The sequence below is a fragment of the Diadema setosum genome, chromosome 13 (genome assembly GCF_964275005.1).
Source record: "Diadema setosum chromosome 13, eeDiaSeto1, whole genome shotgun sequence".
In the NCBI taxonomy this organism is placed as follows: Eukaryota; Metazoa; Echinodermata; class Echinoidea; order Diadematoida; family Diadematidae; genus Diadema; species Diadema setosum.
Genome location: NC_092697.1, coordinates 25342898 through 25405585, shown reverse-complemented (window position 1 = coordinate 25405585; position 62688 = coordinate 25342898). Strand labels below are relative to the sequence as shown.

The 62688-nt window shown below is 38.5% G+C and overlaps 2 protein-coding genes and 1 long non-coding RNA gene across 3 annotated transcripts; 1 reads left to right on the top strand and 2 right to left on the bottom strand.

The window, feature by feature from the left end:
• Positions 1-3868: 3868 nt before the first annotated feature.
• Positions 3869-23152, top strand: LOC140236512 (ATP-binding cassette sub-family C member 10-like). Its single transcript, XM_072316435.1, has 19 exons — positions 3869-5323; positions 5688-5813; positions 6261-6488; positions 7221-7377; positions 7624-7629; positions 8337-8560; positions 9068-9319; positions 10049-10147; positions 10795-10984; positions 12892-13143; positions 13575-13722; positions 15457-15661; positions 16347-16562; positions 17317-17444; positions 18824-18993; positions 19810-19970; positions 20837-21090; positions 21844-22087; positions 22546-23152. Exons 1-19 carry the CDS (start codon positions 3869-3871, stop codon positions 22756-22758), a joined length of 4728 nt encoding a protein of 1575 aa, XP_072172536.1. The 3' UTR covers positions 22759-23152.
• Positions 23153-28024: 4872 nt separating this feature from the next.
• LOC140236696 (translation initiation factor eIF2B subunit beta-like) lies at positions 28025-41348 on the bottom strand. Its single transcript, XM_072316619.1, has 12 exons — positions 41281-41348; positions 40472-40597; positions 39468-39674; positions 38503-38557; positions 37761-37820; positions 36219-36365; positions 35287-35346; positions 34010-34143; positions 33467-33527; positions 32336-32395; positions 30192-30328; positions 28025-29474 (listed from the first exon to the last, which is right to left on the bottom strand). Exons 2-12 carry the CDS (start codon positions 40549-40551, stop codon positions 29402-29404), a joined length of 1074 nt encoding a protein of 357 aa, XP_072172720.1. The 5' UTR covers positions 40552-40597; positions 41281-41348; the 3' UTR covers positions 28025-29401.
• A 1163-nt stretch (positions 41349-42511) lies between these two features.
• Positions 42512-50951, bottom strand: LOC140236685 (uncharacterized). The gene is made up of 2 exons (XR_011901782.1): positions 49772-50951; positions 42512-48436 (listed from the first exon to the last, which is right to left on the bottom strand). It is a non-coding gene; the product is annotated as an uncharacterized lncRNA (long non-coding RNA).
• Positions 50952-62688: the final 11737 nt, after the last annotated feature.

Genomic DNA, 62688 nt, shown 5'->3' with positions numbered 1-62688 from the left:
AGGTATAGGTACATGTATTATAATAGATGAGCATCAATGAATTTGATGTCTTTAGTTTCACCAATATAGGGCCTAAGCAATTAAACCGTAGGCCGTACATGCACTAGTTACACGAAATGTCGAAAGTTATAATTTAGGTGCGCTTAGTTGAACCCAAATCTATAGCTAGCTACCTCAGAGTGGTTTATTTCTAAGAAATGAAATCGTAATTGCATGTACGAGGGGTTTGTGAACACTAGATAAATTTCATGAATGAATGTATCCCTGTGATAGGCTACAGATTATTGATTATGGGAGGCCTATACTATTATGCATCATATTATAAGGATATTAAGAAAAGAGGTTATATGCATAGGTCCTATAGGCAAACCTACTGTACTAGACGAACAAAAATTAAAGTAGAGTCGAGAGACCTAAGAAAGATGGGACTGTTTACTTTAATAATTAGCAAGTGAAAGTGCTAGATCTTCAAAGAAGGCTAACATCGTTACAAAGTGGCTGACTATTGCTAGCAACGATCTAGCCCTTCATGTGCTGGAGTTGCTCAGTTATAGATCAAACCAGGGAGGTGGGAAACTCACATTTCACCGACAATAGAGAAAAATGTGAGTGTTTATATATTAGCACTGGAGGATATAGGGCCTTTAGAAGTGAATATATTCACCATCGACTTTATCTATAAGTTAAACTATAAGTACCTATTTGAAAGATGCATTCTTATTTCAAATTTATTGATCATTTATTCATTTAGGCCTATTCATTCTTAGAGCAAGAATCAACCTTATAACTATGAAACACGGCAGTCGTATACTTTGGCAGACTGTACAGCGCATGGTACACAATGTCCTCCTAATCAATGTAAAAACGACTTAGACAAACACTAACTTGCCAATGAAAGAACACGTGCGCTATTTTGGTGGCAGTGACTGCATGGTTACGCAGGCTCTATTTACCACTGTTTGGAGTTACGTAATGCCGTAGATACAGTCCAGGTCAGCAGGCTAACGCATTGACATGTGCACAAAATGAGAACTTTCTTTGATTTTGAATGATATCATAGCTATTTTTACCCAGCACAAGATGTTTACTTCCTGTGGGTCGCATTCCTGGATGGGTATATATCAAGGGTTCCCGGTGGATGAAGATGATCAGTCCATCCGACCAGGTTGTCGACGGACGTTTTGTGGTCGTCTGCAGCCTCTTGTCATATCTTCGAGATCTTCTCAACCAAGCAACTCTCTTGATCTCGCAGAAAACAGATCCACAAAAGAGTGCAGAGCTATATCGCCCGTCGATATATGGGACAAATTGGGAGCTGCTCCCTCGCATGCATCATTTCAGTATCATCACCTAAGGCTCTAAGCTGATTAAGCTGTAAGTGTCCTCTAAACTATATCTTGCGTCTATACGTCTCTTTTCAAAATTTCTTCTCGTGTCGATCCCTAATTGTCAAGCATTTAATTGTGTTAGACGAACTGAAGTATGCATTCTCATTCACCCATTATTATTAAGTTGGTGTGTACATGAGTCGTACGTAGTGAAAGTGGGTAACAGACTTCCATACCTCATGATTCGTACCCCAGTGCTAATTTACCTATTTTACATAGACTGCAATTTATTAAGGTTCTGGATCTTGATAGGTGTAATGGTAGCTGCTATATATTATTATTAAGAGTTGGCTGACTTGAGAACAGTATGAATCGAAAGAATAAGCTCAGGCTAATCTGAATGGGGTAACAGCTTCTTAAAATTCAAGAAATGTAGATATTCAAGGGTAGGGCCTAACCGTTACCTATAGAACTCTAAAAAGGCAAAGCAAAAAAAAAAAAAAAAATGTAGTAAAACAGGTCCACCTACCTGAGTAAAATCAACCCTATGAAAGCAACCCTAGCTAGAACACTCTCCATAGATAAAATGTTTTTGTTTTCTACATTAGATGGGATGTAGGCCTAAATATCACATAGATTACAAGTCTAGAGTCTGCAACACCAGATTTAGAATATCAATTTATGACATTTTAGAGTTCTACAAAGTATTAAAAAAACACTGTTTAATTACTGAAAAAACGTGTACATGTCTGTTATGCATGATCCACATGCTAAATGATGTGTCATATGAAAGAACATCCTGGTATTAAATTTTGCCTCAGGTTGTGTGAATTCAGTGAATGCATGCAGACTTACAGGGAAAGTACACAGGTTGACACTAACACAACAGCAGTGAAGTTTGAGGAAAATCTTACCATCTCAATCTGTAAAAAGTGACAGTTTTTACAGACCTGATTACATTTGTGTGCATGCTTTCCTCACTGGATAAAAATTAGGCAACAACAGTCAGTGAAGGCAAGGTGCATTTAAATTGAATGACATATTAAAAAAGACAATACAAAATTTTATGAAACAAAATCAATGTAGCTTCATTCTTTTACTATTTCAGTTTTAGCAGGATTTTTTTTTTTTTTTTTTTTTTTTTACTTTAGCAGGAGTTTTTGTAGGAATGAATGAGCTCTCGACTTACCTCCTAACCAAAAGGTAAAGGGAATGATATGGCCCATGAAAATGTCAGAAACAAATTGAAGGAAGTATGTGCATTTTACATTGAAAATTTTGTAATGTATATCTCCACTTCTGTGACATCAGGAATTGCGGCCTAGCTTCCATCATGTACAGTTTTAACTATAGATCTGAAATAATACTTTACAAATAACTTATGAACTGATTGGCTAGTGATTACAAATTGTCCCAAACTTATAATAATATGATAATAATATAATAATATATTATTTTTTCACTTCTTATTAATTCACTTCTGTATAATCTTGCATGCACGAATAGAAATGAATTTAAAGTCTGCTTTCATCCTTTGAGAATGTGTTTTACATCTTAAGGTGATAGATACATATTCAGGTAGAGAAAAGGGGGCAGGGATGTCCTCCCCACCCCATAACATGTGATGTTGCTTTGTGAAGGAGCAAGTCTCTTTTTCTTCTTCTTCTTCTTCTTCTTCTTCTTTTTAAATCAGTGTGCTTGCTTATCGTGATTTCCTGAGAGGGAAGATTTTAACCTGACAGTATTGTCCAAGAACTTTAGCAGAGCTACAACAAAACTGAAAGAAATATTTGGGGAAAAAAATCACTGCAAAATGTTTTTGTTTTTTTTTTGTACAGAAAGCTCAAAATATGAATGAAGTGACACAGTGACTTAATATCTCTTTCCTAAAGTTTTATGAATTCCATGATTTAATAAAAAAAAAGAAGAATATCATTTGGATTTGCATGCGATTTACACGATATCCAGGTGACGAGAGAGTGCTGCTGAGTATTAGGGTTTACATGCTTGTAGGGACTTCCGCCATTAGAAGAATCGATTGACCCTCATGATTTCAACTTGTTGCCTTGCTACTTAGAAAGCATGGAGCACTCTTGCAGTGATACCTAAATGTGACAATGCTGTAAGAATTACAATCATTGAAATAATTAGCTTATAAAGTTAGCTATTATATCTGAATCTCATTTTGTAGTTCTTTTTGCTTTTACGTGCAACCAATACATTACCATATATGTCTGGATTCTACTTTTTGCTTGATATGAGATGCTTTCAAAGTTCTCATCCTTCTACCTCACTTCCTCTTTTTTTTTTTTTCCTTCTTCTGCAGATCTGTTTTCTCATGTTTTTTTTTTTGTTTCTCCTCACCATTTTTATGTTTTGCTTTCTGTGACAAACAAAGCAAACATGGGATCATGTAAAAAACAATGGGAAACATGTCTGATGTGTGACAGTTGCTGTACTCATCACTCAATGCCTTGAATGGTGCTTTTATAGTTTGCATAATTGTTTGTTTGTTTATTTGGGTTTTTTTTCTTCAGATCATGGCCAGTGTGATGGGCGTCTCAGTGGAAAGGTTGTGTAGAAGAGCTCCAGGCAACAACACAACCTGGCAGCAGGATTTTCATGAGGGCCACTGCTACGAGAAACTAATGATCTTTCTCCCGAGTCACTGTTTGCTGGGCATCATCAGTGCTTTCTATGTCATCCAGATCACCTCCGAGTCGGGCAGTCCAAGTCTGAAGCAGTCGGTCGTCCTGCGTGCCAGGTTTTTCATTGCGAGCCTGTATGCCCTGCTCCAACTGCTTAATGTGTTGCTGAGACAGGTTCCGGTGGATGCAGGGTTTTCTTCCGTGGACCACCAGGTTGACTGCTTGGTGTTTGTGGCATGGTTCTTGCAGGCCTTGTACCAGTGGAAGCTGCGATGCCAGAGCTCGAAGTCCATTGGGACCCACAAGCCAGTCATCATTGCATGGTTCTTGACACTGCTGGCAGTGTTTTCTCGTCTCACAACCGTTCTTGGGCACGTGCTGAGTGGCAACAGACCTGTGTCGGTCAGTGAAGATGGTCTTGTCATTGTTTGGACTGCTCTCCACTTTCTCTACCTGATTTCTCTGTGCCCCACCAGAAGACACGCCCAAACTCACGAGGAAACTGGAGCTGATGATGGATCATCTGGTTGTGTGAGCAAGACTTCAGGTGAAGAGGAGTCGATGCAGGCGTCGCCTCCACCCATGGCCGAACCAACCAAGCTGGATCTTGGAGCGGGAGAGGACTCTGCAAGTCTGCTGTCAAAACTGACATTCTGGTGGACCCGTCCCCTGCTGTGCAAGGGTGCTGCTGGTCAGCTGTCTCAGCCAGAGGATGTCTTCCACCTGTCAAGCCAACTTTCACCGAGTCGCGTCGAAGCTCGTTTTGCCACCGTATATCCCCAGAGCTCGTCTGCCTTTGCCGAAGACGTGTTTGCATCAAAGGAGTCGGATCCCAGCAGCGGCAAAGCTGGTGAGCAGTCAGGAGCTGCCATCTCTAACACGCAGACCAACAAACCATCTCTCCGTTGGGCCATGGTGAAGATGTTTGGTCCTCAGATGTGTCTCCTGGCATTCTTCAAGGTCGTAGTGACTGTGTTCATATTTGCTGGTCCACTGATGCTCAGCGAATTGCTCTTCTTCATAGAGAATGGCACGGAACCCAAATACCACGGCTACTACTATGCCACAAAGCTGTTCCTGGCCATATTCCTCTTTGCCACTCTCGATGCTCACTTCCACTACCGGCTGAGGAGGCTCATGCTCAACGTCCGCTCCGCCCTTGTCTCCGTTATCTACCGCAAGTCTCTGGCGGTAAGTGCGACCACACTCTCTGCCTTCACCACGGGCCAGATCATGAACTTTATGACGTCGGACACTGATGCCATTGCCGAATTCCCCATCAGGATGCAGTTTATGTGGATTCTCCCTGTAGAGATGGCTGGCTCGTTCTACCTGATTTACAAACAGGTTTGTCCTACACACGCCCTCATCAGCCCTGGTTGCCTTCTATACCCCAAAATTTCGTAGACTCCAATGAAAATCTGATTATGCTCTTATTAGTCTCAATTGGCTTGCAATTGGCTTCTGTTTCTTTTTGTTTTGTTTTTTCTTATTGGTTTCTTATTGAAACCAATAAAAGCTAATTATAAATGCAGTACAACCAATAAAAGCTAATTATAAATGCAGTACCGGTACATATACCCACCTGAAACATTAGTCCGTCATTTATTCTTCAGAAAGTGTATAGGGTACATAAAGATCAAATGCTATGCTTCTTAATCATTTGGGAATGAGAATAACCCTTTCTTCCTTTTGTCTTTATGTTTTAAAGGTGGGTGTGTCTTTCCTAGCTGGCGTAGGATTGATGATGATACTTTTACCCATCACCAAGTTTGTCAGCGTGAGGATAACGAAGGCACACAAGCGCAAGATCAAGCAGCTAGACAGGAGAGTCAAGGTAATGATGTCATAGGTCATGTGACATACGACTAGAATAATCAGGAAAAGAGGTGGGAGATTACCAGTATAGTAGAGAGGGACAGACTGATGAATCAATATAATGAAGTGGCTTATAGTATATGTAATGCCAAGTAGAAATGTATGAAATCTACCTCTTTATCCATATGACCTTGAAGAGATTGCATCAACTCATTTCAAGTGGGATCAGAAAATGTGCCATGCATATTGAAAATTACAGTGTCTGTGCTTTCATGTATATTATGAAAATGTCATGTGGTTGTTACTTGCGGAGAATTTTTTAAGGGAGAGGCCTTCGTGAAGGCCGGTTAAGCACCAAAAAATTGTGTCAGCTGTGTAGCTGTAGCAATGATCTGAGCCTGTGGGTAACATGTCCACCACTTTGCCAGGGACTACTATCATTCTTTCCTCTGTCTTGTTTCCCTAGGTCATGACCGAGATCCTTAAGGGTATCCGGGTCATTAAGTTCTACGCCTGGGAGGCACACTTCAAGGAACAGGTGGGGAAGTGGCGGTCCAAGGAGCTGCGCAGTGTGCAGATGGTGAAGTACCTGGAGTGCGTCTTCGGCTTCACCTGGGGCACCACACCCATCCTCCTCTCCATCCTCACCTTCTCCCTCTACACTCTCCTTGGCAACGAACTCACTGCTGCAAAGGTCAGGAAGTTGTGGCAGTCATACTCATTTTTTTTTTTTAAGATTAAAGGACAAGTTCACCTTGATATACATAAGTATTGATAGAATGCAGCAACATCACAAGTACACATCAGTGAAAGTTTGAGGAAAATTGGACAATCCGTTCAAAAGTTATGAATTTTTGAAGTTTAAATGCTCCCTTCGCTGGATGAGAAGACTACTACAGCTTGTGATGTCACATGTGTACAATGAATTAGGAAATTTGACATACTTTCACTTTTCTTACATAATAAAAGAGAACTTGGCTTGCCTCTCTCAGAAGGCAGGGGGAATAATATTACCCTTTACATACGTCAGTGACAAATTGAGGGAATGTGTACTTTTTTCAAAAAATGATATTTTGTGAAATTTTCTTTATGTATTCCTTATATTGCTCTGCTCATGTAACATCATAAACTGCAGTAGTCTTCTCATCCTGCAGTGACTGCACAGAAACATCAAAAGTTATTTTTGAATGGATCATCTGATTTTCCTCTAAACTTTTGCTGATGTGTTCTATTAAAATTGCTGCATTCACTCAATCCACATGTATATGAAGGTGAACTTGCCCTTTAACTGCAATGTGAAAATATCATTATTTAGGAATGAATGTGGAATTAAGTCAATATTACAGGTTGAAACAGTTCCACTCACAGCCAGAGAGATTTCAAAACATGAAACATTTGATTTGCACCTTCTGTATTTCCTCTGCAGGTGTTCACATGTTTGTCGCTGTTCAGGCTCCTGGTTGGCCCTCTCACATGGATGTCGGGACTGTTGAATTGTACCATAGAATCGTGGGTCGCCCTCAAACGCGTCCAGAAGTTCCTCGACCTTGAGGAATCAGACTTTGAAGAGTACTACCGGTCTGGTAAGTGGTAGTGGGACTATGAGGGGCTGATATAACATTCAATCATTTATTATACTCATTCACAGTGAAAAAGAGATGAAGCAGACATTGTACAGTCTATTATAATGCACATTTTCAGATGTGTGATGGTTGTCTTGTTATTTGATACAAAAAAATACATATTGATATGTGCGTGGTCGTATTTTTGTTTGAACAACAGTGAGATATCCTAATTAGTTAGGGAGAAGTTTATCTTCCTCCAAAGAGAAAATTGTAGCATACTGCGATAATAAATGACAAAATAAGAACAAAATGAGAATAAGACCAGTCAAAGTTGCAAAGAAATTTTTGACATTCTGCGTCATGGTGTTACATATTGGCCATTTAAAATAGTCACAGGGGTATAGTTATATTTTATACCTAGTAGTCACAAATGTGTTGTCCTTAATTTGAGATGTCTATGGCACACTCTTTCATTTGACATTTTGATACGTTAATTGATTGTCATACATACATAGTTTGATTCGGTATGATGTTGCTAATACATTTTCAATTTTATGTAGACCAATTTCGGTACATGTGATACAACAGATATTCTTTTATTGTGTAGATTTTTCAGCAAACCTTTACATTGGAGTTTGAAATTTTCCTTTCTAATGGCCACCACACACTATACAACTTTCAGTGGCACAACTGACCGACTTTGGATCTGAAATAAATCACAATAGCCTCAGAATAAACACTCGTGTCTATTGCAGATCCAAAGTGCATGGTCATAGCAGTCGTGTGACCAAAAGTCGTATTATGTACGATGGCTTAAGTAAGAATATTTTAACCAAAAGCATTATAAACCTGTCATATATATTTTTTAAAAAAGGGTTCTGCTGTGTTCTTTTTTGCAAACAAGCCCATATTAATCAATAATCACAAATGATTATTTTTTTATTTTTATTCTTTATTTTACCACTAATCAGAAAAAGGCCTTGCAGAAGGTGAATGCTTGAAGATTGCAGGAGGAAACTTCCACTGGGAGCGTCCAAAGCGAGACGAGGAGGAGAATGAAGATGATGCACTGGATGAGGAAGAAGACTGTGACGACAACAACAACAACTCAAAGGACATTACTCTTGATGAAAAAGATCAAGAGGGTGAACAAGCGGAACACATTGTGAAACTGGAGGACATTGACCTCAGCGTGCACAAGGTATGTCCCAGGTCCGATGTTATCAAAGGTTTAGCAATTATTCAAAGGTGCCAATTGGAGTGACCGTATGGTAGCATTACGCTGCAGCCATCATAGCTGTTTGCATTAGTTGCCAAAATCTTTGTGAAACGGTCCCACTGACTGAAATATGAGACAATAAGTGCTTTGACCGGCAGATTTTACTCAGTGATGATATCAGCTCTCCCATGATAAGTTGAGGTAGATTGCCTACCAGTCGGCAATGTTTGTATACTATAGCTTTATATGAAGGTCTTGATACTGGCAATTTAGTTTGTGGTATAACTTCTTTGTTCAAGCTCATCCTGTGAACAGTTTTGCACACACACACACACACACAAAAGGTGTTTTGGTTTGGTTGTCATTTTGAGCTCCATAATACCTCCTTCGTGAGAATAGACATGAGCACAATTTTGGAGCCATTATAGGTTTCGTTTATCTTCTGAAATTGTAATCATTGATATTTGTACTCTCTCTCATGACTTGAAGGGCCAGTTTGTTGGCATCGTGGGTCAAGTCGGGTCGGGTAAGAGCTCCCTCTTTGCTGCTATCACGGCCGACATGGTGAAGGAGGGTGGCAGCATTGCAGTGGCCCACCTTGACCGGGGCTTTGGTCTGGCCACCCAGGAACCCTGGCTGCAGCAGGCAACACTGAAGGAAAACATCCTCTTCGGGAAGGCCTTGGATGCCGATTGGTATGACAGAGTCATCGAGGCTTGTGCCCTAAAGGAGGACCTTAAGGTTAGCAAACAGGAGCATTAATTTATCCAAGTGTGCTCAATTGGAGTAATGAGTACCAGCATTCAATTTATCCATGTCCTAATATGATTTGATTAGATATGATTTCATTTCATTCATTTATCAATGTGGCTAAAAAAGAAAAGGAAAATCTTAATGCAAAAGTGGCATGAGTTATTCACATCATCACACAGGATGTTGTAGGCTTTTTACCCAGAGGCCCCCATTCTTGTAACATGAGATAATTACTGCAAAGTGGTACTGTGAAAATGACTGAGGGGAAAGTTAGGGTGAGACATATTAATGATAATGATAATGAAAGGACATTTATATTGCACAGCTACTATAATAATATACTCTACTGTGCATTACAAAATGACATGCATACAAGAAATTCAAACAGAAAATACACTACCTCAAGAGATGACTTTTTAACCTGGCCTTAAACTCATTAATTGTGACTGCTTGTCTGACAAACAAAGGGAGATTATTCCATAATTTTGGTGCAGCGTACAAAAATGCCCTGTCATAGGTAAAAACAGTTCGGAATCAGTTTGGTTTGGTTTGGATTGAGTGTTTCTTCATTACATTACTTTTGAAGGGATTATTGGCCAAGTTGGTTGATCACATTGTTGTAGAGTGGATCTTCATATTCTTCATGACTATTGCAGAAATAATATACATTTTTAATCCATACAGATGTTTGTTTGTTTTTTTGTCAATATGTCACAGATTCTGCCCTCTGGAGACGAGACAGAGATAGGTGAAAATGGGGTCACACTCAGCGGAGGTCAGAAGGCGAGAGTGGCCCTGGCAAGGGCAGTCTATCAGGTAAATATTCACTCATGTGCACGCAAAGTAGAGGGCACAGATAAACTCTCTGGTATCCACACACATTCTGTTATGTTAAAGCCATTGCCATTACATACAATTTAATGTTGCTAGAATTATGAAGCAATGATCCGTGAATCTGGCTGAAAATACTGAGCCTCGACCATCAATAGGATGTCAAGCAATCTTATTTTGATTTACTCACCTTTCAAGCTACAATGAAAACAAAGACAGCCTACTGGGATGGAACGTACAGCCCTTCAGTCCACTGTACTCAAGGGCCCGAATTCATGAAGGTGGTACGATTGAAACCATCATGGTTTAAACCATGGACATTTGTATGGAGCACCAAGTGTCACACGGCCAGTCATTTCATCGACGAAATTATGATTTTGTAACGAAATGGTCATTTCGTCGACAACAAAATGACTGATTGCGTAACAAAATAGGCCATGCGACACTTGGCCCTCCATACAAATTGTCCATGGTTTAAACCATGGTTTCAATTGTACCACCTTCGTGAATTCGGGCCAAGGAGTTTACAAACAACCAGAGTGTGCCAAAAGATGTGATGATCCGAACTGAGCGCAGTAAGAATGGAATTTGTATCCCCTCCTACTCCCCATGTGTCTGATGGCCAAATCTAGGACAGCGACATCTACCTTTTGGACGATCCTCTGGCCGCAGTGGACGTACACGTCGGTCAGCACATCTACTCCAAGTGCATCATGGGACTGCTGCAACACAAGACCCGCATCCTGTGCACCCACCACACCAAGTACCTCACTGAGGCGGATCTGGTGGTGGTCATGGACGGCTGCAAGGTCACCGATGTCGGTGAGTGTAACGGTCAAGATGACTGATCGTGAGATGTTGAAATGTCAATGATGCATTAATTGGCTTTTGTGTCTGTTCCAGTTGGGACATTTGTAAAGTCATGAATTTTTGATACATGAATGACTTATGGAGCCACTTAGTAATGTGATTTTGCTTAAGATAACTTGGTACACCACAATTTGTGACCCGCGACAACGGTTTCAGGCAAAAGTCGCAAGAGCAAATTCCCTCCTAGGCGGGGTACAAAGATTTTGACCATTATTTTTGTCGATTTAGGTTTTTTGCAGAAATCGAATCTTTGATATGTTTTCTACATCTACACTAAATTTCATAGCATAAGACTAAGTTTTTCCTATCGAAAATGGAATTTTAAAGCACCCTACGTTGGATCGCACTCGTCAGTTTCGAGCTTCTTTCGAACGCCGCGCCAATATCCCCAGTGTTGCTACGGCGCAGGGTCTCGCATGCGATTGGCTGGTGCGTCGCATTCATTTACATAAGTCGGCTTTCGGAGACACCAGTTGCAGCGTTCGGGGGAATGCTTTGTCCACTCGTGCACGATTACATGCTCCATTGTTCTTGCTATCGTGGTTTATATACGCTCGCTCTGTAGTGCGTGCTCTTCATTTGGCTTTCTATCCAAACTATTCTACCGCAATGTTCGACAACGGAAGTGAAACAAAAATCATGTAGCATGACATAATCGTGTGAAAAGAAAACTAGATACTCTCAAATTTGTCTACTTGTACATGTAGTAAAAATTATGACAGCAGACTGACTCAATGGAAGGTAGATGAGAGGAAAGGAGCGGTCACATGTGACTAATCATATTTAAATACTACATGTCAAGATCGCACCAAACTAACGAGTCGTGTTTGTCTGTTTGTTTGTTTTAATTTAATTAGCACCACCGAACAAAGCAACATAATGCATTACGCATGTCTTGTAAAAGCAAAACAAACTGGAAGCATGACCCTTGCCAGTACTAGCAATTTTCTGCCTTTAAAAGGGTCGCCAATGATAAAGACAAATCAACCACAATGGAAACGCGATTAACATTTGTAAATGTGTGGATTCGCCACCGCTCCTGTTACATGCACACGGTCATGGCGTGTGGATGCCATTGCGTAATGCGTGCACCATACACATGAGTACATGTACACCATACGTGCAATTATCGTATTCGCCATCTTGAAATACGTACTGTAAACAAACCCGAGCGGAACGCATTGTTTTTTCGGCTCCATACGCTGAGCTCCGAGGAAGGTGCCCGAGAAATTTGACTCTCTCAGTGAGCCAATCAGAAGGCGATGTGGTTGCTAAAGGCGGAGCTTAACATCGATTGGCACCATCGTACGGATGGGTGATTCTCCTCTCGCATCGCCACTCGGACATTGTCTTTGAAAAAGAGGTGAATCTTCAAAGCCTGTTTTCTCGCAATTTTGTCAGGCTAACAAGTTAAAAAGTGCATTTTATTTCTCTTCCTATGCCCACTTATGGTGCCGAAGTATACAAGTATTTTATATCAATGCAAAGCTTAGGAAATGGGCAATGTGATTCAGTGAAAAAATGAATTTTCAAAATTCCCGACTTTTGCCTGAAACCGTTGTCGCGGGTCACATTTGATAGTGACTGTGAGGAACTGTGAGTTATGATGGATAGGAATAAAAAACTGATACCGGTAGCAACTTTCCCTGATACACAAATACCTTGTCTCTTTTTCTATTTTCTCTGGTGTGACTAATGATTCATGCTGCATGGTCTTCAGGGAGAAACATACATAATTGTAATGTGACAGTATGGTATCTGTGTAGAGAAAAAAAAAAGAGGAAATATAGTCAAATACAATTGTCCTGATAAGCCAGTCTGCAGAATTGCTTCTAAGTTACTGCCATTTTCTACCACAGGCCCACCTGACAGTGTTCTCAACCGATCACAAAACACCGCCAACCTCCAGTTCAAGGAGTCGGCAACCAAGAGCAGCGATGGGGACAAGTCTGCCGGGGCAGACGAGCAGGAAAAGAAGAGCAGCGGCAAACTGGTGGAGGAAGAGGAGAAGGAACAGGGCGTGGTGAAGTTTGATGTCTACAAGATGTACCTGAAGGCTGTCGGCAGCAAAGTAGTCCTGGCTTGGTTCGCTCTGCTTCTTTTGATTAAAGGTAAGTCCATCCAGCTCTGCGCATCTCTCCAAATTCTGTTCTGTGATTTTATATATCACTATATCAAAATGTCTTCATATGTTTGTGTTGACTGCCAAAAATTACCTTTTAGAAACTCTGGTAAACGTAGTCTGGATTTAATCTTGTTATTCTTTTTCTCCTCTCTGCACTTCTGCCATTTGTTTACTTTTAACCCATTGAGGACGGATTGATTTTGCTACAACACGCATGTCCCATAGACAACTGCCAAGTATACTCGGGACTCGTCCTCATACGGTTAAAATATCGTCTGTTGAGAATGAGAAGGGCGTTAAGCTGTCTCGAACACTATGGGTTTTGTGACAACATAACGCCCTTATCACTCTCAACCGACGATATAAAGTTAACAACAGAACTTGCATTATGACCATCGTAATATTGTTTGTCTGCAGCCTCCAGTATCTTTGGTGACTGGTGGCTGTCACAGTGGACGTTCAGTATCAGCCAACAGAGGGAAGCACATACCCACAATGCCTCAGCACTGTCGGCTTGTCATTCGTCCTTTACAGAAGAGATTGATGGTTCCCTGGATATTTGCCAGTGAGTGTATTTCTGCTGTCATCAATAGAACAAAAGCTGCATAGATGATATACAGAGCTATATCAACTGAACAATTTTGATTTTCTTCTTTAGAAAGCAAGAACATACTGTAGAAACTTGTTTTCAAGAGGGTTTAATTATGCCTCCGCAACGAAGTGGCCGGAGGCATTATGTTTTCGGGTCGTCCGTCCGTCCGTCCGTCCGTCCGTCCGTCCGTCCGTCCGTCCGTCCGTCCGTCCGTCCGTCCGTCCGTCCGTCCGTCCGTCCGTCCGTCCGTCCGTCCGTCCGTCCGTCCGTCCGTCCGTCCGTCCGTCCGTCCGTCCGTCCGTCCGTCCGTCCGTCCGTCCGTACGTCCGTACGTCCGTACGTCCGTCCGTCCCGTTTTGTTTTTGTCGATATCTCAAGAACCGTGTGGTGGTTTTACATCAAACTTGGTATGAGGGTATATCCTTGGGGGATAATACTTTGTGTGGATTTTAGGGTCACTGGGTCAAAGGTCAAAGGTCACAGGTTATTTTGTGAAAAAAAATTTGAAATTTCACGTTTTTCTCCATATCTCGCAAATGGTTCAAGGTATCTTCATGGAACTTAGTATATATGCTTGTACCGATGGGCAATGATTATCTAGGAAAGTTGGGGGTCATGGGTCAAAGGTCAGGGGGTCAAAGGTCAAGGTCAACTCCTCAAAATATCAGTACTTTCCTTAAAATGCAATATGCCTGAAGGGTTGTTTTTTTTTTAACTTGATGTATGGCATGTATTACCCAATATATATTTTTGGGGAAGTTTCTTGCCGAAAGGTCAAAGGTCAAAAGGTAAAAGGTCAAGTGAAAGTGCTAAATTGCACTTTTTCCTCCATATCTCGAAAGTAACTCAAGGTATCATGAAACTTACATATTTATGCACGTTCAACCTAACAGTGATTCTCTTTGGAACTGTGAGGTCAAAGGTCAAAGGCCAGGTCTAGATAATGCTATTTTCCCATTTGATACTGAAATTATGCTTTTTCTCAATACCTTGAAAATTACTCAATGCATAAACTTATAAAAGGGTCAAAAGTCAAGTAAAAATCATCAGTTCCCCAAATACCTGCACTCTGACATTTTAATCATTCATCCAATTGAACCTAGTTCTAGGAAAGGGAACATTCAGCACATTTGTGTCAAACCTGTCATTTTAATATTTTGCCACTTGTGTGAAACTGTCATCACACATTGTCAAGACATTGTACTATAGACCTGTTAAGAGAACCATGCATTATGGCGGAGGCATATCAGTAGCCGTAGCGATATATCTAGTTTTTGTCAATATTACGAAGTATTGTTGGCCCATGAATTTAACAAAACATGAAAATATTGCTACCTGATCTTAAACAGACAGGCATTAGTGCATTTATTTATGATAGCCCTGATGTCAAATTGCAAAAGCAACATCTTGCATAAATGTCTGTGACCTTCACATTCGAGAAAATATCTGTACATGAAAATAACAGTTTTTATATACAATGTTGTTTTTACAGGTCATAGAAGACTAATATAACACATATGTAGAGAATTATATACATTTTGAGAGAAATTTGCTGTGTCTTAAAAGTTGCCAAAGCTGGCTGAGATAACAACAGTTTGACCCGTAGGACCACTGCAGTAATGCCACTGTGACTGTTCACAGGCAAGATCAGTGGTGCTATTCCATAAAGATTTAACCTTTGAACTCATTGTCTTCTGCCTACTCCAGCTCAGGGACTGATTCGTCCTTGTACATCGCTGATGATGGTGATACCCACGAGACAACAAGCAGCTTGGTGTTCTATCTAGGCATCTATGCCGGTATCGTGGCCATCGGATCCCTCTCCACATTGGCCCTGGAGCTCTTCTTTGCTCACACCTGCGTCAAGGGCGGATCCATCATTCATGAGAAACTACTAGACAGCGTCCTCAAGGTTAGTTGTGGATGCAAGGCGAAAGCTAGGGGATGAGCTCTCACATCCTAATGGATCAGACCACCAAGTCTTAATTTTGTGGTCCTTGCTTCAAGTCCCATGAATACAGTGAAAGTGCGCCCTTTGCAATTGATTAAAGGCACTAGTTTTGCATGATTCAGGTCTTTGGAGATTTCAAGTTTTCATTTAGGCCTGTCATTGGTTGCTTGAATAAATATTTGATTGCCTTCTTTAGTACAGGGTGCTCCCATTACAATGAACAGGGTTATAATGAAGTAACATTTTCAGGTTCCAAATTATATCTTTATTTTTGGTATATCTTTTTGTTCTGTTAAAAAACAAAACAAACTCTGATACAATGAAAAAAAAAAAAGAAACGGCAAGTCATGAGGACTTGGGAGTCGCCTTTAGTTATTAAGAATTCTCAGTCAAACTCATACTTACTTTGATGTCAGTTTTCTGCCTTGCTTACACATGGTGGAGCTGCATAGACATATACAGTTGTAGACGCATGGGTCTTCTGGAGGCCATTACTTTGATCCACCATGTATTAAGCTCTGTATACACATCGTGCGAAAGCAGCAATGATCTCTTTCATAAGGATATATTGAGGAACAAATTGGCCTATGTATCAAGGACTTTGAAAGGTTGTGCAGCTTTTTCTTTTGTTCTCTTATTGTCACAGGCTCCCATCTCTTTCTTTGACTCCACGCCGCTGGGCAGAATCATCAACCGCTTCTCCTCCGATGTACGCATCATCGACAGCCACCTGCCCGGTCTGCTCTGTGCCCTGCAGAGGAGTTGCCTGGCCTTTGTCAGTGCCATAGCAGTCACCTGTAGTGGCCTGCCCTGGTTCTCCCTCTGCCTGATCCCAGCGGGGGCGCTCTACTACTTCCTGCAGGTTGGTCAAAATTTTGTCCTGAATTATGGCTGCTGGTCTTTTTTCCAAAAAAGCAGCACAGTGCTTTGACTGTTTAGGTGCAGTACACTGCCATTATAACAAACACAGTTATTACAAAATTCCTGTTGCAAAGAGGAAAAATTTCAGGTCCCAAAATAAGTATATATCTTTATATCGTCATACTTTATTTATTCGGTAAGAACTAAGCTTCAGTATAATAAACAAATACTGCCAGTCTTGAGGACTTTATAATAATGGGATTGGCCTGTGTGTGTGCATGTGTGTGTATGCATGAATCTATTTGTGTGTGAGTTCAGTACAACTGTATGTTCAGTGTGTAAACTATTTCACACCAGAATTTCTTAAAAGATTGTACAAATTTTGGCTTTATATTGGAGCAATCTTTATATTTTTTTTGTGTGTGTGCATTCATTTTACCAATAAGACAATATAACACAAGTACATTTATGGGAAATTTGCAACTTGACAGAGTCGATCTACGAAGGCCTTTTCATAATCCTTACATGTACTTCGTATGTATCAGTGTGCCCTTCGGAATGGTCTTTTCTGAAGAAAGCAACTTCTGAAAGGACAAAGGAATATTTAGTTCTGCAATGATTCAGTGAGGCATTTAGTGCAGATACAAAGCTCTCATCATAGCTAGTATGCCAAAAGCTTTTGACATCAGACAGAGAAATGATCGACACCATCACGGCACCTCTCTGGTGCTCTCTCACCCTTTCTTATCCAACAGCAATACTACCGCATGACGTCAAGAGAAGTGCGCCGCATCCGCAGTACCTGCAACTCTGCCATTGCTAGTCATTTCTCCGAGACGCTGGCTGGACTCCCTGTCATCAGGGCCATGCGGGCCTCACGACGGTGAGTCGCTCCTTTATGTTGGCCAAGATCATGCTCGATATCTCAAGCTTCCTGCCCGACACATCTCATCGATGCCTGATACATTTCAAAAGATTGGTCCCAGTAACGACTACTACTACGACCACTGCTGCTACTGATCTTACTGTTACTAGTACAGTTAAACTCGCATAAGTCGATCTTCTCGGGACTGAGCAAAACACATCGACTTAGGCGATTTTCGACTTGTGCGTAAGTCGAAAAAAATCGACTTACAGTTTCACCACAGGCACATACATGTATGTTTAATGTACATGTATGTTGTCTACTCTGGAGCCGAGAGCTGGAGCGGCGTGCCGCAGCACGGGTCGCCCAGCAGGGCCGCGGCTAACTTTGCATGGACAGTGTATTAGTATTGGCACAGGTCCGATTACTTTACACCCTTGTTAAACCTTGGGGAAGTGAATATGAACGATATTTGAGCAGTGATTGATTCCAGTTTACCATACCGTGGCTTGAAATGCGTGTAGAGGTGCAATTCTGATTTACCCGTGCCCGTAACTTTTCCCCGTACTTTCCGCTTTGAAAACTCAGCAGCTTCATCCATTATACCACTCCACTGCACAGCGCTGCAAATGCCAAGCTACATCTATGTACACTGCAAGCTCAATACTGTACATGTAAATGAACGCATGTGTACTGTACGAACGCTGTACGTACGTAGCGCGACAGCTGACAGGGCTGTGCCAGCGGACCTCCAAATACGAAGAGAGTTAAACGATCCCATGTGATCGCTTTGAATTTTGATTTTAGATCATTTTTTTTTTGGTCACCTCAAACTCATCTGACAAACAAAATAATGATGAGTAATAAATAATGAATAATAAATGAGAGTGATTTATTACACAATAAAATCTTATTCGACTTAGGCACAGTGAATTCAATGGTTTTTCCGTGAAAGTGTTCTTGGAATTTCATTAGGCGAGTATTCGACTTACAAAATTCGACTTGTGAGTGAATTAATACACGTACATCAATGGGGAAAAATCGGGACTTTTTCAAATCATCGAATTACGCGATTATTCGACATATGCGACGTCGACTTAGGCGAGTTTAACTGTATGTGCATGTATTACTACAAATACATACAAATGTTACAACTGCCAAAAACTACCAACACTACTGCTATACTTACTTCATCTTCTTCACGTTTTCCTCTTCTTTCTTTACCTTCATTCTAGACTTCTTCTCTGTCTTCTTTTTCTTCTTTGTCTCATTCTTCTTCTCTTTTCCTTTCTTTTTCTTCTAAGTAGACCTCCTCCTCCTCCTCCTCCTTCATCTCATTTTTTGTTTTTAAATCAATATATTATATAATCATTCCATTTTTATTTTATTGTGAGCAGATTTCAGAAGGATCACCAGAAGAAGCAGGAGCTTTTCCTCCGTGCCCGGTACAACTGTGAGAGCATCTCCTTCTGGCTCTGGTTCCAGCTGCAGATGATAGGCATCGTCATGGTAACCGTGGTGGCCCTGATGGCGGTGGCAGAGCATCAATACAGACAGGTGGATCCAGGTATGTGTCCTGCTTGAAGATTTAGTAAAGTGCTTTGCAATTAGTGCCATTTTCACTTTGACCCATTGAGGACGTTCTGATTTGCTACAACACCCCCATTTCCCATAGACGCTTGCCCAAGTATACATGGGACTCGTCCTCATCGAGTAATGTATAGTAAAACCTGGTCTATACGTACTGAACACCTGCCAAGTGATCCCCATGGCAATTCATTTGCAGAGAAAATGTGTAGTGAAGTACCAGTATGTAGCGACCACAGATTTGGTTTCCACTGGATGACCACTCAGCGACACATGGGCACAGAGTGACCAGATCACTATAACTTTGCCATGTTGCCAGTGCATCAAACAAATGATGGCATTGAAACTTGTGTACAAATAAGACAATTCTTGACTGTTTGAAAGAGTATGGTTATTAGTTTACTCTATATAGGTTTATATGTAAAGGGTTAATATATGAAGGGGAAGGACTTCTGACAATAAAACAGCCGAGTGGACTGCAGCTATTAAGAAGCACGTCATGAGGTCTAGAAGTGCTGAATTAATATTATCATATGCGATATTAGTCACGACCCCCCCCCCTAAAAAAAAAGAAGAAAAAAAAAACAAAAACACACACCATTTGTAAATATCAGAAGGAATATTTATATATACAGTTGTACAACAGTGCATGTTTCTGTTGACATTAGTATCATTTTACATGTAGCTTGCATTTTGAGACATTTTTTAAAATGCTTTCATTTTTCTTGAAGGATGAAAATGGAATAAAACAAGTTTATCTTACTGATAATGTCTGTCTCCCTCATGAATACGACAGGTATGGTTGGGATGGTCCTGTCCTATGCCATGTCCATCTCACACATCCTGATGGGATCCATCATGCAGTTCACTGAGATGGAGAAACAGATGGTCAGTACAGAACGCACCAAGCAGTACATCGAGGACATTGCCCACGAACGTCAGGGTGGCCGTATCAAGGTGAGCTCCTTTAACCCCCTCCCCTCCCCTCCCCCTCCAACTTCCCCTTCCCCTCCCCCTTCCCTCATCCCTTCCCATTCCCCTTCCCCTTCACCTCCCCCTTCCCCCTTCCCCCTCCATGAGTATTTCAACCCCAGGCAGAGACACCAAATGTTACTTTTTTTGCAGCATTTTGTACTGTTTTTGTTTTTGCCCATATGTACCATAGGTTTTACGGAAAACACAGTTTTTCCACCAAAATCTTGCCTTTTCAGGTCTTGGAATATATTATACAGTGCACTTCCGTTATTGACAAACACTGTTACAACTAAACTCTTGTTACAACAAAGTAAAGATTCAGGTCAAAAAATTATTATGTATTATTTTTACATGTTGTTTTTGGCTGTGACAAAATTTTAAGAAAACTGCCTGTCCTGGGCACTGCGTTCCAATGGGTACTGCCTTTACGATAGTGGTGTTTGATTCAAGGTCAGCATCTCTGCCCAGCCCCTTCCCCTAACCTTCTCTCATCTTGAATTAAGATCTCCACACAGTGGCAGTGAGATATGTGATGTTGGGCCCATATCAATGGAATTCTTTAATGGTGGTAAAGACTTTGGTCCAAAAAGTTCTCAGTTGTGTGGTTATATCTCCTGGTTTGTGCTGATGTAATCAACAATTCTATGCCAGTGCCAACTGTTATTTTGTTTGTGTGTTGTTGGTTTTTTTTTTTTTTTTTTTTTTTTTGGGGGGGGGGGGTGGGCTGGGGTCATTTTCCTATTTCTTTGTGTAGATTACTATACATTATCAAGCAAGCTTATATTATGTGGAAATGATGTCATTACCATTCTAAATCCATTCTAATTGGTATCAAACTCTTATCACAGCCTCCAGCTGGATGGCCGAGCAAGGGAGTGGTCAAGTTTGATGACGTCCAGTTCTCCTACCGTGACGACCACCCAAAGGCCCTGGATGGGGTGAGCTTTGAGACACGCCCGGGGGAGAAGGTGGGCATCGTGGGCCGGACGGGGTCAGGGAAATCCACACTGTTCCTGGCTCTCTTTAGGATGGTGGAGGCCCAGGGGGGACGGATCACAGTGGACGGAGTAGATCTGGCAGACCTGTCGCTTGAAGAAGTCAGGTAAGACATAAGAATTCGCAAGGAATGGAGGGAGAGTTCACACCAGAGCAAAACACTTCCCTCTTGTATTGTTGTTTCTCCTTGTCAGAACAGTCGGCTTCCGTGCTGGACCAGAGATACTTGATTGCACTCTCATTCGTATGCCTATTAGAGGCTTGTTCGTCCGATTAGCACAAAACTTTAACATATGACAGGCAGCGATATGTCATGCCATAATGGGGATTGAAGGAAGAAGGTGTATTTGCAATGAATAGTAGTGATATGACTCTTAAAAGTTTAAAATGTCAGGTTTGCTTAATAAATGTCCTGTATATGTTTTGGTGGGTTCTTTTTTATTTTCAATTTATTCAAAACAATATTGAAAAGTTCTTTTTTGGGGGAAAAAAAATTACATCACACACAACATGCAATTTGAGGCACATGGGCTGAAGGTCTACATGGTGGATCATGGTAAAGAAAAGTATTTCTTCCTCCTAATCATGCATTCACCATGTATGAATGTATGTATGTATGAATTTATGTGAATATGTGAAATATATATAATTATGTAAGCTTTCTGTCTGTATTTTTTTAGTTTGTTTTTTTGTGGCAATTCCTTTAGCTACCTGTAGCTGTTTGTTTATTCATTTACAGGACCTAATGAATACATCTACGTACAATCTACAAACATATACCTTCACCCATCCTAACTTTCATACAAATTACAAACTTCCTATGTAGACTAAGTATTGTTGACTGCTTTCCTCTTCCCAGGTCCCGGCTAGCTATCATTCCCCAGGATCCCTTTCTCTTCTGTGGAACCGTGCAAGAGAACCTAGACCCTGTCGGTCAGTTCACTGACCAACAGCTCTGGTCAGCCCTGGAGAAGTGCCACCTGGGGGACGTGGTCAAGCGGATGGGTGGCCTGAAGGCCCAGGCTGGGGAAGGGGGCAAGCTCTTCTCCAATGGTCAGAGGCAGCTGCTGTGCCTGGCCCGAGCCATGCTGACCAAGGCAAAGGTGAGACTGCATTCCCTGCAAAGTTACTTGAGCAAACTATTTATTTGGATATCTTTGTGAAATTTGACCCATAGCATGTTTCACAGAAAAAAACCCCATACAATAAAGCATGCACAACTTCACAATAAGCTGTTTGGCTGTAGAGGAAGATATAGTCAACCTTGCCTAAGTGGAATTATATGTGAACTGAAGAAATGGCTTTGACTTTAATAGAGAAAATTCAACAGTAGGGATTAAAATCAATAGAATATCAAGAGAAGGGGACTTGAAAAGACCTTTGACTTGGGTGATTATTTGACTTGTGCGACTTAAGCGAGGTTGCTTGTATTTCCTTTTTGTTTAAATATTTTCTTTAAAAAGGAATGTCATGTAATTTTGGTCTTGAAAGTGGTGAAAAATCCAAAAGGGGCACATAATTGACAACGGAATTGTGTTCTTCTATTTAAATGTTCCAACAGGTCTTGTGCATCGACGAAGCAACGGCCAGTGTTGACATGGAAACAGACGAGCACCTGCAGAGGGCCATCCGGGAGGAGTTCAAGGAGAGCACTGTCCTGACCATCGCTCACCGCATCAACACCATCACCGATAGCGACCGCATCCTGGTGATGGGTGGGGGCAGAGCTGTGGAGTTTGGTGAACCCAACATCCTTTCTTCCACCTCTGAGTAAACCCCTCCCCCTTGTGTGCTACTCAGCGAAAAATTTCAATACAGTTTAGTTCAGTACTTTGGAGGGGACTAAAAACAGGCGTTTCCTTGGGTGCTTCCTCAAATAAAAATTCAATTGCATTCTCAGTGACCATACAGTTTGTAGTTCCCTAGATTCTTGGATACGGGAATGAAATGACTTCCTTTGAGAACACATTAATTAAACAAAAAATCGAACACTTTAAGGTCTATCACTTACCTAGGGTAGCCTCTCGGCGTAATCGCTGTTCTCTCCCATAGGGCTCTACCATTATCATTAAGTACCCAGCACCCTAAGGTATCAGTGTTTATTGTATAATATGCTCATGTCAAGTGGGGCATGAGTCAAACAAATTTTTCCAATGCAGGAATCATGCAAGCACCAGCAAAATACTCTGTTCCAGCTGAGATTAAATCCATCACTCCATTGCATTAAGTCATCTTGTTCAGTCAGTACTTTATAAGTCTATCTATCAGACATTTCTTTATGAGGATATCATGTGTGGATATGGACCTCACATTTCGTTATAAAAATGACTTAAAATTACAGTTGTAATTGTCTTTGGTATTTTTCTCCATTTATGTTTAGTGCAAGCCTTTGTTGCAGTAAGTACTGGTATTTGTTGAATGACAAAATTAAGAGCTAGATTGTATGGTCAGTATTTACAGTTGTGCAGGACAATCTCATGTATGTTTAAAGGACTGGAAGTGATTATTGCTATTTCTTGACATTACTAAATTATTATTTTTTTTATCTTTATGGACATATGTTGTTATGATGAAAATCATTATTATCATCATCATCATCATTATCGTGTTTTTATGATTGGTCTCAGCATCTCTTGGATGTGATCATTCAAATATGTATAACGTGATTCAGTACAAATTGTTCTTTAGGTATCTCAGGTGGTATCACAAGTGTGTCTTCTCGTGTTCAGTATTAAGTGTGTGAATTACAGTTGTGTACATGCCATTGTATTACATGTATGTAGTACTACAGTGTACTGCTTCAGTCAATGGAACATTTGTACAATGTATTATGTAAGTGACACAAGTGTGTCTTTGTGTTCAGTAAGTGCGAATTATTATGTAGCAGTGTACTGCTTCAGTCAATGGAACATTTGTACAAGGTACATGTATACGTAAGTGACATAAGTGTGTGTCTTTCCGTGTTCAGTAAGTGTGTGCATTATTATGTACATGTAGTACTACAGTGTACTGCTTTAGTCAGTGGAATTTTGTACCATGTATATGTAAGTTACCTATTTGGGCAAGTGTGTGATGAATACACTTACATTTTCCATAGCGATGCTTTGCTGAGTTACTTCATAGAAGAAACCTGATAGCCCTGTGGAGGGCCAATGTGTGCTATCAGAAACTGGTTTGAAAAAGTTTACTGTATAAGGTCTTATTTTCACGAGGGTTTAATTTTCATGAATTTTGCAAATCACAGTTGGATCGCGAATTTAACGACACGCGAAAATGTCTCCATGCACCCTGTTAAAAGTGCATTAACGTATTGTAAAGCACATTGGCGTCAATTCGCGAAACAACATCTCGCGAAAATGTCTATGGCCTCGTCATTCACAAAAATATCTGTACGCGAAAATAACAGCGTATACAGTAATTCGTTGGCTGAGAATGAGAAGGCTTAACTGTTAAGAGGTCTGGAACTCTATGGATTTTAGTGGCAACTTTACATGCTCTTATCATTGTCACCCAACAATTTAGTGTCAGTATGGGACTGCAACACTGTATAACTAAACATTTTTGTGTGCATGAAACTTAAAATCAAAGTTGGCGAGGAGCTTATATTCGCAGAAGTAAAAGGAATGTGAAAGGTTAGTTTACACAAGACATTGAATGCCAGTTGCAAGTCGTAATAGTTTCATGCCGCAAAAAAAAAAACACTGCTGGCTCTTTATGCACGATAGTCTCATGCTAAGATCACTGTACATGTACACTGATTTTTGTTTCGTTGTTGTGGGAGGTGGGGGGAGGGGAGAGTAAGTGGAGGGGTGTGATCAATTGAGAATGCTTTTTCACTTGGGTCTGGATGGATGGCTGCTTTAGTGATTGGTTATTAGAATTGTCTGATGCAGGCGTTAGACGACTCTTGCCATCAAAAGCCATCTTGATAAATAAGACATCATTATTATCATTATCATTATTTGGTTTAAAGTATCCCACGAGGTCACAGAAAGAAGAGTCTGCAATAACTTCAAGGTGTGGTTTTGTCTTTGCTTGAAAATGCAGTGTACCACCTCGATTCCTCTTGTGTACTCAATATGTTGCTTATTTTGCATAATCTCACTTTCAATACCTGAACATGATTGTTTGGAAATATGAAGGGCTTTCACAGTGTTTGTCATTGCCAATGTCTTGAAAAGACTTGTATGACAGTTTTATACAACGATCTCAATATGGAATATTGTATGCAATTGTTTTAATGATATTATTGAATTTTTACATAGATTATATAACAATGAAACACTCAAGTAGAAATGCCCAACTTTGTACAAGGAGGAATTGGCAATAAAGGTACTAGACTCTTTGAATCCGGGAACTTTGAGTTGGATGTGTATTTGTGTCAATCTGTTATTTTAAACAGAACATAGCGCTTTCTTGGTCAATATGCCACGGTGCTTTCATGCTGAACACCTTGATAATGCTGTCATAGGGACCTATTCATTGTGAATGTGTGACTTTGTAATGGAAAAATAGGAACCCACCAATAAAGCATGCATGAAATCATGAGGTTTTGCTTCTAAGGGACATGAATTTTCTCATTTTGTGATATTTCTGGTCTGCCATACTATCACTGCTTTACAAAAATGAGCATTGCACTTTCATTAGTTACCTCAATTAAAACTTCAAAACATACAAACAAACAACAGTGACTATGAGTGCCATAGCAACTACGTAGCATAGCAACCTTCAGAGGCCCTAAGAGTTGATTGGCTGTGGCCATGTAGTTGTAAAGCTTTCAACTTCATCAGTGGTGCATGACCTTTGAACCAAGATACAACACAAACATAATGCGCAAACCACTCTCAATGCACACGTTATGCACAGTCACAAAATCAAAATACAGACACACATCGCACATACTAATATTCATGCAAACATACAAACATGTAAATCCTAGGTACTTCACACAATATCGATAAACATTCCATGGCTTGTGCCTTGTTACTTGTACATATGTACCCCACAAATTAGTACACAGGTCATAAGAATAATTACCGGGTATTGGGATCTTCGGAGAAAAAGTGAAAAACAAGATGTATGTCTTTGTGTGTGCATGTGTGTGTGTGTGTGTGTGTGTGTGTGTGTGTGTGTGCATGTGTTGAGGGAGGATGATGAGAAATGAAGTAAATACATGCACAAGTAGTCTCCAAATAATCAAATAATCAGAAACCATTTCACTGATGTACAAACTGAACAAACAGTTCGGACATGTACATTAACCAAATAATTCAGTATGCATTTCGGGTAAATGAGTAAAATTTCCAGACTACCTTGATCTATTTTCATAGTTTTCCTCAAAAAGTCTTTGAAACAGGTGCAAAAATAAATTCTGAAGAACCTGCATGGGCTTAATGAAAATAGAGTGTGTGGGTTTACGATTATAGTGTATGATTGATTAGCCGTATCACTACAAGTAGACACGTGTAGTTACTATATATGCATGCCAAGAACGAACCTTTGCACCAGCACCACACACTACATATAAACCAACCTACAGACCTCACATACTAATCACTACTCACGTCTAGTCAGCTCTCTCTCAGGAAGAAGATTAAAAAAGAAAAGAAAAGAGAAGAGCTACAACCTCGATGTACATGTAGCTCTACTGGGACTCTAACCTTTCTTTAGGTCCTTTGGGGAAAAAAGACACTTTAGTTGCCATCAGACCTCGTAGATGGGGACAGCAGATTAGGCACAGGAGTCTGGCTGTGCATGACACACACTCAGTTGAGAAAATTTTGGCGACAAGTCACTTTAACATGGCATATGTCTCTGCTGCATAAAAGTTACCTTCAAATACATTACAGTGGACTCCCGTTATAACGAAGTCCTCGGGACCGGCAGTTTTCTTTTGTTATAACGAAATTTCGTTATAACCGAATGAATAAACAATAAAAATACATAGAGTTGATAATGTTGCAGCCCTAAATTTTATTTCGTTGTAACCGGAATTTCGTTATAACCGTGTTCGTTATAACGGGAGTGCACTGTAGTTATTTTTTTGAATGGGACCTACTGGTACACCACTTTCTTGAGTAGGAAATGCTCTGCCCACCATTTCCCAATTGAGGGAGACTACTGTTTCACACTGCACAAGAAATCAAAATTATAGATACATTGCAATATTTGTATTTACATGATACTTTATTATTTGACAACTTGAGCATAGTAGCTGGTTTGCCTACAAAACAAACTGTAGGATCATATGAACGGCATAACTCGATGATTCCAAAAAAATCAATGACCCTCATAGCAAACATAATGCAAGCTTCCTTTCTACAGGCACACATCACTGGAGTGTGTCCACAAGCACAAATATTGCAGCTTTACATGCTGTATATGTGCAGGGTACATTTCACGTTATCAAGAGATGGCTCCTACCTGGGTCCTTATTTCTGAACTCTGATTCCTCTTCATAGACCTACATAATCTTAGCTGGGGTCCCATTGCCACTGCCAATTTGAGCTTTAGTCTAGAAGCTTAAAGGGAAGATAAACCCCAAGAGCAATGTGGATTGAGTGAAAGCAGCAACATTAGTAGAACACATCAGTGAAAGTTTGAGGAAAATCGGACAATCGATGCAAAAGTTATGAATTTTTAAAGTTTTGGTGTTGGAACCGCTGGATGAGGAGACTACTAGAGGATATGACGTATGAGTGGACAACAATACAAAGAAAATATAAAGGAAATTCAACAAAAATTCACTTTTCTAGAATCATGAAAGAGCAATGGACCAACCTCTTTCAGAAAGCAGGGGGAATAATTGCTACCCTTAACATATGTCAATATCAAGTTGATGGAATTTGTAATTTTCATGAAAAATTGATTTTTGTAGAATTTTCTTTATATTTTCTTGGTATTGTTGTCCACTCATACGTCATAACCTCTAGTAGTCTCCTCATCCAGCGGTTCCAACACCAAAACTTTAAAAATTCATAACTTTTGCATCGATTGTCCGATTTTCTTCAAACTTTCACTGATGTGTTCTACTAATGTTGCTGCTTTCACTCAATCCACATTGCTCTGGGGTTTATCTTCCCTTTAAGCATATAAATAGAATATATAACAAGCATTTGAAACACTTCTTAAAACTGCACATACGAACATTTGTGACCTTGCATTACAAAACCGAAGGAAAACCACTAGGCAAGACATTTTTTATCTTTTCCTGTAGGACACTTTTTAGGATAGATTTTCAGCTTTAAAATGACATTCGACTCATAGAATGTCATATTCCCAACCAACTGAAAATACCAACCCAAATGTGACAGTAAACACAATCTCTTGAAACACTTCTTTCAAAGGAAAGGGGCTCTGAAATCAACAGTCCATTAAAGTGCAGTGACTCGCACATAATACATTATTATAATTAAATCATACCATAATATCTAAAAGATTTAGGCAAAAGAAGGATTACTCCTTCAGAAAATATAAAGGCATGGTAGTCAGCAGTTTTGATCCAAAATATGTCTCAAATATACACTTGAATGGTCATTGAATATTTTACCTGTTCATCTTTTTTTTTTTTTTTTTTTTTTTTGGTGGATCTTGCAATGCAGGGTCACACATACCGGTCTCTTGCAAAAATCATGAAAAATCTTCAAGGGATATTTTGTGTATCAATGGAAAATTGTTTGATTGGTCCAAATTTGGCAAAGACTCCAGTGAACTGAACCATGGTCACTCGCTGCTGTATGATCAGGCAAGAGCACTACTTGTGACACAAGGCAGAATGCTCGGACCAGACCAGTGCCTTACAGGCCAGGTTAGGAGATATGCAACACACACACCTATAACACAATACTGCCTGTAGTTTCATGCTGGATCCATTTCAGTCCATCTCTCTGCATGAAATTTGAGGCAAGTGCCGGATTGAATACAGCCATGTGTATCAAAAGCAGGCATGGGCTTGTGGTGTCAGTCTGACACTGCTAGACTCATACAGTGCCACGCAGAGTGCTGGAAGGCAAAGCCACACTGAACCCTTAAACAAGGAAATGGAACAAATGGCTCATTCCCAATGCAGCAGTGTGTGGCGGGTGGCCAAGACGTACACTGAAATGGTCAAGCAAGCATCAATGGATGCGAGTATGTTTGTCAGTACTAAGCCTCTATCAAATTTAATTTTGCAGCAGTTTGCATGTTCCCATTCTCAGAAAACATTAACAGGGGATAAATACCTACTTCCAGTAAGTCTTCAAAACCAGTCCTTCCATTAAAATGTATCAGGTTCCGTGTAAACTTTCCACGCCAGGGCTGACTGCTTATCCCCAGCCTTTCTTTATCACGGTGCCTCCATGTTAGTCACATGGAATATTTATTGTCCTTGTTAAAAAGACTTGGAGGAGAGACTAGCCTGCAGTATATCTCTAGGATCAAAGGTCCTGATCGTCTGGGTGGTAGAGTTCACTGAGGAGCCGGTAAACATACGAGGGCGCATTTCCACCACTGCAAGGGAAACCAAATGGCAAGTATACATCATCATTTATGTGTACAACACCAAAATCTGTTCAGTATGTTAACATATCAGTTCACATTTGGGTTAACTGTTCCACAGTGATGAAGTCGACAGAAAATCGAATATTCATATCAATACCAGAGAACAAAAGATCTTGGTCACGCTGGCAATGGTATCAATGAATTTAAGAAGGAAAGGTTATATAGTCTCATGCACTGCATGTGTGTAAACTCAAAGGAAATATTGTAAATTCAAGAGGAATTTTATTTTTGACTGCAAATCTGCTGAAAATGCAAAAATCTGTAACCATACTCTTGCCTATGGTCATCTAAACACGAACTTCTGATACAATTATTGCGAATTTTGTGTTTAATTTGGTGACATAATACAGTATGCTGTTGTTCATTCAAAACCCATATGATCAACAGATTTTGACATGGGATTGCAAAACAACAACAACAACAACAACTGTTATGTTAATGGGAGTCACCTACAACATCTTTTTTTTCTTTCTTTTTTGTCAGGCCTACTATTTCAATGTAAACTTACCTTGCTGTTAATCCACTACACAGAAAAGACTTGTAAATAGAATAATTCCTGACATTCCTCTCAAATTACCCCCCTCCCCCCCCCCCCCCCCCAAAAAAAAAAAAGAATAAGAAAAAAGTGATGAAAGCAATACACATCAAAACAAAAAAGACACTTACATGTTGGATATGAAAAGGGTGACAAGCTCAGGGGGAACATAGTCAAAGACTGGGTTGTGGATGTTGACCTTTGCCATCAACTCTCCGTCAGAATAATCCAGGATCTCTTGGGGGGACTCAAACTTGTTGAAAGCATCCTAGATGAAATCAAATAAACACAAATGATACTATTAAAAACAAACCAGTCAAGAGATTTTCTTTCACTGAACTCTGATGAGAACATAATATGATACAACAACAAACACTATTTCAAATACATTGACCACTTTATTCTACATTTCCTGTGTTGTACATGTGAAGTGCATAAATCATGTGCATCATTGAAAACAATCAGCATTGATTATTAAATCTTTCATTAATCAAATCCTGTTCCCTGATTGGTCTACAAAGAGTCATGTGACCAAACATAACCTTTGCTATGTTGAAGACAAAATGACAATTTATTGAGAACTAGAAATGTCGCTTTGGCGACTGGTATGCCTCCGCCATAATGCATGATTTTCCCAATAGGTCTAGATAGTACATGTGGACAATGTGTGATTACATTTAAATTGGCAAAATATTGAAATGACAAGTTTGTCACAAATGTGTTGAATGTTCACCTTCCTTGACCTAGGATTTGGATGAATTAATTGGATGAATAGGAGAGCATGTATCTAGGGATTTAAGGACTTTAACTTGACTTTGACCCATTCATACATTTAGGCATTGAGTAATTTTCAAGGTACAGGTGTGGAGAAAAAGTGCAATTTCTGAATTGAATAGCAAATTGTTACCATTTTCATGTGGCCCTTGACCCTAAAATTCATAAGATAATCACTTTCAGGTAGAACATGCATAATATGTACTAAGTTTCAAGATAACTTGAGCCACTTCGAGATATGGAGGAAAAAGTTAGTTCAGCACTTTCACTTGATCTTTGACCTTTTGACCTTTGAGGCAAAAAAAGAAGGAAAAAAAAAAACTTTTTAGAGAATTTCTATTAGGTTACACATGCATACACCAAGTGTAAAAAAATAATAACCCTGCTGGCATTGCATAAATATGAGGGAAATAGTAAAATTTTGAAGTGTTGCACTTGACCTTTGACCCCTGACCTTTGACCCCATGAACCCTACATTCTCTAGATAATCACTTCCAGTCAGTACATGTATATACTATGTTCCATGAAGATACCTTGAACAATTTTCCAAGGCACGGAGGAAAAAAAAGAAGTTTTGATATTTTTACTTGACCTTTTGACCTTTGACCTTTGACCTCATGACCCAAACTTTCACCAGAGACTCTTAATTGGGTAATACATGTATACACTAAGTTTCAAGAAAATATCTTCAGGCATTCAATAGATATGGCGAAAATAGTGAAATTTCATGTATTTGACCCTGACCTTTTGACCTTTGACCTTTGACCTCATGACGCAAACTTTCACCAGAGAATCTTAATTGGGTAATACATGTATACACTAAGTTTCAAGAAAATATCTTCAGGCATTCAATAGATATGGTGGAAATAGTGAAATTTTATGTATTTGACCTTGACCTTTTGACCTTTGACCTTGAGCATGTGCACCCAAAAGTTGATAGGCACAACTTCACCCCCTAATACACATACATGCCAAGTTTCATTAGGATACCTCAACAGGTTTTGATAGTTACCTTGTCCACAAAATTCATTACGGACGGACGGAAGGACGGACGGACGGACGGACGGACGGACGGACGGACGGACGGACGGACGGACAACCCGAAAACATAATGCCTCCGGCACCACTTCGTGGCGGAGGCATAAAAAGTGCCATACCATATTAACAAGGTAGTGTGCGTAAAGTGCTATCGGTATCGGCCTCATAGATCACTGTGTATACAACAAAACTAGAGGAAAATTTACTGTGAGTGGAGATGTTGTTATCTTTTTATATGGTGTATTTCAAGGTGTCAAACAAATATATCTTGCTCTGTTTTGAGCCTCTAATAAATCTACAGAACTCACAATTTGAACTAGACGCTTTAAGTGCATGGCACATGTGTTTACTATCATTTAATAAAATTCATGAGCTTCAGAGCACTCATCTAAAAATTACGGAATTTGATTGAGATAAAAAGATGAAATGGATGACATTTCTCTGCATAAAACACTTCATTTACCTGGTCTATACTGCACAAATATTCTGGTGAAAGCTTGAACATTGGAGTGCACACAATGAGCTGCAAACAAAACATGACAAAATGAGAAAAAAAAAGTTAATGGTATTTGATAATACATCTGATATCAATAAACTACCTATGAACATTCTACTGCTATTTGACAAATGGCCATTTGAACTATTGCAGAACATATGTTTTTGAACTGAACACTTTTGAATGTTGGACGCAACTCCAGCACATTACTGCACTTAGAAATTTCATGAAAAGGGGGATACTGTAAAAGTGGTTTCTTTCGCGTACAGATACTTTCGCGGTTTCCATCGGTGCCAACTTTTTCGCGTGTGTTTAAATTCGCCGTCGGCAAAATTTGTGAATTCACAGTCGGCAGAAACTGTTTTATTTTGCACATGAAATCCCAAACTATAATCCAATTATTCTTTTATATATTAGATAGAAATTAAAATTAAATGCAGGCTTACCTGAAATCCAGTCTCTCGAGTACTTAATAAAATGCTTGTACCTACATTGCACGGTATCGCTGTGTGTGTGTTGACCATCAATACACTCAATGCGTGGAATCTTCATGTGTGCATGTGCGCAATAGCGTTGTAACAAGCTCCGAGTTCAAAACATTTTCGCGTGATGTTAAATTCGCGGTTCAACTTCAAAGTGCGAAAAGCACAAAAATAAAACCACCGTGAAAGAAACCACTTTTACAGTCATCATTTCAGTTCTGGACAGTCCTAATTTTTACACGCTTTAATATACTGTAAATGCAAACTAGCTGAACAACATTTTACATTTCAACTTCACTGGAACCAAATTGAATACTGATCTCAACACCTCATTTCAGCATAAAAATAACTTTGTCTAATCGGACAATGAAATAATCTTTGCATATCTATAAAATCGTAAGGACTTACAAATTGATACCTAACCAAAAAAAAAAACAAACAAAAACAAATTGATGGACTTGAAAAAATACTTTTAATTTATGCACGATCGACTTCAGCAAGGTTGACTGTAGAATGTAGCCCTCAAACACACTTTAATTTCACACTGTTACATGTTGACTAACACACATCCCCCTCCTCTCTCATTATCAAATGTATGTTGGAATGATAGACTCACTGGTACTGAGTGGTGTTTGGCAGCTAAGGCTAGGGCATGTGTCCCACAGATTGCCTTCAGCCTAGAAAAAACAAACAACAACAATCATGTGTAAAGACAGTAGAAGTCTTTCAAATCCACAGGGAGCATTTCTTTTTAATGATGTAATCTAACATATGTCTTCTACAGACCCATATATAATTTTGATGTGAGGGGTATATTCTTCAAACTGTATTCTAATGGGAAAATTTTAATGATGATCTATATGCAGTCAACTGAAAATTTGTGAGGGAATGACCTTATTACCTTAGTCTCTTTGACATACCAATGGTTAGTGGTTATGGTCAGTATTGCTGTTTCAAGAAATTATGGGAAACAGTAAAATATTATAACTTTATTTTATACTGTATCATAATGAAAACTTTCCATTCCATTTACATGTTTCCATCTTTTTATTGAAGTTTAACAGAAACATGGGAGTAAATCCGCACTTAAAAGGCAATATCACCCAAGCGCTTAAAGGGACCACGCGGTTTGATTAAAGGAGACTGCTTAATCACTCACCCGCCATTGGCCATGACGGTGTGTGTACCGATGATGACTTTGTTAACCCTTGACATCATGGCAAAGACTGCTGAGTCTGTGATGACTGTTGTCTCTATGTCATGCTTGGCTAAGGTCACAGCGAGGTCATGACCCTGAAGGGTGAGATGATCAACAAGGACAACACAAAACAAACAGAAAATGATAAATATGTAGCAATGTGACTAACAGGAGTAACAGAAACATTGTAGAACTATAAGAGAAAAAAATATAGTCATGAACACTTTCTGTGATTACAAAGCTGTGGAGATAGTGATGAGAACAATTTTATCTTCAATTCTGCATGAATATTCCAAATCATAGCATAGCACTGTAACACACAGAGTGGAAACTTCAAAAAATTCTCCAGTGTGTAATCCCAGTTTTGCTTGGGTAAACCCATCTAAAATGGTCCAAATACTACCATTGATAGCATCATACTCCCACCTTAAAAAAATATTTTACCCAGTCATATTCATCATGAGCATAATCCCTAGACTCTACATGAGCATACCATGGTAAGATACCAATGCCAAACTAAAAAAGAATTGGGAAGATATAAACAAGAGGAAATGGAAATTGCTTATAATTACAGTGACAAGCAATTTATCATCTTACATGTGTACTTTCTGAAGGTTGTTGTTGTTTTAAAGACAAAGGAAGAGAGAGATAAAAATTGGGGCCCCATACAAAATTTGCCCCAGAAAATACTAACATTAGTTATGTTCAGACGACAAGCCCTAACCTCGAGGTTAAGAAACCTCAAGGTTAAGCTCTTGCCCCCTAACTTTGACGTGTGTCCACACGACCAATCTTAACCTCGAGGTTACGAAACCTTGATGTTAAATTCCTGCCCCTTTGAGTGCATTGATTTTTGTGTCCACACGGTGCTTAACTACGACTGAAGACCCCCCGCGGCTCGTGGTTAGAGCGCTAACCATAAGATTTCTCGTGGCTCTTAACATCAAGCTAACTTCAAGGTTAGCTAACTACGAGTGCATCTTCACGGTCCCTAACTACAAGCTCTAACCTCGAGGTTAAGGCTTGTCGTCTGAACATAACTATTAAAACGAACATTATAAATCTTAGAGATATTAATGACTAAAAATACCTTTCAGAAGGTAAGTTTTAGTGTATGACAGTATATTGATTATGTGTCACATGTGTCACATGATGTGTCACATGACTTGAGTCACATGAGCCTGTCACTCAGATATGAATGATGCCCTCCTGCATCAACTGGCTCACAGTCCACTCACCTTGTACAGTGGGGAGCACTCCGCTACAATGACATGGAACTTTCTTTTCCTTGCAGCATTCTGCAGGTAAAATCACATCTCAAGTCAAAGCCAAGAAATAGCAACAATATATTTCTACACTTGCATGGCCCAAACAATGTTATGCCTTCAGTATCACAATTTGACATCTTCGTTCATGGATCATGCTTGTTGCAATATGTCGTTTAGATTTCTTCTGTGTGATTACTAATATTTCTGTTGGTAGCATCAAATACTATTTAACTTCATGGAAGGTTAATATAATTAAGGAAACCTGGGGCATTTTCATTTTTGAGGGACTGTAAGTGACCATAATCATAGATGTTAATGCAAAATGATCATTATCTGATCACAGCCATTGACTTGCATCATTCTCTCAATATATCAAGTGCTGGTATTTATTTAGACTTTTTGTTGACACTCTTGCTGTCCAACTCCTACACTCTCACGCAGGGTTGGAAATGAATATGATTCCTCCAACTTGCAATCATTTAAGTCATTCATTTAACAGTTACACTTCAAAATTAATGTGATCTCCACATTGAAGCTGAAAGAGATTCCGATGTTATTATCAGTGAACTCAGTAATACACAATTACCAGCTACCTAAGCATATCATCAATTAGACATTAGTTTCAAACATTATTTGATATTTACTAAGGATTTATACACTGATGTTATAATAGAACTGAGAATGTAAGTATGTGTATGTGGGGAGGGGGATGTAGTGAAAGTACGAAAAGTCATATCAACATCTAACCTACATCACACTAGTTAAATTTTTTGTCAAAAAATAATAGCCACTGTTTTACACTTCATGAGTTTGTCAAGGAGCAAAATTGAGATGAAATCACACCTCTGATGGGGAGGGGTCAAACTTAAGCACATTCAGATCAATTATTGTCTGCCACTTACCAGGAGGAATGCTTCTAATGTCCTGGACTTTCCCAGCGTCATAATGACCTCATTGGAGTGAATATGTTCTAGTGCTTGGCTGGCGATGGCATCAGCACTGCCTTCCAGCTCCGATAATAGTTCATTGATACTCTCTATGACTCTCCCCTTTAATGAGAACAAGGCAAAATAAGTTAAGAAGAACTGGATATGTCGCTATAGCGACTGATATGCCTCCGGCATAATGCATGGTTCTCCTAATAGGTCTATAGTACAATGTCTTGACAATGTGTGATGACAGTTTCAAACAATTGGCAAAATATTAATATGACAGGTTCGACACAAATGTGCTGAATGTTTTCCTAGAACTAGGTTCAATTGGACGAATGATTAAAATGTCAGAGTGCAGGTATTTGGGGAACTGATGATTTTTACTTGACTTTTGACCCTTTTATAAGTTTATGCATTGAGTAATTTTTCAAGGTATTGAGAAAGAGTATAATAATTTCAGTATCAAATGGGAAAATAGCATTATCTAAACCTGGCCTTTGACCTTTGACCTCACAGTTCCAAAGAGAATCACTGTTAGGTTGAACATGCATAAATATGTAAGTTTCATGATGATACCTTGAGTTACTTTTGAGATATGGAGGAAAAAGTGCAATTCAGCACTTTCACTTGACCTTTGACCTTTTGGCAAGAAACCTCCCACAGAATATATATTGGATAATACATGTATACATCAAGTTAAAAAAAAAACAACCTTCATTCATTGCATAAATATAAGGAAAGTAGTGATATTTTGAGAAGTTGACCTTGACCTTTGATCCCCTGACCTTTGACCCATGACCCCCAACTTCTCTAGATAATCACTGCCCATCGGTACAAGCATATATACTAAGTTCCATGAAGATACCTTGAACCATTTGCGAGATATGGAGAAAAACATGAAATTTCAATTTTTTTTTACTAGTCAAAATAACGTGTGACCTTTGACCTTTGACCCTGTGACCCTAAAATCCACACAAAGTATTATCCCCCAAGGATATACCCTCATACCAAGTTTGATGTAAAACCACCACACGGTTCTTGAGATATCGACAAAAACAAAACGGGACGGACGTACGGACGGACGGACTACCCGAAAACATAATGCCTCCGGCCACTTCGTTGCGGAGGCATAAAAAGTGAGGTATGAATACAGTAATCTACGGACTACAAGCTGTTAGAAATATGCCAAGAATTACTAAAACAGTAACACATTGAAAAACTCTTAAATTTCCAATTTCGATTCAAAGAACTCTTATAGATTGGATTGATTCACATACATTTCAAGTAAACACAAAAGAATCCTCTCTACATGATAAAGGGATGACTTCTTGGGCATTGTCAGAATTGCTAAACATGTGTTTTTCTTGCATAAGATCATTTTACATGTCCCCTCAAATGAAAACAAAGAATCAAATGAAATACACTGAATATGAAACAGGGTGGACATAAACATTCCTATATATTCTTATATTCTAATGTGCTTAATGCTCAATTTGATTGTTCAAAACTCACCTTTAGATTATGACATGGGGTGCTGAAATCTTCCACTTGGCCTTCTGCAAGCAGCATTTTCTGTTGACAGGTACACAAGGAAAGTTTATGAACTGCACTGTTATCACACACAGTAATTACATGGTGCACAGGGCATGAGATCACACTGCAGTGCACTCTTGTTACAACAAACACCATTACAACGAAATTCCAGCTACAATGAAGTAAAAATTCAGGCTGTTACATTATCCGATCTATGTTGTTTTTTATTGTTTATTTGTTTGGTAAGAACAAAATTTCAATTTGACATGAGAAAAATGCCAGTCCTGAGGACTTCATTGAAATGGGAGTCCACTGTACAAGCTTTATAAAGTTACAATTCATGACACTATACTGGCTAACACGAATCCAATCAAGCCATACATGCACATGACTGGGTAGATTATTATTTACTCATAAATTTATCAAAATTGTTAATGAAGCATCCTGAGAAGTTCTGGCTACTCTTAACTGTCATAGGCAAACCCCTCACCAATGTCTGTGGGACAAAACTTTCAGGAAAATGAGTATGGTTGCCTACAGAAACAATCCCCAGTGCTATCTTATCATAAAACTTGTAGGCCTATTATGGTATGCCATGAGCAACAAGAGAGTCATACAAGCATAAATACATGTACAGTTTCTGTTAAAGCTCAGTATGTTAAGCATGCATGTTGACATTATTTGAAGAAGCCTCTTCTGTCTGTTTTCCCAGGAAACTCACGTGAAGAGATTCCTGGGGATCTCCAGAAGAATCAACACCCTGGCCTTTGATGATGCTGAAAGAGAGACGAATAAATTCATACCGGTATTCTTTTTTAAAGCGTACAATGAAAGCTATGGTACACATCGGAACTTAACATGAAAACTAGACATTCTTGCTCTCTTTGGCTAGAATAAAACTGATCGAATGTTCATAGGAAACAAGGATTGTATTTAAATTTTATGCTGTGCAGTAACAAGATACAATATTCAAACTTAATTTTGTATCCTAATGTTGACCCTCTCCATTAAAATGACACAATTACATGTACATATAGAGCTATTCCACACTTGGGAGAACATTTCAAGGGTGTAGTGCAGATTTCAAATGAATAATCCAAATCAAATCTTTTGTTTTGTATTAAAGTATAATGATGAATACGCATCTATTCCCTTGAAAGATGGAGACACTGAATTGTTTCAATTCAATGTATTCTAGGATATTATACATCTTTCGAAGTATTTTTTTTTTCTTTTTTCTTTTTAAGCTCAGCCATTCCACAATAGGACAGACATTTTTTGAAGCATGTAGCATGAATGATGAACTCAAGTGGCATGGAGCATCCCCATAGTATCAAATAAAATTGATGCACCCTATGTATGCCATACAAGATGTTGACCATACAAAAACAGAACTCGAAATGACATAACCTAATCCACTCAGGGTAGTCTATCAGTGAAAGCACTGGTCTCCAGGAGAGCCTCTTTTTTATTTCTTTATTCCTCCCCCCCCCCCCCATGTCTTAATTCCCTTCATGCTCCCATTTAGACACTTGAGCCAAGCGGAGGTCAGTGATAAATTTCCCTAGATTAGCATAATATGCCAGGCAAAATTTTAACGTAGACCTCAGGAGCATCATATCCACTATACCACAGTGCTTCATCAATGACAAGGATTCTAAGGTGATGCGGCTTGAATCCCCTCACCTGGCGTATTCCTCCCGGATGATCTTTAGCACCCTTCGCACCATGTTCCCCACGGAGGACTCGGCTGGCTGGGCACTCGTCATCCTCTTCCCCACCTGTCTGATGAGGGCCATTAGCTCACCCGCATGGGCCCAGCGACTCCCCGATATCACCCTCCTCATGAGGGACAATGTGCTGTGAGCAACATCGTATGAGCCTTTCACATGACTGTTGAAGAGTTGAGAGTGGGGGGAAAGTGCAAAAACTACATTGTACTGTGTCATCATGATATCTTAAAAGAGGGTTTCTTCTGTAATGATTTTAAATTTATTAGGTTCAGCAAAACCGTATGTTGTAACTCCTGTAGATGCAGATTTGTTTTGTCAATTTCAAACTTTCTAAAATGCACAGGTACCTGTTCTCCTCAATACACTCTCCCTTTATAATGCAACAAGTAATAAATTTTCAAAAACAGTAATAAATATGTTACAAAAGCCCTTGATATATTGTATGAGTTTTTTTGAAAGTCTGACAGAGAGGATAGTAGCGCTATAACTAGAAAGTGAGTGCCAGGAAAAAAAAAAAAAAAAGGCCAAATAAATAAAAGAGCTCCATCTACATACGTACCGTTATATAGTCATAACCAAAATTCTCAGCACACACACACACATACATACATATACATATATATAATATATATATATATACACACACACACACACACACAAATAACTTTACTGAGTGAAAGCAGAAATGGCATTTGCTTGATACCATCCAGGTGACCAGCAGCAACTAGATACCATTTATGCAAGATAGGAAAAAAAAAGTAAAATGCTTGCAGTATAAAACATGTGAACACACAAAAGAAAAAAACAAACAAAACTGCACTGGACACCATCCTGGACACTCGGACATCAAAAAAATAAACATGAATGACTCTAAATACAATTTGATTCCTTGTCAGCAAATCACTATAGACGTCTATCACAACTCAAGTGTCAGGAGGCACAGGATTTATTCCTCACCCTTGTTTGAGCTCTGCTGTGAATGCATCAATTCTCTCCGTCAAGTCCGCAGACAACTGAGCCTTGCCTTCTCCTGGCATGCTAACGATGAGTGTAGCTAGTGCTCGAGTTTCACAAGGGCAATATCTGCACATACAATTTATATGGTAGAAGTGAGTGATGGAATGTTAGAATCGGCATTGCCTTTGCCTTTGGGAGGCTGGCTCAAAGTGGCTTTAATGACGGTTCATGTGTATGTTGTGACAACAGCACAGATCTGTGTACCCCACCCCCCTCAAAAAAAAAAAAAGAAGAAAAAGAAGAAGTTAGATACGACTCTAACGTAGTAATAAACTAACGTTAGAACTTTTAAATACATACCGGGTAGGCCCTAAACAGTTAGGCCTAATAATGCCCTAATTCAACTAGGGTCTAATTGCTGTCGCTTTGAATAGCGTCGGTCAGGATGTCAGCAACTGCATTTGACCGGAAGATCAGTCTGTATCTGGTAGTCTCAGTCTGTCTAAATGTTAGAGTCTAAACGTTACAAGTACGATGGGGAGCGCAAGCCAATCACACAATAGACTGCTCTAACTATATTAGAGCCAGAGAGGTCTAATCTTAGTTAGTTACTGACAGTTTAGTATATTGTAATGTCACATATTTTTAAGGGTATGGGACTACACAAAAGATACAACGAAAAATATCGAAACGCAAAGTAGCACATTATTTAGTGGAATAGGTCGTATGGGTATTGTTCATCCCCGGAGTCAACATCAGCTAACAAATGTCGGCAATTAGTCTTGCTACACACTAAATCACTTCGTTACCTCAAAGTAAACGCAAGTTTACTGGCTCATCACGACCCATTCACACAACCAGAAGACGATTTCCCGCACGCAACATCTGGATGGTCTAAGTTAGAGCATCAGTGCTAACTGGAGAGGGCAGTCGACCAGGCCGATCCCACATACCAAAATTATCAAGAGTTCTGTGGTTGGCACTCGTGAGGTGTGTGCTGCTGATTGCATCAGCCGAATTGCGAAACGGTGGGTCGGAACCACAGAACTCTTAAAAGTTCTGTGGTCGGAACGGATCGAGTGTGTAATTACTCTTAAAAGTGAAGAAAATGGCCACCAACAGTGGGAAAAAGACGTTAACCGTATATGTATCAGAATGCATATAGCACAGATAAGTGCATCTTCAGTATGTATAAAGAATCATTGAAATACAAGGGCGGATCCTATTTTATTATTCCGTTAAAAAAAAAAGGGGGGGGGGGGAAGGCGTACACGCCCCATTTTTTTTTTCTTTTGTTTTAAAAAAAAAAAAAAATAAGGGGCGCCCTTTACGCCGCCCCTCTGGATCCGCCCCTGATAGGCCCTATACCTTGCAAAATTATTTTTCCAATAGTTCTCGGTGACTGGCTTCTCAATGCTGTTCGTTGATTGATTTGGTAGGGCCTAACATAGTCGAAAGCTATAAAACAACGGAGGAAATATGACAAATTGAGAAGGATCTGAAAACAAAATCAAACGAGGTCGTTGTTGTTTTGTTTTGTTTTATTCTATTAAATTGGCTAAAAACAATTGATTAAGTCGACAGTGGCTTCCAGCACTAAGGCTTGGACCAGAGAACATAAAAATTGTCAATACTGTGGAAATCATACTGACATAACGCTGCCTGAATTGGCACCTCAATATTCTAGAAATAAAAAAGGAAAGCATAAAAGATAACATTCCCTATACTAATCATTATCTACGGAAGCTGTAAAGAACATCATTACCAATTGATGGTCACTAAAAATCAAAATTATATATATGTATATATATATATATATATATATATATATATATATATATATATATATATATATATATATATATATATATATATATATATATATATATATATATATATATATATATATATATAACAATGTGTGTGTGTGTGTGTAGGGTATCCATTCTGTTAATTGAATTGAATGTAACTGACACTTATTTCCGTTTCACCTACTATAATACTGACACAAAATGAACACGCTGAAGTTTGGAACAGAAGTGGTAATGATTTACACATATAATTCGATTTTCAATTCAGATGAATTTATTCCAGTCAGATCAATAAAAAAAAATCAGGGGTACATTATAGAACAAAATAGATATCACAGCGATCTTATGCCGAGGATATGCCCCGAGAAGTTAAACAAACAGGTAACTTGTGTTAGGATCATTATGCCCCGATAATAAAAGTGTAAATAAAATTGAAACAAGAATGAAGTACATACACACATGAACACGCGGACACAAACACATACAACAGAATTAAAAAGAACTAGAGAAAAAAAAAAAAAGCAAGAAAATAGATGCATGTTCACATAGACTTCCCAAATAACAATGTAGGCCTACAACATGCACATGTGCTGATCTATATACCCTGATCAACAATCCTGGCAAATCTTTGATCTTACTACATGTATATTAAAGTGCATTGATGACAGATACTTCTTAAATCCGCTTTTACATACACTGTACATTAATGCCAGAGGTGGGAAACTTGTGACATGCTGGGACAGCGAGTTACACATCATTTTAGTCCAGTGAAACGAATGCTATACCGGTATGACATTGTTCTATGACTTGCGCGGACAAGCCAATGATCGTGTGCTATACAGTATAATCATGAAATTCTCGTTGACGGAGAAAAGTCTGTAAAACAGGATTTCATGGTTTTCTTCAGTTCTGTTTCAGTTTTATACACAGAAACACCTTCTTAAAAAGCAATAGGCCCTATCTTTTACTTATTATCATGAATTTTCATCAGCCTCATTTTATAATAGTATTGTCCAGCATTACTGTTTTATACAAGACCAAAGTTATAGAGATTACTGGTTTTTTTTTATTGAATTCAACCACTATTAATATCAATTTTCACTATGCTAATGACACAAAATAATCACATTGAACTTTGAAACAGAAATTGTAATGGCCTACACACAGTATAACATTTTAAACAGCACATAAGAAGAGATTATAGTAGTTTTGAGGTGTAGAGTAAATACAACTTCATAAATGAAGTTAAATATCATGACATCTTTTTCCTTTTCTCTGGCAGAATCTCGATACTGGTGCCGCTTCATCAAAATATGGAGCATACTATGGTCCACTGTGAAATCCAGCGAGCTGCATGTGATTACTTTTTGTGTAGGTCCTATAACAGAAGAAGTGGGTGGATGTTTTGACCATTTTAAACTTGATGTGTCAGTCACCATATTGCATTTAAAATTGATGTTATCAGCGACTTACACTTTCTGGCAGAATAGACGGAGCGAGCATTCGACAGGTGATGACAATAACTTCTGCCCTTCCAAAAGGGAAAGCGAGTCCGGCAACAGGAGAAGGTATATAAAGACACGGGAAACCACATGTAGAAACAGACACGAAAGAGAAGACCGCGTTGTCTTTTTTTTTTTTTTAAATCTCTGAAAATGTCCCGATGCTATATTATACTCTCCCAAACGAAATGCCAGAGTGCTTTCAAAATGATCCCGGAATCATTTGGGGACAGAGCTTTTGAAGTTACCAGTCAGAATACGACAACGAAGAACAGAAATCAGGATATGAAAGAAAAGAGAAACACGCACAGGCTGCAAAGAATTCAGAGTGAAAAAAAAACAAGAAAATGACAGCAAGGAGATTTTCCAGACTACACCGTACGTCATGCAACAGTTGCCATCTCGGAGAACTTGATTGCAACACTCTGAATATAGGAAGGGGATCGGGAAGCAGTTCGGTCTGTGTTCTTTGATCTGTGGTGTTTACTCTCACAAAGGGGATTGATAGGCCTATACGTACGCATTGATCCATTTGTGAGAAGAAAGCAACATTCAACAAGAAAACTTCGCAAATATTCCTTCTTCTTGGCAAATTCAAGGGACCAATTTCATAAAAAAAAAACAAACAAAAAAAAAAAACAAACAAACAAAAAAAAACACGTCCCGGCATGCCCGGTATCACGCAGGGCTATGTTTTTCGTCTACTTTGCAGAAAATTGCAGAAGCCAACTCGACACAAATCACCGCATATAGAAGGCAGGAAAATTGGAGACTAGCGAAAAAGACATATAGCATTTAGTTGATCAGAAATTTAGTTTTTACTGTCTTCGATCTGGAACAAGTTATATACCTGCCAAATTCCCTTGGCAAAGTTCCCGCAGTCTGTTCTATTCTATAGACGTATGACTCACAGCAACTGTAATTTTACAATCTTTTAATTAGCTACTCAGGTAGGAACGGATGGTGTTTCCTCTCCTTCTCATGAGGGACAGACGAAGCGTGGATCCTGCGAGATCGCTTCACATTTGCATCGTTACTTGCATATGAAAGGGATGTACAACAGGTAGATTTCTTTTGTGACGGATGTGCTGGACAGAACAAGAATTCAGTCATTCCTATAAATGCTAACATTTCATTGAGAAAGAGCCGAACCTGTCCCATCAGTCACAGTGCACTATACCTTCCCACCAACCACGGGCAAAGTGAAGGAGACTCAATGCATAGCGTCATCGAACGCAGCTACAATTTATTGTATCTACAACGGTATAGTATATGGCAAGGAGATCACTGTAACGGCTCAGTTGACCACCAATTAAGATGAATCGTGTTCGTTCTCATCCATATCGTGCCTGGAGGTTCAGTCCAGCGACATCGAAGATACGAAGTTTGCAAATCAGGAGAAATGCATCCTTCGTGTCCGCACCTCTGAAGGTGATCAAACAGAAGATAGGAAGAATTTCATGGAAATCAAGATTATGTAAGGTGAAATGAACTCAATCTTCTTCAAGTATTCTCACACAGATGCGGAGTTCGATGTCACCAGAACAGACTGGGTATAAGAAAGCGTGGAGAAGAGCTTGGTGAAGTGAGACGTCATCCTTTGCATAGAACTCTTTCCCTCTTCAGAATTCCAGGACGTACCTGCAAGCTCTCTGCACGTGATACCACACCTGTAGTGTGGCACCCCGATCATCAGGCATTTCATAAACTTCTTCCCCAAAATGTGCGTCACATTCAGTTTGCGTATACCCTTCTGTACTGTAATTATGGGATATAATATACAGTCCTGAAGGTCACATAAAGCACCACCAGACGCCGCAAAATCACCTGTACATTTTGGAAAAGAATGTCTCATGAGCTGCCATTAAGAAACTTGTCTATACCAGATCAGGGAGTTTACTTCAAATCATACTTTCGTTATTGTATCACCTTGAATTTCACAAACGTTATTTTGCTCATCGTGAGCAACAAATATGTATGAAAAGAACTACTTCATGTACACTGTGCTTGAGGAGAAGTGATTCGAAATCATTGTGCTCAAGTCCGATGTTGAAATCGCTGTCTCACACAACAAAAGAATATATACACTCCTTCCATGTAATGACATAGAAAAAGTACGTCACTCTCAATAAAGTATGTATTTATTTCTTTTTAGCTCTTCTGCCACAAAAAGTGTCCATTATATTATAAAGTTAAATACCTAAAACCTCTTAAAGTATCACAAGTGTCATCTTGTATTATAAGAAAGACAAGCAGGAGGAAACAACACCTCACCGTCCGACATCCTCAATTAAAAAATTATACTATCAAAATATGAAAAGTTCTTACTTGCACCAGTATCTAAAATAGTATACCAGCATAACATGTTATAATTTTTCCTTTTCCTTAACAAGAGTATATCATGAAATACAAATCCAAAATACGTGTTAAGGGAAATCACTCGACTGACCGAACCCTCGTAAAAATTTTTGTCCGATAAATCACTACAATGAAATTCCATATGAGGGAAATATGTAAAGCGTAAAGGGTTATATTGCTAGACTTCAGTAAAGCATTTGATATCAGATTATATTACTTTGTAAATGTAACCAATCCTATGCAATTCGAGGAAAACGTCACATTTATGACATAGTACTATTTGCCTGATGGACAACAATCTATGTTACAACAATGGTACAACATTCAAGTAGGCTACCATATTAAAATTCAACCTTTCATAAAGCTCATCAGCTTCTTTTTCTCTTGAGTAAATGCATCACTCTTTTATCACTTCTTCTCTTTGCCAACAAGATTTATCCACATAACAGTGAACTTGAGTAGATTGGTAAATTCTTTAAAACTTTTAATTGTAGAACAGTAGTTGTAATCGCAGAAAGTGTCAGACATATTAACACATTTAATGGACTTCAACCACCTCAATGCCTATCATATGGCAAACTTTATCCACATCCTTCGATAACTTCTTCGTTTTATTAAAACAGCATATTTCACATTTGCCACATTTCACATAAACCAAATTCTCAAAAATTATCTCGTGTTAAAAACCTATATCTGATTTAAACACAATTATCAGTAACAAAAAGTATAATCATACGCAAACACTCAAATACATATTACAAATCAGTTATAAGCCACATATATAGCGCATGCCAGCAATGCTGACATATAGGCCTACACAATTACAAACTAAAAAACGTGAAATTCATTTGTTTCCATATAAATTAGCACATTCAGCTCGGATCTGTATACATCATGTAGTATCAAAACGCCATCTATCTAGCCATTCCCATATAAAAACACAACAAAAAGTAATTCCTCCTTAACGTTATTAATCAAAATGGCGTAACTTTCTGACAAATTGTTTATCAAACGATTTGACATGGGTCGTGCCTATACTTTTTACTAACCTTTGAGAGAAAGTGAGAAATATCTGTTGAGTCATGCATGAGTGAGCACATATTTAGACAACCATTAGGCCCTACTCCTCAAAAGTTACGATAGCCCCTTTTTAATTTTTTGATTCTTTTGATCAATTTGGTTTCTGGTTTATGTTTCAGTACTGTGCAATTTTTGATTTTCCAGTTCAGCCTTCTGACACAAATATTGTACAAATTTCATGCTTACATTTCCTTTTAATTTATGTTAAACATTACTAACATTATGAAACTCATTCAGATAATTGAAAGAATTAACATCCATCTGATACCGTCTAACCAAAAAGTAAAAACACAATCATTATGTATATAGAAACAAACAAACAAACAAACAAACAAACAAATGAAGTAGCTGTTGTATCATGCCTGCGATTGAGCGCACTCAGCCCCAAGATAAGGCATGCAGGAAATGCTATGATGTACTGCGTTTATGGCACGGATATAATCAATTCTTTACTCTAACAATTTGATTTTGATTTTGAACCACTGTACATGTGTAACATCTTATAGACTTACTTTCCCAAAGAAGATTTAAACTGCTTCGGGTAATTTTTTTTTTTTTTTTTTTTTTTTTTTTTTTTTTTTTTTTTTTTTTTTTTTTATGAATTTGAAGCAGTTTTTCCCTCATATTAACTCTGTAAAAAGAAGCAAATCGAATTACACGTACAACAGACACGAGACGAACTTGCACATAAAACAGTATGAACACAGAGTCATGCACACGTACGCACGCTCCAACACACACACACACACACACACACACAAACCCAACTGCCTACCTGCCTATATCTGTGGCTATCAACCGTGCATATTTTGGAGAATAGATGCGATAAAAAAGGAAAAAGAACACACAGAAAGTGTCCCATATATGTCACCGAATATCAGTCTTTCTTCACTGCTTGCATTACAGTCACCTGTTGTTTTCCATGTGAAATGGTTCCTTGCAAACATAAAGCTTCATTTACAGTTCATTTCCCGCGCCAGTAATCCCTCGAAAACGGTCTCAATCCCAGCGTGGCGCTCTCCTCCGCACTTCCATCTAGAATGCCCCCATCTTCGGAGCATCTCTCCAGATTTTCCCTGTCTCCAGCACCCCGTCACGCTGTATCTTCACAGCCTTCTTTCCCCTTGCCGCATTCATCCAAGCTACTTCACCATGATGATTCAGCATCATCTGCGAGAGAAAAGGTGATGTCCATGTCAACGACCTGCAGCGAGCTGGAATTAAGAAAGCAAATGCTAAAGTTTAAAAAGACTCATGGTTAAAAAGGAAATGCCGAGAAAAAAATGTATATAGGAAAATGAGAAGAGTACATTTAGCCGCAGATTCGGAAAAGTGAAAGATGTTTTTGTAGGCTTTGAGGAATGAAAGCGTTGCAACAAAGATTTTATTGATCTGAATGTGTGTTTATTTGACTTGGGAATACGATGGGAGGTAGAAGGCCAACGCACATGAGAATAGTTGAATTAAATGGAAATTTATTCCGATACTTGTAATACGAATGAAGATGAACTCACAGGAAAACTGTTTATATGTATTTTATACATTATACATACACGTTCGTGTTTCTTGAACACTTAACTGCAGTTAAATCAATATAAATGTACTAATTGATAATTTTTAATAGGGTCTCTGGTACTGTATACAAAAGAGCACGAAACAAAATATTGTTAAGACACGTATCAATTTGCAACTATTTGGCAGATGTAATTTTAACTGTCATTCGGTCATGAAGTTCACAATACTGTTGTCACACCAGGATGAAACAAAAAAGAAGAAAAATTATTCTATGAAATATAATCATCCAGTGTATGGCAAAATTGTGTAAATATATCCATTCTCATTTTAATCAAGATTGAGAAAACAAGAATTACCTTAAAGGCATAATTTACCATTTGCAGATGAAACAAAAATCCAGCAGTAGTGCTTTAAAATAGTTCTAAAATGTGAGTTAGGGATAGAAACAACCACCGTAAAAATTTGAATCTGTATAATCAATGTTAAGTATTGTTAAATACACAAAATGTGAACAATAGTTATAATAAGAATTCTTCCAGATTAAACCGTCTACAGTTATGCTTTATTGAGAAAAATACTGATATCTCCTTATATTTTAGGCTTTACTGCAAAAATTTTATTTGGTAGGATGTTTTGTGATACAACAGACCTACACATGTTGATGAAATTTGATATCTTGAACATTTTGAAAATCACTGCTCCCAAAGGTAAACTGGACCTTTAAATGACATTACCTTCGTATGTGGTACTTTTTTTAATTTATGCTTTTTTTATTCGAAGTGTGCCTGTATGCATGGTATGAGTTGCTGTCTGAAAGCGGAATTTCGGACAATGCCTTTCCTCTGATTTGAGTTGAAGTGAAATACGTGTATGTGTTTATATATACTCCTGGAATGTAAACTTATGGAATATCCAATTCCTTGCCTAAGTTCAGGTAAAAGTACCAACCAACCTGTGATTATCATTGTGATGAAAATAAAAATATATAAAAAATCTTTAAAAACAAAACAAAAAATGAGCAAGATTTCGCCTACCCTGCTATCAAAGCTCCAGTTGACTCCACGGGATGTTATCCATGCAGACATTGAAACCGTCTCTCCAGCTGCCTAACACCACTCTTCCACCGAGTAACGTGTCCTCCTCAATGGACAAAGGTGTTTGGTTTGGAACCACGGTGTGGGAGTGAAGGACGAAGTTAGTAACTGTTTCGCTACCTCTTGGAGAGATGCCCGCTGATCTTCTGCAAGCGATCCTCAAGATAACTCTTTGGCAAAACTCGAGCATCATGTGTGTTTCCTGACTAACATGCATTCAGGTTGATAATGGGACCTTTGAGGGCAACGCCGTATTTACATTTTGTAGAATTAAATCATTACATGTACATTCAGAGCGTTAACATCGTCTTTGTGAATCGATATTCCTCTGAAGTTAATGATTATACGGTACTGCAATAATTAACCCACTTCAAAGCGATGTACAGTACAAATGAAATTACAATAACAGTAATAATGAAAGCATTAATTTTGTTGAGTGCAGAAGCTACGTCTACACTCTACTGCACTGCCAAAGTCTTCAGAAATATAGATATTGAGTCTATAAAACAAATCATTTTTTCAATGTTTGGTGCCAGTTTCCTTTAATATATTTAAGAACGAGGGAGGGGGGAAGAATTCATTTGTTACAATAATATGAAAGTGGGGAAAATATGAAAAGGAGACTTTTTGAACAGTATGAATTGGGACAAGTGCCTGATCCTGCTGCCCTGTTCACCAGCAATTTAAGGAAATTACCCATAGGGTAATTCCGGCAGGCTCATTACTCACAAGGGCTCTAGCAGTAAGAGGCCTTGGCCTAACCATAACAAGACCCCTGTGCGTAAGCATCCCTATAACAATAATGAATCAAACAACATGGAAACATTGTTGCATCATTGATCTACTTTTGAACGAACTGAGCATACTGAAATATTCACAATGACACCTTAATCTTATAGATCATATTATCTTCCCGAGTAAATTTTGTACTGACACAATTTTTTTTCTTCTAAATTTCAATATTCTTTTAGCAGTTCTACCAAGGGGCCCTACTCACATTATGTACAGATAAAAATGTCCTGAACATCAAAACAAAATATAAACAATTACCACAAACCAACCACAAATGTGATACGGTACTCCAAGACCCACAAAAAATAGATAAATACAAACTCAAACATTTTTTACTATTACAACTTGGTAGGGCAATCCAGAAAGAATTGCCACTTCACTTTACCTCTCCCCCTTACAACTTATTATACAATGCCTTCAGACTTCTGACTTCACTATCAGTCCTTCATACAAAAAAAAAATTAATAATAATAACATGGACTTAAAAATACATAACACAAAATAATTTAAACGCACAAATTAGTTGATTTTAATACATTTTCCATACTTCTGTGCATGCCTGCATAAACTATTAATTAATCAATCACCAATGTCCAAAGATAAATGGTGAAGGATAGTAAATTGATAATAGTGACATTAAATATAAAAAAAAAAAACACATATAGAATATGACAACTGTCTGCGTCAGGGCAGGGTGGCCCTTTAAGTTGGTTAACTGTTCTACCAAGGGCCCCTGCTCACATCATGTACAGATTAAAATTTCCTGAACATAAAAAAAAATACAAACAATTACTACAAACTAACCACAAATGTGATACTTCAAGACCAAAGAAATAAAAAATAAAGACAAACTCAAACATTTTACTATTACAACTTGGTAAAGCAATCGGCCAAAGCAATTGCCACTTCACTTACCCCCCCCCCCCATACAATATACAGTGCCTTCAGACTTCACTATCAGTCCTTCATCAAAACAAAACAAAATATGGATTTGTATATACATAACAGAAAATAATATAAACACACAAGTCAGTTGATTTTAATACATTCTCCATACTTCTAGTATGCATGTCTTCATAAACTATCAATTAATCAATCACCAATGTCCAAAGACAAAATGATGAAGAATAGTAGCTTGAAAACAGTGACATTTAATTTACGAAAAACACATACAGAATAATCCATGACAATTGTCTGCGTCAAAAGAATGGCCAAATGGTGTTTTCAGTCATCAAAAGCTCTATCCAGGTCTTGATGTCAGGAGGTACGAAAAATGAAACGTTATCTTGCTTTGATTTATTGAAAAGTATTGTTCAAGCATCTTTGAAATTTGGACATTTATACTTGAAACAGTTATACAAGTATATTTACTGACCTTTGACAAAAAAAAAAAAAAAATTCAATCATTCAGATCTGTAAATGAGAACACCATGTAATACTTTAAAACTTAATAAATTTGTTAGCATTTTCTAGACAAATCTGAGCGACAAAAACCCTTTTTTTTTAATTGTGGCTTGAATTCCTATTTTCATTTTATCTATTTATTTATTGCTGATTATGTCCAGCTGTTTATACAAATTTTACATAAACTCCCATTGGGAAACATAATTCATCGTCCAAATAAGTATACCCTTTACTTACAACAATGGACTGTGTGTTACTGTTCTTAAGTAAATGATTTGTTTATCTAAATTAAAACATACACACACACTCACACAAACACAAACGATTATTTCGTCTCGAAGGCCTGAATCACTTGCCCTCAACAGTTTATTTGACATGACCCCTGACATTAAGCCACAAGTAGGAGGTTTGCTCACTCTACACATCAAATATATTGCAACAAAAGCTGTAAATATTGCTGCATATATCTATTGAGTGCATGCAAGAAAGAGAATGCAGTTGCTGGCTTCAGGAGTAGGGTGTCCCTCTCTTCATCAAGGCAGCAGCAGCAGCCTCAAGATACATTTGGGTTTGAATCAGCAGGCAACAGCCTTGTTTCAGGATGCAGGAGTTATGATCCCCTCAGAAGACCTTATGGAGCAAGTAAGCCTTTTTTTTTTTTTTTGTCAGCTGAAAATCCGCAAGCTTAAAGCGAAAGCTAAAGTTCTTGTGTAAAAATGAACACACACACACAAAAGTGGAGTGTACGTACTTGATGGGTCCGTCGTAGGGCAAACATACGAACATTACACTTATGCCTTTGCCCACTCTATATGCTAGGACCACCAAAATGTATCTCTTATCATTTATTTTTATCATGTCCTATATCTATTTTATTCATATTTACTATAGGCCTACTTATAAAAGCGATATTTACCTAATGACACTGCCATGTTCAAATCAGGAACACAGCACATGAATGTTTCCCAATTTGAAGATAACTTCTAATGATTGTTGCTTTAATGTCACTAGTATTCGAATTTAAATAACATGATTAGCTGCATCTTTAGATAAATCTTACAGGATCAAAAATTGTCCTTTCTTTTCATGGACTTTTAATCGTGCATAGAGGCAAGCACATGAAATTTTTCATTATTATTTGGGGATTAAGGATTCCTTATAAAGATCTACGTAGTGATCGGACCAAATGGTTTCTATACTACAACATGCAAAATTTAATATTCATCAAGAGAATTAAATATCGGTGAATTCTTGAAAACACACTTATAAGTATTTTTGGGGCGTTCAGGTTATATTGCGTTGATTTACTGTTGGAGTTGTTATAATATTTCACATACTGTATTACATTTATTGGTCTCACAGAACTTGTTCAAGGCCCTGTACCTGGATTAAATACACCTCTATTTTTGAATGATCAGCATTGGATCGTTTCAAGATAAAATGTCATTAGAATGTTAAGATGATTACTGTCTTGCTTATTTACTTTTTCTGGCGAATTCAATTATATTTGCTTTATTTTTCTTTAATTGCATTTCGTCGCTTTTTTTTTTTTCTTCTAATTGACTGCAACTGCTGCTCGTTTTGTAAAGAAACAAAGCAAGACCCGGTTCTTTTTGCAGAAGAGAAAGGAAAAGAGTATTACAGTAATTGAAGTTAAAGAACATAGAAGGAATCTCTGGCTAAGTTCCAGGAAGATCAATGACTATAGGGACTGATATAATGCCAGAAATCCCCCCTACTTTATCTTCCCTTTTAATAGGTGACTTTATTCTATTTCAGAGACACTGATTACTGCTATAGATCTCAATTCAACTTGACCTCTTTATATACTAAGTATTCAGACAAAAGGCAATCAGGGAATACCCTTATTATTTCATGCTGCAATTAACAATATAGGGTTGAAATTCCTTCGTACTGTAAACCTACAATGTGCCTAATTCAACACGGATAAACTAAATGCATCACATTACCATCAGCAGATAGGATGTGGCTCTCATGTTAAGTATAAGTGATCAGATTCCTATAAATCATTTACATGTTTTTCTTGTTTGTTTTTATGTTCTTTATTTCATGTTCTGATTATAATGTTCTCTGCAAGACTAGACTTTGGACAAGGCCTCTCGCGCTGTTTGCCTCTCAGCCTCTTCTTGCAGTATATAACTATGTATGGTATCACTTTTACTACTCTTTGGAAACGAACTTCATTATTTTGTTCGGGTTTTCACAACTCTACATATCGTCGTCGAGGGCCATCCTTTAAGAATGTTCAAATCTCTGAAACACTTGTCACCCATAATGTTACTAGGCGCCCATCAGTTAAAGACAAAAGTACGTTTGTTTGTTTTCATACAATGTTTTACTGTTTGCAGACAGAGCAAGCTCTACACGAGCTTAATGAAAATCACATACAAACAGACTCTGAACAAACAGACCCTAAGGAGGTATGGATGTATCACAATAAATCTCGATTCAGACACACTGGGGATGTAAGCCCAAACTGCAATGGCTACGGGCTACTGCAAGACGGGAAATGAAAATAACGTTTTAGAAGTGCAGTATATTGCGGTTTGGATTAAAACCATTTCAATGTCAGCAAGGTAGTGTTCACATCTTTAATAATATAGGGCACTTAAGATGTTGCCTGTCGGCATGTGCAGCCTTATGATGCATTTACACAATATGTTTAACATCCAGAGAATAGATGTTGATATGACATTGTCAAAATGTAATTGCATGAGTACTTATCCATCATGTAATGACTTACTATGACTATCCTAGCAGTTGAATTTCGCAGAGTTATAGGCACCATATCTTTTTGAATGAATTTGACACAATATGTCCTTCATATCATCTCTTTCTAATCACATCCAGTCGCAAGCACATGAGAGTCTTCCTGGTATAGTGATTATGAACACCTAAACTTAATGGTATGTACAATGTATTGTATTAGGTATATTAATTACAGAATAATAGATTATGACAATATAATAATCATAATAAGGTCTTATTTACCCAGGGCAGCCTCTTCAGTGTTACCACTGCTCTTCCAGAGGGCCCTGCCATTATTACCCTAGCGTTGCCAGGTACCCATTTATACATCTGGGTCGAGAGGGGCATGGTGGGTAAAAGCATCTTCTGCAAACCGAAACGAAACCTGGCTGTAGAAGCAGAAAGAGTGAGTCCAAGAGAAATTTACCCTTGAATTAAAAAGCATTCTCTAGAAAAGTTCCAGCAAAGACCAGTAATGTCACCCTCCCCCTCCCCCCCCCCCCCCACATACTGTTACATTTCATTGGGACAGGCAATTCCATTTCATTTTCGGAGACAAAGCGCTGATTATTATCGTCATAATTATATGTCTAAATGAAACCTCACGAATAGACCTCTAATAACCACACAAAATGATATCAACCAGGGAATATCCATATTTTTCTGCACTGCATCTTAAATCTGATTTGAGAATTCAATCTACTTAAATCTTAAAGTTTGTGTAATTCACCGCAGATAAAATAAATGAGCCCACAAACAATGTTTATCAGCATCAGCCAGAATGTGGCTTTACTTAATACATCAACTGTACATGATCAGAGTCATATAACACGAACACGTAATAAGTTTTCTAATCTTTTTACACTCTACTTATAATGTTATCTTTGTTTGTAAGACAAGCAGCTACAATAATTAATGAGTTAAGGTCAGGTTAAAAAGTCATCTCTTGAAGTAACATATTTTATGTTTGAATTATGTATGCTATTTTGTTATGCGCCGTAGAGTATATTATTATAGCTGCTGCGCAATATAAATATCCATTATCATGATTATTATTATTATCATTATTATTATTATTGTTATTATTATTATTATTATTATTATTATTATTATTATTATTATTATTGTTATTATTATTATTATCTTGTAAGACAGGGATGAACTTAGCATATTAAAATGAAGTACCTTTACAGTTTTAATTTCAAGCTTTTTATAAATGTTCATACTCAACGACTAAAAATGACCATCTGTTCTGCTAAAACTTCTGGATGTCAAAGAATATTGCGTATTCACTGAACTACTCTCCACTCTAAAATGATACTCTATTACACCTTTTTTTTTGTGTGTGTGGTTTTTTTTTTTTTAACAAGAAGTTTTAGGAATATTTATGTTGCTTAGCAGTTATGCTACCATTACGTTATTTACAAAACATACATATGTTTAACATGCTTGCATGATTATGATGAATAGTTTAATGTAATCGACATTTTCTTTTTCATGGTTTTAGACGTCCATTTTATTTCGAGTTTGGAAGTAAATGCTTTTTACAAGAAGCTTTAGGGATATGCATGTTGCTTACCAGTTATGCTTCAGAACGACAGTTCTGTGAGAAGTCAAAAGAAGACTGAGTCCCTAAATGTCCAACTACCCAAGTGGACAACTACCCGAATGGACAACCAGATATTCATACAAAGATTCGGACAAAACAAACAAGTTGTCGCAAATCTCTCAAAATAAACAGACTTCCAGTCTTGAACAGTCTGCATCCCGTATACCGACGGTTGGTAGTTGTTTCGCTGCCTTTCCTCGTGGGTCACTGTGTAACCCATGACTCAGAATGTTGCGTATTGACCAAGTGTCCGTTGTTCTCTCGAACGAAAAATCACAGAGTTATTGGGTCGTTTTTTGTAATCTTTTTTTGCTCTTGTCAGACTTGTCAAGTGTAATTTTTTCCCATAAATTCCATCCTTTACAAATTTGTGAAAGGTTTAAAACCCAAAATTATCAATTTTAAGCTTAAAAAAAGAATGGATATAAAAAAACTAAAACTGTTTTCTTCTTTCATTATATCGACCCGTCGAAAATCGTGTTGTACAAACGTATTATTATTAAAGGCCGCACGGAGCCGAAGGCTTCGTTTAGCATGCACTGCTAGCTAGCTTTTTGGCTCACGTGCGTGCACGCACGCGCATGAAATCCAATCAATGCATGCGCATTTAGCTAGCTACCGCGGCAGCTAGCACAGCGCGACTTCAAGATGGCTACTTTTGCAGAATCCGTAACCAGCTGTCATTGGAGCAAAACTGTGTGGAGTTTGGTTGCCAGCATCTCACTGTAAGGCTTTTTTTTTTTTAGGTGTTTGGTAAATTCAACATAGAAGACCGTTATAAGTGTTTGTCAGTTTAAGTGTTTCTGCCTTGTCCACCAGGCCCTGGCAAGACGTTAGTTTGAACGAATCGCTTGGAATGTTGAGTGTATAAAGTTTGCGCCATATTCTGTTCAAAGTTAAACTCGAAATCGAAGAATTGCCAGAAACGACTCATGCCGCAAATGCACTGGAGGTGCTAATGCAGTCCGTCAAACAGCGGACACTACCCCAAAGAAAAAAATGTGGACCAGGGGGTGTTTCATAAAGCTGTTCGTAAAGTTACGAACGACTTACGAGCGACTGGTGATCAGTTCTTGTGCTGAATTATGGAAATTCTGATAAGTATAGCACATCGAACTGATCACCAGTCGCTCGTAAGTTGTTCGTAACTTTACGAACAGCTTTACAGGGCCCTGGTATTGAAAAAAAAACAACAGCAAACCAAAAAAAAAAATGGAAAAACGGCCTACCGACCCTCTTGGGTTTCAACAATAACCGATTAAAGGCAAGCAAACTTATATTTATTTTGTCATGGGCAACCAGAAATAGGAAACATTATTGTGCAAGACATTAGCTAATTGACATGAATGTGATATGCCAGCATAGGTGGAAAGGCCTCCTAAACCAGGGTAGTGCAAGTGTGTGTGTGTGTGTGTATGTGTGCGTATTTTTAAGCACGATGGCAAAGGAAATATAAAATTTAAGATTGGCTTTGTGAGAGTATTATCAGTTCATGCAGATACCTGTACATACTCTACTGTTTATGGTATTCGTTACAGCTTACAGAAATATTGAAGGTATCCAGGGTGAAGGCTGGCATAATAATATTGAAATATACATTAGTATGCTTTTATTTGAAATACTGAAATGGTGTTTAAATTTTCGTTTGATTGACTATGCACCTCGGTTTGTCACCATGATATCATTAGATGGGCCCATATATTAACTTAAACTATTGTTCGAATCAGTGATATCCAACTACAGACAGCCACTATTTCGACGCGAAGGCTAACTTCATTTTGTCATATCTTCGTGTAAGAAACTGTATCTCAAAATTCATCAAGAGATTAAAAGAAAACAAAATGTATATAAAAAAACAATGCTTTAAGGGTTTTAATCATGAAACACGTTACAAGCAAAAGTTTAGGTCAGATTACACTGTTTGCAAGCGTGTCTTTAGAGAATTGACTGAAAAGCAGTGTCAACGTAATCCACACAAAAAGAGAAGTCCATCTATAAGGCACAACAGGACTCTACAAGTCCTGTCTTCACGTATGTTTGTCTATGCACACCTGCATTGTATACCACGTTTCACGTTGTTACAAGGCAACAATGGATTAAGTACACAGAGGTTCTTAGAACCTCTTTGATTAAGTTTCTTTATATACATATAAGTGCATTATTTGTTTACTTCCTTTTTCAGGTCTATCCAAGAGGGCAAGGAAACTACAAAGTCTGGGGCCACAAGTTGCACTGAAGCGTGATAGAGCCTGATAGAGACATATACTGCTGATCTGCCACCACCGGGATTGGTGCAGGAAGAGCATGAGCGCTGGAAAGCCCGATTCCAGAACCATCCTAACTCATTTGATTCCCATGCTCTTGCCATCAGAGTATATGCGACCAGTTGAAATATCCAAACATCACTATTTGTATTCCAAAAGCTAGCATCCACCTAATTAACAGACACAAGCGCAGAGCGTGAGCGGTCATCACTACACCCGGGCAACAATGGGCATGGAGCGGCTGTCTTCGTTAGCCGAATTCATATATCCATTACGACTATCCTCATGACGTGGACAAGATCATAGGTCGATTTGCAAACTGCATCCAAGGAAAATGGCTTTGGCCAACCTTGTATCCTTTATGGTGACCAGTAGGGAGTTGGAATACACAACTCATCACAAAAAGACTATTAAATACTGACCACTTTGCATTTTTAGATAAGTCCTTAAGGAAATTCAGAGGAGAGGGTTCATCCCCAGTTTGCAGAGAGAGTATTCTATCACTGCACGATATCAGCCAGGAGTCAATCACAGTTCTACAATCACCTGCATCAAAATTATTCTAAATGAGTAATCAAACAAGTGCCACAAACAAGACAGACATCAGCACAATAAGAGGTTGAGCACAACTGACGAGGAGTTTTACTACCACTTCACTACATCACGTGTAGCTTGAAATATTGCAGAAGTAATGTTGACTGATGAATAAGAATAAGATATCACAATAATTTTTCCCAATTGATTGGTCCCAATGCTCTACGTTAGACGATAAATGCCTTGCATCAAGAGGATGTTCGGGCTGGATACTAGATTTCTAAGCATATAAAATATAAATAATTGATGTAAATCAAATTTTAAGAATAAAGGACAATGATAGGTAAAGTATGCTATTTGCTGATCAGTCGTTACATACACAAATACTGTAGAAGAGAATTCTCTACTATCCAGCTCTTAATTTTGCCTTATATAGATTCCTTGAAAATGTCATAGAATTTAAGATACGAGCTGAAGTCATGGAAGCAGGAGACAATTAATGGAGGCTGCGCTGCGGAGAGATCAACTTCCTGGGCGAGCTGTCAATGAAAGTGGCGGCTCGCATCTACGATTTGCCATGATCTATGACAAATAGTAACCCTCTAAGACAAATATCATGGGCGAGATCTTTCTACGTGTATTCACAAGGACTTGAATCAGTTTTTCAGCAAAGATGAGAGCCGTCTCGTACACTAGGCTATCATCATGTATAGAGTTCAACTATGTCAGAACAAGTCAAGCATGCTTAACGTATGGTCCACATTTCCACGAGCGTAATGAAAATTGAAAAGTGATGGATGAAGGTCAGAATCAATCCTGCCAGCTTTCTTTCGTACATTGCCTCCGCTTATGTTACATGGATTAGAAATGATTAAGACTGTTTAGGGAAAGTCCTTGGCATTGACAGTTAATCAATAACATAATCATTATATCTCTTTAATTCAAAGACAATGCACCCACTCGCGTCTGGGGTTCAGGTTATCGTATAAACTTTTAATTAGAGCCACCGACACTGACCAATAAAGTTAATCCACTTCAACAAGTAACAGGCATGACAATTCAATTCAATAGGTTATTCATATCCCTCAAAGAAAAAAAAAAGATAATGCTGTGAGACTTAGTATATAGTTTGTTTTTTATGTTCCACATAAAACTTCGGGCTGAATGTTGCATCTAACCTTCCAACAAACTGTATGGAGTGCATATAGCTTCACAAATTCGAAATCTGCATGTCTCCTTTGTCCCGTGCTACATGAGAACGTAAAAATATATATTACTGATATTGTTAGTGGCTTAACATAGAGGTTTAACCTGACGTCTATCATTACTCATTTCATGTGAGGATTGTCACTCTGCATGGCGTCAAAGAAATGCCAGCAGACAAATTTGGCAAGCCAAGGAGAATGGTGAAATCGTAAATACAGAGAAACTGCATGATTCTACATCAAACTACATTGCGGTACACAGGTTCAGAGCATCGGCAATCGACCCACACCACTGGCCAGGCAAAACGGTAACCAAATTGTTCCATTGTGCTGTGGTTTGCGATAATATAATTTTTCCATTCCGAAAGCTCTGGAGCTGTCCTCATTTTTCGCGCACACTGATATGTCTACTGATTTTTTTTTTTTTTCAATAGCAATAATGGTACATTTAAAATGCAACCTTCAATGGTGCATGAAAATAATTTTACTGTTATTTTTTTGTGTGTGTGCGTTTGAGTGCAGACACTCGACAACGAGTCGTCAACTGGATTGATGTCTGAAGTTCCAACGAGCGACAATAATGTCCGGTAACGTGTTATCTGACATTATATATCCAAGCTGAACTACAGTTGTCCTTTCCTTTGGCAAAAGCCAAAACCTTGACTTCTAAACAAAAGAGAGCCGTTGTACTACATCTGTGCCTTTTGAATCAATACCATCGCTAACAAAATTTCTATGTCGGCAGGCTGTAACACAAATCATTGTCTACGAGCAAAATGCGTCACTTCACTGCTAGTTTTAACACTGCACTTGAGTCGAGTGACATCATGGCAGTCAGTGGTTTAAAGTGCAAATTCCCTTAAACACACTGCAGTAAAACAGCTGTTGAAAGGAAAAGGGTAATGGTCAGTCACTTGTCCAAGCAACTGTATAGCATGCCACGAACACGGAAAGTGACAACTTCATGCTCTAATATGTCTACCTAAACATGTAGTGGGTCTAGATCTACCTCTGATAGGCCTACAGGCTCACAGGCAGTAGCACATGAGTGAGGCCGCGTCCACGAGCATAGCTACATCTGACGCCGATTTTTACAACGTGAGCATTATGGATATGGATCATGGATATGGTGATCATGTGACGGAGTAACCCATTCCAGCGGAGAATCTGCCGCTTTGAACACTCCAAGCGGCCTGGCCACAGGACTTCGGCTTTTTTTTTTTTTCTTTTTTCTTTTTTCACTGTCAGAAATCTTCAAAATTAGGCCCTAATGTTGAAAACAGTTCTTTTAGATATTCTATTATCATTGGCATATAACACCTACTGCTTTTGATAAATACGATTAAGTTTTCCGTGCTTCCTGTTGACATTCAAGAATCTGATTTGATGGTCCCACCATTGCCTGCCATAGCAGCCTGGACCGACTTGGTGAAAGATGAAGAACATGCGTCGAGCAAGTCAACAACAGAGTAAACTAATTAATACAAGTGCCGACGTATCGCCATCTACTCCTGCCATAAAGAGACAACGCAAATCAAACAACGCTGATGAGTCGCAAGCTGAGATCTGAGCTGAAACCTGGGCGACGTGGATTCAGCTAGAGAGACAATGCTCAGTAATGGATAGGGGGAGACTGTCGGTCGAAAAGGAGAGACTGGCAATTGAGAGTTGCATTCCAAGAGTTTGTTTTAGGCAGCAGAATGGAGAAAACAATACGACCGGAATTACGAGACCACGCCTTTCTTCTCCCCCATTTCGATATTCTTGTATAATGTAAAGGTATTTTTTCTAAATGATGTGAATTTGTGTATTATAGTCACCAAAGATTAATATTACATTTATACGTATAGTATTGACATTGTTTTCATGTTACGATGTAACAAGGGATGTTCTTGATTTGTTATTTTCTGTATGCTGAATTAATTGTTGTACTTTGTCATTCTGTTGCAGGACCCCCTAGGATAACAATGTATGAACAACTGATGAGGCTACCCTGAATAAATAAAACTGAAAATATAAATGAACAAATAAATAATATTTCTGTCCCTTTCATGCTCATTAAGTCATCGATGAAACAGCTAAGGGAGCATGAAGAGCGTAAAGTTCGCATTGCCCCACTATGACCTTAGATGATAGAGCTCCGCGCAGCGGTTGAGCGCCGCTGAGCAGCACTCTTTCATTTGGTTCGAAGACCAAATGCACAAGAGTGTGCAAAGACAATCCTCAAAACTTCATCCAAAGCATTTCCTACAGGGGGTAATTAGCAGGCAGGAGTGCATG

Excerpts from the sequence above, each read along its gene's own strand:
- LOC140236512 (XM_072316435.1), top strand. The coding sequence starts at position 3,869 with ATGGCCAGTGTGATGGGCGTCTCAGTGGAAAGGTTGTGTAGAAGAGCT. Across the intron at positions 5,324-5,687 it reads TCTACCTGATTTACAAACAG|GTGGGTGTGTCTTTCCTAGC; the intron begins GTTTGTCCTACA and ends TATGTTTTAAAG. Across the intron at positions 16,563-17,316 it reads CGCTCTACTACTTCCTGCAG|CAATACTACCGCATGACGTC; the intron begins GTTGGTCAAAAT and ends CTTATCCAACAG.
- LOC140236696 (XM_072316619.1), bottom strand. The coding sequence starts at position 40,551 with ATGCCAGGAGAAGGCAAGGCTCAGTTGTCTGCGGACTTGACGGAGAGA. Across the intron at positions 39,675-40,471 it reads ACAGCAGAGCTCAAACAAGG|TCATGTGAAAGGCTCATACG; the intron begins GTGAGGAATAAA and ends ACTCTTCAACAG. Across the intron at positions 32,396-33,466 it reads CCAAACACCACTCAGTACCA|CTCATTGTGTGCACTCCAAT; the intron begins GTGAGTCTATCA and ends TTTTGTTTGCAG.